The following is a 59,981-nucleotide window of genomic DNA, read 5'->3' as shown; positions in this document are numbered from 1 at the left end:
TCTCCGACCCAGCACTCTGAGTTTTCTTTGTAGTTTTTGATATGTTATTAGTTTGTGTTATTTCCTATTTGCCTTTAGTTTAGGCAGTTATTGTTCCTGGGTTTTCTATGTTTTGGGGTTTTCTATTTATTTCATCACGTATTAGGTCTGTTAAGTTGTGTTGTCATTTCCTGTTTTATTCTGACAATGTCATGTGTTCTTTGTTCATTGTATTTAGCTTTCCTCTCCTGGTCCTGTCATTAGGTTTATGTCTGTCAGCTGTTTTCCCCCATGTGTCGCCACTTCCCCTGATCACCTCATGTCTGTATTTAAGCCTTTTGTTTTCTTCATGCCATTGTCAGTTCGTCTGTTTATCTCACCAGAGTTACAGTCATAGTCATAGTCATAGTCTTAGCCTGTTTATTTTCCACCTCAATCATAGTTATAGTTTTTGGTCTTAGTACCTTTAGTGTTTTGTTTCTTAGTGTTTTGCCAGCTTAGTGTTTTGTTTCTTAGTGTTTTGCCTGTTTGCTTTGGTCTCTTGGTTCATTTCCTGTCGTCATCGCAATAAAGGTTCACTTTTCTGTTAATCATTACTATTCCTCGTCATCATCTGCTTCTGGGTCCTGTTTCCGCACACATCGGCGCACCCCGCCGTGACAGAACGAACTGACCAGTCATGGACCCAGCGGATTCTGCTCTCACCGAGTGTCTGGAGGAGACTGCTCGGATCCAAGCGATCCTCGACCGCTTCTTTACAGCGCCCGATTTGAAGAGCAAGCTGGTAATGATTAACGTTGCTGAAGCTATTATGGAGAGGGATCCCCGCCTTCTCCAGCTCCCGGACTCACCTGCCATAGTTGATGCCTTTACGAGGATAAAGGAGATGCTGCAGGCCCAGGGACTGTCGAGTCAGGAAATGGCTTCCAGCACCCACCAGTCACAACAACCCCACAATCAGTCATCTCCATTGCTGCCTCCGGAACCTGAGTGTGTTCGTGTCGGTTCGCTGAGATTCGCCGCAGCGTCACCACCTCTCAGCTCACCAGTTTCCACGCCCTCATCACAGTCTCGCCATACTCCTGTCACAGTTCAGCGCGAGGAAGCGCCGCACACCATAGACTTGGACGACGACGAGCGCCAGTCTATATTCTGCGCTCTCTTGGAGGAGGAGCTCCGGTGGAAGCCGTGGCTCATTCCGGAGCACGAGCACTCTTTCCGGGGAACTCGACTGGCTCTCGGGGGACCTCGGAGTTACCAGGGACTTCCACCCATCGCTCCGCCGTCTTCCACTCCTAAGAAAAAGCGGCGTGCGCGCCACCGACGCTCCGTATCACAAACGCAAGTGAGTGATTACATTTTGGCTCCTCATGTTTTCTCTCAGGAAGTTGTTGAAATTGACACTACTTTTCCGGTTAATGAGCCCGGCTATACCGAGACTGTTTGTCCTGGAAAAGCTAGCCATCAGGCTCAGCTAAGCTGCTGTGGGACTGCTATCCAGGCCGGTTTGGAGCCGGAGACGGAGGTACAGCTGGTGCAGCCAATTTCAGTGTCAGCCGGAGGGCCCGGGGAGCCCGTCCGGCCTCATGTTTCGTCTGCTGGAGGTTCAGGAGAACCCAGCCAGCTTCATGCTTCATTTGCTGGAGGTTCAGGAGAACCCAGCCAGCTTCATGCTTCGTCTGCTGGAGGTTCAGAAGAATCCAGCCAGCTTCAGGCTTCGTTTGCTGGAGGTTCAGGAGAATCCAGCCAGCTTCATGCTTCGTCTGCTGGAGGTTCAGGAGAATCCAGCCAGCTTCATGCTTCGTCTGCTGAAGGTTCAGGAGAACCACACCAGCCTCATGCCTCGTCAGCTGGAGGGCCCGGGGAGCCCATCCAGCCTCATGCCTCGTCAGCTGGAGGGCCCGAGGAGCCCATCCAGCCTCATGCCTCGTCAGCTGGAGGGCCCGGGGAGCCCATCCAGCCTCATGCCTTGTCAGCTGGAGGGCCCGAGGAGCCCATCCAGCCTCATGCCTCGTCAGCTGGAGGGCCCGAGGAGCCCATCCAGCCTCATGCCACGTCAGCTGGGGGTTCAGGAGAACCGCACCAGCCTCATGCCACGTCTGCTGGAGGGCCCGAGGAGCCCGTCCAGCCTCACGCCACGTCAGCTGGCGGGCCCGAGGAGCCCGTTCAGCCTCATGCTTCGTCAGCTGGAGGGCCTGAGGAGCCCGTCTGGCCACCTTCTGCTTCACCACCTGTGACTGCAGCGCCACCTCCTGCGGCTCCCGTGCCGCCGCCTGCAGGACCACCACCTGCTGCGCTACTGCTTGCTGCTTCTACGCCTCAGCCTGAGGACGACGCCTCACCTGGTTCTGCCACACCTCAGTCTGAGAACTCATACAAACTCATTTCACCCACTATAGACTGTGTGTTGCTGCAACTTGAAAAGCAACCTGCCTCGTCAGCTGGAGGGCCCGAGGAGCCCGTCCAGCCTCATGCCTCGTCAGCTGGAGGGTCCGAGGGGACCGTTCAGCCACCATCTGCGGCCGCCTCGTCATCGGCTGGTCCAGCTTCAGCCTGTGCCTCGCCAGGCCCAGCCTCATCAGAGCCTTCAGCCTCGCCTGGTCCGGCCTCGTCAGAGTCTTCAGCCTCGTCTGGTCCGGCCTCGTCAGAGTCTTCAGCCTCGTCTGGTCCAGCTTCGTCAGAGTCTTCAGCCTCGTCTGGTCCAGCTTCGTCAGAGTCTTCAGCCTCGTCGGGTCCAGCTTCGTCAGAGTCTTCAGCCTCGTCGGGTCCGGCCTCAGAGTCTTCAGCCTCGTCGGTCCGGCCTCAGAGTCTTCAGCCTCGTCGGGTCCGGCCTCTGCCTGTGCTTCTGCTACGCCTGGTCCGGCCTCTGCCTGTGCTTCTGCTACGCCTGGTCCGGCCTCTGCCTGTGCTTCTGCTACGCCTGGTCTGGCCTCTGCCTCTGCTTCTGATAGGCCTGGTCCGGCCTCAGCCTCTGCTTCAGCGTCGCCTGGGCCAGCCTCTGCTTCAGCGTCACCTGGTCCTGTGCCCTCCAAGCCTCGGCCGGTACGCCTGACACTTGGGCGCCGCTGCCGCCTTCCGCACGGCCGGCCCCCTGAACTGTTTCCGCCCCGTCACCTTCCGCACGGCCGGCCCCCTGAACTGTTTCCACGTCACCGCCGTCGAGGTCGGCCCCTGAACCGTTTCCGTGTCGCCGCCGTTGCCGTCCGCACGGACGGCCCCCTGATCACATGAACTGTGGCTTTCTGGACCGTCACCCCCTGGGCCGGCCCCCTGATCACATGGACTATGACTTTCTGGACCGTCACCCTCCGGGTCGGTCCCCTGAGGAGTCATGAACTGTTCCCTGCGCTCCAGTGATTTTTGATGGACATTTTGGTTTTTTTTGGCCTTGTTTCCTGTTTTATTCTGACAATGTCATGTGTTCTTTGTTCATTGTATTTAGCTTTCCTCTCCTGGTCCTGTCATTAGGTTTATGTCTGTCAGCTGTTTTCCCCCATGTGTCGCCACTTCCCCTGATCACCTCATGTCTGTATTTAAGCCTTTTGTTTTCTTCATGCCATTGTCAGTTCGTCTGTTTATCTCACCAGAGTTACAGTCATAGTCATAGTCTTAGCCTGTTTATTTTCCACCTCAATCATAGTTATAGTTTTTGGTCTTAGTACCTTTAGTGTTTTGTTTCTTAGTGTTTTGCCAGCTTAGTGTTTTGTTTCTTAGTGTTTTGCCTGTTTGCTTTGGTCTCTTGGTTCATTTCCTGTCGTCATCGCAATAAAGGTTCACTTTTCTGTTAATCATTACTATTCCTCGTCATCATCTGCTTCTGGGTCCTGTTTCCGCACACATCGGCGCACCCCGCCGTGACACTACCCTTCTACATAGATTACAGACAGTCCAGAATGCCGCTGCACGCATTCTAACTAAAACTAAGAAGTTTGCTCACATCACTCCCGTCCTTGCTGATCTGCACTGGTTGCCTGTGAAATTTCGTATTCAATTTAAAATTCTGTTGCTTACTTTTAAAATTACTAATAACACAGGACCAAGCTATCTTAAGGAACTCTTAAACTCATATGCTCCTGCGAGGGCTTTAAGATCATCCTCACAGTTATTGTTGGTTCAGCCCAGATCTCGTTTGAAGTCTAGAGGTGATCGAGCGTTTGCTCTAGCTGCACCTGAGCTGTGGAACAATCACCCGATTGGCATCCGGGCGTCTGATTCTATTCAATCTTTTAAATCACGGCTTAAAACATATCTGTTTGAACTTGCTTTTTCTACCAGTTAAATCCTGGCCTTGTTTGCAGTGAGTTATTCTATTAATTTTTCTGTTTGTCTTGCGTTGTCTTGCGTTGTCTATGTTCTCTATCACTGTGTTTGATGGTACAGCTTTACTTTGCTATAGCTATGTGCTATAGTTTACTCTTATTAGTGGTTTTTACCTGTGAACATAATTCCACACTTATATGACTCTGATGTTATAGTGTTAATTGTTCTATTGTTTTATTCTTTTATGTAAAGCACTTTGGCATCCCCTTGGCTTTTAAATGTGCTCTATAAATAAAGATTGTTGTTGTTGTTGTTGTTGTCCAAGAATGATTAATGATAAATGCAAAACCTAATACGGCAAAGATGGGAAAATAGCTCGGTTTTGAATCCAGGGTTTGAGTTTTTGTGAGTTCATGGTTGCTTTTGTTTTGAATGATTCAAATATAAATCCACTTTTCACATAGTCTTTATGAAAAAAGATGACTAGCACATTCAAATCACCTTAAAACGTTGTCTAAACAAAGTAATTTGACTGTTTTTTTGAGAGTCAAAATGTAGAAAGCAGATGTCGTCTGTTGTGCATCTGCCTTTGTGTTTTTAAGGTGTAGTTTCAGGGTGGAGCTCTCATGACAGACAGGTAACAGATTCCCTGTATTAAAGTCCAAAGATGACATTTTTAAACATGTTTTAAAATATGGGAGATTATAGTTGTTCTTTGCATGCTACCGTGCAGATGGTAGCACGCAAATGTACCCATCTCACATTAAAATAAATTATAACACATAATTAACATAATTAAGATTAACGGGTGATAATATTCAATATGAGTTAGTAAATACTTCTTATTCTATACCACAAACATTCAGTTATGACTTGAATTAAATTGTGAATGGATTGACAGATAATACACAGACCAATAGTAGCTGTATCTCAGCCTATATAATATTTTATTCCTTTCATTACCCTTTGAATCAACTTTGCTCATTAAAGTAGGCTGACGCTGCCCTTCTGGACTCAAGAAACTATTTTTAACCATATTTTTTCACTTTCTTTTTGAAAAAAGGTTAACTATAAATACAATATTGGTTCCTTTAGTATCTTCAGTCACAGAGAGTTCAGCTTGACTTGCCAGTGTAATGTCAGTTCAGTTGTTAAATTTGACCTATTAACTAAACAAGGCTTAGTGTCATGCGGCGGCTGTGTGAAGGCAAGAGAGGAACCAAATGCACGGCTCTAGACACACGGGGATGAACTCAAAGGCCGGTCTTTATTAACAGGAACATAAGAAGTCATATAAAACTATACTGGGAGCAACTAAAAGCTGAGGCGCTGGGAAGACACGGAAAATGCACACAACCTAGAGGGACGACGCAACACAGAACAAAGGGACACTCTGACATAAATACACAGAAGGTAACGAGGGAAGTGGGAACACACGGGGAACACAGCTGAAGACAATTACTCATGGCCGAGCAGGGAGGACACGAAACTGACGATACTGACACCAAGATGTGGACCTTAAACACAACACAGTACACCGAGATGAGCACGGAGAGAGAGAGGCAGAGAGAGAGGCAGAGAAGAAGGATGAATACGAGGGGATGAGGAGAACACAGAACACATAGGATGGGAACATGGTACCAGAGCAAACACCACAATAAAAACATGGACACAGAGGGAATCCAAATACCAAACCAAACAATCCAATGGACATAAGAAACAAAATACAAAACTACAGAAAAACTAAGAACACTGGGTCAAAATGACCCAGGACCATGACAGTACCCCCCCCCCCCCCCCTCAAGGGCTGGCTCCAGACAGCCCAAACACAGGAAAACAAAACCCAAACAGAAAACGACCCAGGGCGGGCGGCGGGGGCCCAGGACGGAGGGCTCGGAACAAAAAACAAAAACGAACAACAGAAAACACAGGAGCACAAGACCAAAGGTCAAAGAAAGTTCAGGGGGCCGACCATGCGGAAGGCAACGGCGGAGACATGGAACCAGTTCAGGGGGCCGACCATGCGGAAGGCAACGGCGGCGATGCGGAAACAGTTCAGGAGGCCGGCCGTGCGCAAGGCAACGGCGGCGACGTGGAAACAGTTCAGGAGGCCGGCCGTGCGCAAGGCAACGGCGGCGGCGAAGGAGACAACGGAGCAGTTCAGGAGGCCGACCGCGCGGAAGGCAGCGGCGGCGGCGAAGGAGACGACGGAGCAGTTCAGGGGGCCGACCGCGCGGAAGGCAGCGGCGGCGGCGAAGGAGATGACGGAGCAGTTCAGGGGGCCGACCGCGCGGAAGGCAGCGGCGGCCCTCCAGTCTCAGGCGTGCTGGCCATGGCCTGGTGGGCACAGGACCAGACGAGGCAGGACCAGACGAGGCAGGACCAGACGGTGGCGATGCGGGGGCCGGACCAGGCGAAGCAAAGGCTGAGGCTGGACCAGACGAGGAGGAAGACTCGGAGGCTGGACCAGACGAGGACGAAGACTCGGAGGCCGGACCAGACGAGGACGAAGACTCGGAGGCCGGACCAGGCGGAGCTGCAGAGGCTGAGGCCGGACCAGGCGGAGCTGCAGAGGCTGAGGCTGGACCAGGCGGAGCTGCAGAGGCTGAGATCGGACCAGGCGTAGCAGAAGCACAGGCTGAGATCGGACCAGGCGTAGCAGAAGCACAGGCAGAGGCTGGCCCAGGCGTAGCAGAAGCACAAGCAGAGGCTGGCCCAGGCGTAACAGAAGCACAGGCGGATGCAGCTGGACCAGGCGTAGCAGAAGCACAGGCGGATGCAGCTGGACCAGGCGTTGACGAGGCGGTCGCAGGTGGCGGCTGGACAGGCTCCTCGGGCCCTCCAGCTGACGTGGCAGAAGGCTGAACGGGCTCCTCGGGCCCTCCAGCGGAGACAGGTGGCTGAACGGGCTCCTCGGGCCCTCCAGCGGAGACAGGTGGCTGAACGGGCTCCTCGGGCCCTCCAGCGGAGACAGGTGGCTGAACGGGCCCCTCGGACCCTCCAGCGGAGACAGGTGGCTGAACGGGCTCCTCGGGCCCTCCAGCGGAGACAGGTGGCTGAACGGGCCCCTCGGACCCTCCAGCGGAGACAGGAGGCTGAACGGGCCCCTCGGACCCTCCAGCGGAGACAGGAGGCTGAACGGGCTCACTGGAACCCCCAGCGGACGAGGTAGATGGCGGCGTGGGAGCCGCGGAGTCCTGGATGAGCTCATCCGAGCTTCCAGCAGGAGCTGATGTAGAGCCAGAGAGGTTTGGGACCCCTGGCTGAATGTTAAGCCGAACAGAAGACCGTATTGCTATCGGGGACTGGGCCAATGGTTCAGGTGCGAGCTGAGCTACTGGAGATGCGGATGAGAGTGGGAGCTGAGCTACTGATGGTGGTGAAGTAGATAACTGCACGGGAGACTGAACTGAGGGCGTCTGCACTGGCACAGGGGACTGAACTGATGTCTGTTGTAACGGAGGTGGTGAGAGTGGAGTAGGCAGTGGAGTTGATGACTTCACAGGAGAATGAACCAGAGGTGAGTGCACAGGAGACTGAGCTAGAGGTGGTAGTGATAGTTGAGGGGAAAGTGGAGCTGGTGATTGAGTGGATGACTGTGCTAAAGGAGGCTGCACTGGGGACACTGGAGACTGCACTGGGGAAAGCAGAGCTGCAGGAGACTGCGCTAGAGACTGCAGTGATGGTTGTAGTGGAGGTGTGACGGGTGGAGGAGTGGCTGAAGTGGCTGCGGGTCGGGCGGCTAACGGCTCAGCTACAGAGTGTATTAATGGCAGGGTTATGGGTCGAATGACTGACTGAGGGGCATCCTGTGCAGCTGAGTGCAATGATGGGTGTGGGAGCGGATGTAGGACAGGTGGCAGTGTCAGTTCCCCTGGGCCTACAACGCAGTTGAAAGGTGCAGGCACCTGCTGGACACCAGTCGCTCCCACCTGAGGAGTAGGTACAGGTGCAGAGACTGGCTGGGTCCTGGCGGGCCCCACCTCAGCGGTTGGCACAGATTTCGGCAGGGATTGGGCGGCTGCTGTCCCCACCCGAGGAGCCGATACGGGTGCAGGGACCAGCAGAGCCTCAGTTGACCCGGAAACCGGAACAGGGACCAGCTGGGCGCCAGCCCCCCTCACCTGGGGAATTGAGACAGGTGCAGGTGAGTGCTGGGCCGCAGTTATCCCTAGAACACAAGGGGCCTGGGAGGCGGGCCTAGAAAGAACAGTCTGCAAGAGATCGATTCCCTGCCCTGAGTGAGCGGATGAGGAACAGCGCTCTGACTTCGTAGCGTTAAGTGTACTAAAGCTGTAGCTTACAGGCACTAATGCATCACCTTCAGTGTGTACAGACTCTAGAGAAATGTGATCAGCTGATGCACCAACAGTCTTAGAGCTTCTTTCTTCGGAGCTAACCGTACTTATACTGACAGAGGAGGGGTTAATAGCCGATGTAAACATAGGTCTGTGCACCGGAGAGGCAGATGAAACAAAGTCTTTTACCACCGGATCGCCGGAAGCAGTAAACCTAGGGTAAACAGTGGTGGGTGTAGAGCCCCCTGACTCAAGAACATTTGAATCAGTACATACGTCAGAATGGACAATCCCCGGGGGTGATGGCTCAGAAGCAACGAGCTGGGGTCGAGCTATCACAGGAACATTTACAGTCTTGGATTTTACTGTTTTACCATCTAAGGGGGCATGTAGTAAAGCCCCAGGGGTGAGCTTAACTGCAAAACAATCATCCTCAGCAGACACACAGGTAAAGGGCACAGAAACAGGTGTCTCTAACTCAGGAAATGCTGACTTCGAGTTTTTAGACCTAGGAAACACTAGCGAAGGATGATCTTTCTCGAATATGAGCCCAAACGTAGGAGAAACTGTCTCTGAGTTGACCCTCCGGGCAGTACAATGGTTCATAAGAAGTTCGGGTTCAGATTCAACGTTTACAGACCGTGAGCCTTTAGCGTCTACGGCAAGAGTCACAGAGTTTGCATTCCTGCATTCGGAGTAGTGAGAACTAGCCTCAGAGTGAACAGAGAAAGTGTCTTTGTCACTCACCCCAGCCGGCTGCCCAGTAGTCCCGGAATCCGACTGAGGAGAGGACCGGCGACGGCGTCTCCTCCTTAATGAGGGAACGGAGGTGACGGGGAAAACCGGTGATGATGCGGGGGTGACGGTCTCCTCTTCATCATCCGACCACATCGCTGCTAGGAGAGCAGCGGGAGAGCGACGGTCAGAGCTGAGAGGGGATGGAGAAGGGCTCTGCGGCAGCGGCGCCAAAAAACCCTCTCGTTTTAGCAGCTGCTGTTGTGACACCGAGAGCCCCGTCTGCTGCTGCGGTACCGTCGCGGCGAGCTTAGTTTGCTGCTGCTGCGGCGGCTGATGGGCGGAGATCTCCGTCTGCAGTCGCTGTGGCGTGGAATCCCGGGAACGGACATTGTCTGCCAGCTCACGGGCTTGTAATGCCTCCTTAGCTCGGCTCAATTCATCGATAAAGCCTTCATAGCAGGTGAGCTGCTGAAGGAAAGGGTTTCCCTCGATTATTGCCTTTATGGCGTTAAGTCCGACGGAAATTGTCCGTGAGTCCGAGGCGTGGGTTATTCGTTGCACCAGACTCTGTACACGGAGAATATCTCCCTCACGGGCGGAGCCTGCTGGGTCCATTTCGTGGTTGCGTCGTTCTGTCATGCGGCGGCTGTGTGAAGGCAAGAGAGGACCCAAATGCACGGCTCTAGACACACGGGGATGAACTCAAAGGCCGGTCTTTATTAACAGGAACATAAGAAGTCATATAAAACTATACTGGGAGCAACTAAAAGCTGAGGCGCTGGGAAGACACGGAAAATGCACACAACCTAGAGGGACGACGCAACACAGAACAAAGGGACACTCTGACATAAATACACAGAAGGTAACGAGGGAAGTGGGAACACACGAGGAACACAGCTGAAGACAATTACTCATGGCCGAGCAGGGAGGACACGAAACTGACGATACTGACACCAAGATGTGGACCTTAAACACAACACAGTACACAGAGATGAGCACGGAGAGAGAGAGGCAGAGAGAGAGGCAGAGAAGAAGGATGAATACGAGGGGATGAGGAGAACACAGAACACATAGGATGGGAACACGGTACCAGAGCAAACACCACAATAAAAACATGGACACAGAGGGAATCCAAATACCAAACCAAACAATCCAATGGACATAAGAAACAAAATACAAAACTACAGAAAAACTAAGAACACTGGGTCAAAATGACCCAGGACCATGACACTTAGCAGCACCAGAAAGCAACTGTGTGCCTGCTATTGTTTACACAGTGAATAATCATTAAGTCTAACGTTAGTGGTGGCAGGTGTGTCATGGTAGTTGGCACACACCTTACATTAGCCTGGGATACGTCCAAGCCATGTGCTCAATTTATAAATTTCATGCTGCTGTTTAGGGCAGGACACTTTGCTTCAAACGTCTATATTTCATAGGATGTTTGTTCTAAAGCGACACATACGCTGACAGTTTACTGACCATGTGACTCCCAGTAACAGGTCTTATTAGGGGTTTTCTTTGTATGTTTGCTTAAAGGTAATTAACTAAGTAAATTGGGTCAGACGGGGTAAAGTGGCTCTTTGTCTGACAGGTGTGTGGGCACAAATTTGGTTTAGGATGGCTGTCACACAAATATAATATATGGGCTTTGTTTTAAGAAACAAAGAATGATTTCTTAAATGTGTTCAGCACGTCACTGTGTCTGCTGAGATCATCTCAAAATGGTGACTAATGTTGATTTTTTTTATGGCAACAGTTATTTATCAACTATAGAACTTTTGAGGTTCACACAAAGATATAAAAAACAGATTTCAGTCATACTGTGAGGACTGCAAATACTGGAAGCCAACAAGAAGCACAGCCATAGTGAGCAGGAGATGCTCTGTATCTCATTGTACATCTGTCTAGTGACAATAAAGGCACTCTATTCTATTCTACTCTACTGCAAGCAGTGAGTACTTTCAATTTTACTGCTGACAGGCTAACCATTAACAGCAACTGCTGTTCTCTAAACATGAAAGTGGATACCATAAACACATAAACGTATAAGACTGTGATACACATAAATATGGGCTAGTGGAGGGTCACTTGAATGAAGTGAAACTCTCTCTAGGCCCTCTCTCTTTTGGTCATACAGTAGCTTGCAGGAAGTAGATTATTATGAGCTACAGGTCAGCACAGGCGTGGTTTGTTCAAAGGTGATTTTCATATCTGTGTTAGAAACATAAGGACGGCGTGCACAGCCTCAGGTGCTTAAATGCAGAGTCGAAGCTACTTGGTTCTCACCCACCGGTTCACCGCGACGCAACTACACCTTTTTCTGCACAGCTTTTCACTTTTGAGTAAGTGAGGTAAGACCTGCTTTTAAAACTTTAAACCAGATGATCCTTAATTTGCATTTGTATCAGTGTGGTCCTTCCTGCTGCTGTGAATGCAAACTATGGGCTTTGTAAGTTCAAATGTTATTACTGGTGCAGTTTGTTAGGTGGCAGCTGTGTGCGGACAGGGATAGGACCCAAGGTGCAGACTCCGGAGACAGTCGTGAACTGAAAATGGCTTTAATGTGATACTCAAAATATAACATAACTGGAAAAACTCAAAATAAACTTAAACTGGAGGAATGACAGAACACACAGCAAGGTAAACGGTAGATTGCGACACGGACACAGAGAAACACAGGGCTTAAATACACAGAAGGAGCAATCAGGGAATGAACACACTGAGATAAGACAGAGACCTTCAAAGTAAAACAGGAAACACATAACACAGACTCACATGCAGGCACTACAGAGGGAACAGAGATGTGGGACCAGGGCAGACACAAACACTGACTGAACACAGGGATATAGGAACTAAGGATACACAGAGACGCGAACTAGACAAGGGGATACAGGTGATAGAAAGACAGAGCAACTAAAGAAGACAGAGACATAAACCATAAGACAGAACTCAAAGAAACCAAAGACTAGAAAGTATAAATAATATAATAAACTCAAAAACCCTGGGTCAACGACCCAGGCATCCTAACACAGTTGACCTTACAAGGTATTGTTTATGCATGAAGATATTATATTTTTAAGACTATCATAAAAAAAGTGTTTATAGAAGAAGAAAGTGTACTTTATTGGTCCCCGTGGGGAAAATCGCTCTCTGCATTTAACCCATTCACTCAGTGAAGCAGTGGGCAGCCATTGGGCGCCCGGGGAGCAGTGTGTAGGGACGGTACCTTGCTCAGGGGTACCTCAGGGTAGCTGTTCAGGGGAATCGAACCCCCGACCTTGCGATCATGGGGCCACCACTCTACCTACTGAGCTATCCCTCCCCATAGCAGAATTTGTTTACATTTTTAGACACTAACAAAAGAGAAGCCCCTGAAAAAGAATGAATGTTAAAGGTATACTTTTACATTTTTCCATTCAGGGTGCAAATAAGGTCCAACATAATGAAAACCTTTACATTTTACATATATTTTTAATGTTTGGAACAATATAACATAATAATTAATATAAAAGCCTTTAACCTTGTTTTCCTGACAAAAAAGTTCTCAAAAATGCCTAATTATTATTAGTATTATAATGTTAATAATAATCTTGTTGTAAACTATGTTTCATAATAGTTGGGCGAACCGCAATTTGCAATAATTTCACATGAACTATCTAAAGTTTGAACTCATTTTTGCTCTTTTTCAGCGAGCTGCAAATATGATTTTATGCACCATAATGGAATTATCTTTTTCCATCATACTGTAGCTCATTATATTTATTTAAAATATGTATCATTTGTGTCATGACTTCCCATTTTGAAATGCCATTCCCACACCCTTGATCTATACCCAACCTAAATAGGTAGTGCTGCGTTCTTTAATCTCTTATATTTTCTGGAGTTTTAATGCAAAATTCTTGTAAACAGTTCAAAAACTGCAGTGATGCCTCCTCCCGGTGTATGCTTGAACATCATAGAGGCCCGCTACAAGAAGGACGGTTTCGGAAAATTCACCAAGCCCCAGAAGTTCTTGGGCCAAGACTACGAGCAGTTGAAACAGTACTGCCTCACAAGAGGAGTAAGCTTCATTGATGAGACATTTCTACCTGACAGAAGGTCCATTGGTCAAGAGATACTACGCCATGGCATACTGAGCCCTTCTGAACTGGCCTGTGTGGAGTGGCGGCGACCAGCAGTGAGTGTAATTTTGTAAAGCTAAACTGCTCAGCTGATTATAAAAAGAGCAATTCAGTTTTAGTACTTTCACTGCATTTAGATTGAGTCTCACTACACGAAGAATTTCTTATTCTACGGTTCAAAAACAGCACAGTCAGGTTTCTGGTTTAGTTTGTCAGAGCTCGACACAGATATTTGATACACTGCAGCTTTAAGTACAAGTAATACCTTCTCTTATACTTTCCAAAAACAGATTTCAGGTATGCTTTTTTGTTTGGTTCAACGAAACAACAGTCTTCAACATGCTATTGTGACTCTTAAGATAATTGAAAGATTATTTCAGTGTGGATGAATAAATGCACATTTTTGTGAAGGATACACTAAAAGAAATGTGCATCCTTTCCTTTAACACTTCCAGAACTTTACTTCCTGATCAGCACTCTCCCTTTTTCAGGAAATTGTTCGTTTTCCAGTCTTAGTACTTGACGGAGTCTCCAGGTTTGATTTTGGTCAAGGGAAACTAGGTAGGGAAATGTCTTCATGAATATATTTATTGTTCTCCTCACCTGATTTCCTGTGGTAACCCTGAGAATATTTTTGAACAGGAAACTGCTGGTTTCTTGCGTCAATCGGAGCGCTGACGTTCCAGAAATCCATTTTCGCAGAAGTTGTCCCGCTTGAACAACGATTTGATGAGAACTACTGTGGGATTTTTCACTTCAGGGTAAACACCAACATGTAACAACACAAAATATTTTTATTGATCACTACTTGTGTTCAATAAAAACACACCTGTCAAAAATACTTAGTGATTTATTTTTGAGATGTTCCTTTTTGTTTGTATTTTAACCACAGCAGAATAAACTAGCTAAAAAGCATGTGCTATGGGTTTAAAATTTTTTTTACTGCTTATATTTTATTTTAACACATTTTCATGTTGAAACTAAACTGTGTGTAACGTAAATGCAGAATCCTGCAACTTTTAGGGTCACAGGAGAGGAAATAAATTGCTGGATATGCATTTTCCTAAATATCAGATTGGCCTGAAAGGGAACAAAATTCCTGGCCCGAATCATCTTTTCATCTATCATCACTTTTACAGACCGAGGTCGAGCGCCAACACGCTACAAGACTTCTTTTTTTTTAAATAATAAATCAAGAGTGACATGCTAGATTCTTTTTTCCCCCCAGTTCTGGAGATTTGGGCAGTGGGAGGATGTGGTCATTGATGACAAACTACCAACAATCAATGGCAGACTAATCTTTGTTCATTCCAAAAACCAAAATGAATTCTGGCCTGCTCTCCTGGAGAAAGCCTATGCTAAGTATGCAATCTTAATCTTAGACATAATGAGAGTTGAAGGTGTGATTTCTCTAAATATTAAAAAACTGTATTATCCTGTCAGGGTTTGTGGTTCCTACTCCGACATGATTGCTGGAACTCCTTCAGAGGCTATGAGGGACTTCACCGGTGGCGTTCACATTAACATCGAGCTGTCACAACCGAGTCCAAGCCTGTGGGGGCTGATCTGCAGAGCTGGCAAATCAAACACACTGATGGGCTGTGGTACACCTCCCAGGGTAAGTAGAACTACACCACACAGAAGCACCAGCATTGGCTTAATCTCCCTGATACTTCTGCTGCCCTATACTCACTCATACAGGACTTGTTTTTATACTTTCATTTTGATCTCACTAAACACCTATAAAGTTTTATAACTGTATCCGGCGCAGTTTTGGTATCATTTTGTCAGAATCTACCTAGAGACAGAGGTTTAAACATCTGCCAAAGCAGCTAAAAAGACCTTAGTCATGGTTATAAGCTTTTATTACAGTCACTTTATAAATGCCGCTATAAAACGACTGTTTGTAACACTTATAACATGGTCTTGACATTACCCAAGGATAAAGTTCATTGGCAAGGCAGGGATGGCTCTGTGTGTGCTATAGACAGAGAATCAAGACTCAAATGCTGGAAAACCTTTGCTTACATGAGCCAGTTTGATATAAATGAATGGGTCCTGTTTTAAGACACCAAAGCTGCTTTTGTTCAGTTATTGTGCGTACTCATGCCAGTCTGACATTTAGTATATATTTAACTCTGCAAGGAAATAACATTTTGAAAAACATCTGAGCAAAGTAGTGTCGAATTTAGCCACAAGCAAACAATTTCACAGTCACTTGCACACGTAAAATGATTTATTGGCTTCATCATCATCAATAGAAGTTGATGTTCTTAATGTATAATATTCTACTTTACTAGTGGCAAATGCTTTTGTCTTGTAGGAGACATCTGGTAACGAAATATTACCAAATGGACTGGTTGCAGGCCATGCATACACTGTGACAGGTATCAAAGAGGTAAAGATTTGTACTGGAAATAGAAAAAAAATCAAATGATACTTAAAATTAACAAAAAAAAATGGTGGTTTGCGGTCAGATGATGAGTCGAGGAAAAATCGTATACCTTGTGCGTTTGTGGAATCCCTGGGGTACAGGAGAGTGGAAAGGAGACTGGAGTGATCGGTAAGTCAGACTCACACTCATGGCTCTCAACTTAAAAGATGGAAAGCAAATCAATGTCAAAACCTATGTGGTAGCCTTCTATCTAGTGTAAAGATTATATTTCAAGTATGGCTGTGGACACATGCAGGAGAGCTTTTCTGAACTCCCTTTGAATATTCAAAAGAATTTTGAAAAGCTGTCTCTTTGTCTAAATAAAATGACAAATTTTCTTTGAGGTCTCCTCTGTGGCAAACTGTGAGTCCTGAAGACCGTGAAATGTGCCTTTCAGTGGCTGATGATGGAGAGTTTTGGTAAGAAAACTTGTGAAATTAAAAAACAAAAAACCAAACACAAAATACAAACACTTTTTGCATTGTACCCTAACAGCCCATCCAGATGTAAAACAAGTAATCTCAAAATTCATCTGATTTTTACAGGATGACCTTTGAAGATTTCTGTAAGTTCTACGCAGATATTGACATCTGCGGGCTGTCTCCTGACTTCTTTAATGAAAGTGACTCTAGTCAGTGGACGACCTCTGTGTATGAGGGCCGATGGGTTGCAGGAACCACTGCTGGAGGTTGCCTTAATTACAGAGGTATTAAATCTCATTGCAAATGCGTTGAAACATTAAATACATACAGTATCAGTTGAAAGTTTTAGAACACCCCAATTTTATTTATTTTTTGTGAAAATTATGCATTTTACTGTCTCATTGCACTCTGAAATGAAAACATTGTACAAATAAGCAGTTGGAGTTAAAAAAATAAATCATGGAATCAATTTAGAGACCAAAATGTACTATCAACTTTGACTCTTCAAAGTAGCCACCGTTGGCAGATACAAAGCGCTTTGAGTGCTCCAGGAGAGAAAAGCTCTATATAAGAATCAGTCCAATAACCATTTACCATAGAACAGCTGGACACACCTGTGTCATTCGTTCTACAATAGAAATCAAATATTATTCTGAAAGTTCTTCCCATATCTGTTGCAGAAGTTCCCATAAATGTGTGGCACTTGTAGGTTGCTTTGCTTTCACTCTTCTGTCCAGTTCATCCCAAACCAGCTCGATGGGATTTAATTCTGGAGACTGTGCTGGACACTCCATGTTTTCAAGCTTATCTTGTTCTTTTTTTCCTGAGGTAGTTGTGGCATAGCTTGGATTTATGTTTTGGTTCATTATCTTGCTGTAGGATGAACACCTGAACAACTAGGTGCATACTAGAGGGTATTGCATGGCGCTGCAGATTGCTTTGGTAGCTGTTTTGGTTTAGGGTGCCTCTCACTATGTACAAGTCACCCACCCTGGATCCAGCAAAACAGCCTGAGACCATCACACTTCCTCTTCCATGTTTGACAGTTGATGCCACACACTGTGGAACCATTCTTCCCCTACTTGAGTACAAAGATCCTGCATGGTGAACCGAAGAGTTCAAATTTTGATTCATCAGTCCACAATACCTTCTTCCAGTCTTCAGTAGTCCAGTGGCGATGTTTCATGGCCCAGGCAAGCCTCTTTGTCTTATTCTGATGTCTTAGCATTGTCCTGTCAAACCTGCAGCTCGAAGTCTTCTCTTCACAGTTGAAACTGAGACTTGCTTACTATGACCACTATTAAACTGTGCTTGAAGCTGTTGTCCTGTGAGCCACGTAGTTTCTCAGAAACGTGTCCTCTGAGTTATTTGAGGTGGCTGTAGCTCAGGTGGCAGAGCAGGTCAGCCACTAATCAGAAGGTCGGTGGTTCGATCCCAGATACTAACCATGTTTGCCTACTGGTGGTGGTCAGAGGGCCCGGTGGCGCCTGTGTCCGGCAGCCTTGCCTCTGTCAGTGTGCCCCAGGGCAGCTGTGGCTACAATGTAGCTTGCTATCGCCAGTGTGTGAATGGGTGAATGACTGAATGTAGTGTAAAGCGCTTTGGGGTCCTATGGACTAGAAAAGCGCTATACAAATGCAGGCCATTTACCATTTGTGGCTTTGGGTCTGCCAGACCTCTTCCTGTCAGAGTTTGCTCCAGTTTCTGAGTGCCTTTTGATGGGGAAGAAAACAGTACTCACTGTCATGAAATGTTTCTCCGACTGAAAACGCTTCGTCCAGATGAACAGAATCAATTTTTCAGGATACATTTTTAAGCGTTATGATGGTCTGTCTCGCTTCCATTGTTAATTGCATTTTTCTGGCCATTTTTGTAGCAACGCAGTGCTTTCTGCAGTACAGTACTGTTCAACTGATCACAAGGGTATGGTACCACAGTGTGTTTTATACTGCTTTTATGCAGACAGAGGGGGTTGGAAGGAATCCAGAAAAGTTGGAACCCATGTAGGAATCAGTAATTGAAGTTTTCAACGCTTGATCAACCTCCATTGTCCCAGCACAGCTTTTAATTGCTAACCCATTTTGTGTTCCATGAAAAAGGCCTTTGTGTATAATTCCAAAAATGTACATTAATTTGGGTAACCACGCCATTTAAAAAAAAATCTTATTTATTTATCTTTTTTACCTCCGGTAGTTCACTTACCTTTGTACCATTTCAAGCTATTCACTGGACTTGAATGACTTGAATTGCAATAAATAATTGGGAAAATTGGGATGTTCTAAAACTTTTGACCGAGAGTGTATACTAGAAAGAATGTACCGAAATAAGCACAAATTGGTAAAGCACGAACACATACATGTAGTGTTTGTGTGATTTTAATATTTAACAGATTCACATTTAAGATTTTTATGAACCTCGGTTTCTTTATCCATCTTATTATATTTGATGAAATAGAGAATTAAAAGAGATAAAAGAGTCCTGAAGGTCATAGGTGCTATGTAGGAATTTATTTCAGCAATTATTAAATAAGATTATTCTTTTAGTCTTGATGCGGACCCTAAAATTAACAATGGGTCCAATAGGGCAACAAGTTCTTTAGTTAGTGTAGTTAGTATTAAGGTCATTGCTTATTTTTTTTTTAGTTTAACATAACTCTGTTATGTTAAACTAAAAAAAATGTGAATGCAATTTCAGCTATTTTTTCCAAGTATTGTAGGTATTAAAATTCTGTAACCAGTAGTAAAAAATATGTTACAATATTAAAAGCCCAAATATGGTAACATAGATTTTTCTTGTGAATGGAAAGAATAAGTTGGACATCCATAACAATACAGACCCATAAACAGAGTTGTAAAGTCTTTTCCACAGTATATTATCTATATAGCTCATTTAATTGCATGACTTTGTCATTTATTAAACAAAAGTTCAGTGAACCTTTCACCCACCTGACCTGGACTATTTAACCAGCCTTGCTTTCAGGTTCATTTTTGAACTTTCATTTTTTTGTGTCCAGCAAATAAACCATGTTTTTTATTTGCTTTCTAGACAGTTTCTGGACTAATCCACAGTGTCGTTTCAAAATTTGCGGTGGATACTCAGAGAAAGACGGTGATAAAAACATAATGGTGTCTCTCATGCAAAAGCCCGAAAAAAGGAACAGACACCTGGCGCAAAACCTCCACATTGGGTTTTTCATATTTGAGGTAAACATTACTCTTTGCTGCCTAATATGGAAATGTCATGACACTTTTATGTTTTGAATCGTTTCCAAGTTGCAAAGGTATTGCACATCAGGATGGTGATAAGGATAACCTCAACTTGAAGGCTACACTGCTATTCCTTCAATGATTAAACCTTTGGCTCAGTTGTCATCATCTTTGAAGAGCATATAATCATTAGTAAAAGATGCATACAGATTTCATTAGGGTTGTATTCTGACACTAACTGAGTATATTTCTTATTCTGAACATGAACCAACTTGCACTGATTTCCTTCAAGGTGACTGAAAAAGTAAGAAACAGTTTGTATCCAGTTCCCATTTACAGATACAGCAGTCCCACTTTAAATGGTGTAAGATAACTGACATATCTACCTGCTATTTCAGTATAAGACACAGAGAGGGAAGTTTACAGAGGAGTTCTTCAAATCCCAGGCACCTGTTGCCCAAACTAAAACCTACCTGAATGCCCGTGAGGTGATGGAGTTCTTTATGTTAAAGCATGGGGAATACTTGATTGTGCCATCCACCTTCAATCCCAACGAGACAGCCTCCTTTATCCTGACCATCCACGCAAAATCAGAGACCAACTGCTAGTATGCACGCTCATTGTTTGTGCAAACACAACATTGCTAAATTGGAACAATCTGCATGAGATATATGCAAAACAGACAAGAACAAATAAATTGTGATTTTTTTCTTTCTCTGCAGTGATAATTCTGGTGATCACAAACATGAGCTTGATGAGAAGGTGGGTGTTCAACAATAAATCACGTCTGGTTGCGGTTGTGTTATATGCTAAATGATATGTAAATAGCTTTTTATTTAACACAGAATTTAATTTCTCTGTTTCAGGTCAAGGTAAAAAATCAACAAGATGATGAACAAAGGAGAGAGTTTTTCCATAAACACTCTGACAAGGTAACTTCCTGTTATTTTCTCACGAGCATACTTGACACTGTTGAGTTTACTATTTCTCTTATATAGACTGAGTTTTATCACACAGTGGAAACTTTTGTTTGTTTGATAAGATTTTTTTCATCTTTATCTAAAACTTATCTGTGAGAGGTTTGACTAACTATTATACTTCAGTGCACAAAATAAAACTGTTTGACTTCTGTATACAATGAACATAAAACGTGCTAACACGAAAGTTTAAATGCATTTCGTTACATTTGTTCTCAACTAAAAAAATCCACAACAGAACATCAGTTGTGTATAAAAGTGAGAAATTTTAAAGTGAAAGCTTAATCATCCTGATTAATTTTTTGGCTACTTTAAAGATGCACTTGTGGTTTAGTTGTCTTCTCACTGTTGGTTATTTAGTAGCAATTTAAGCTAGGATCAAAATATGCATATCTTGTATGACACATCATTATTGGGTCAGTAGGGTGAAGAAAGCTTAACTTACTGAAGAACTAAGTTGATATAAATAAGACAGAAATAAAATATGAAAATGGAAAAAGACTGTTTAAATATTAGCATTGTATAGCTCTAAATTACACATTTCTTTAAGACAAGTTCAGTGTCCATAGTAATAAAACCAAGGTACTTATAGACAAACTTTTTCTAATTTAGTGTCCTATGAAAAGTAGCAATATTTAACTGGCTAAGTAATGTTAGCCAGCTTTATTGGAAACTTTTTTTTTTTTTAAATGGGTTTTAATCTGAGTTCAAATCTTTTTTGAAAGCACTTAGATGTTTCCAGACACGACAAAAATCAACGTGTAACTCACTTAATTATGAGAACTGTGAATAACAGTGGCCCTAGAATTGCACCCACATGCTGAACTAATAGCCATGCATTACTTCATGTATCCATCTTTTCCATCTAAAATAATTATTTCGGGGCAACTTGAAATAACTGGATTACAACTCGTAATATTTAGCTTGATGGGTTAGAGTTTTGCTAAAGCTAGCAAAGATTTTGTATTGTAAAAGAGAAATTACAGCAATACACAAATTAGTCAGAGTGTGTGTTTGCTAGTGTGTGTGGACAGTTTAATTTGGACGTTAACAAGTGACCGAGGCTCATAAACAGAAGTATAAGAGAAACCCTGTTTTCGTTTCCAGTATGAAGAAGTGGATGCTGAGCAGCTTCAGAGGCTTCTAAATGAAAACATCCTAAAAGGTTTGGACTTCAAGAGACTACAGCTTAAGAGCTCAAGATTTATATATTTCTGAAATATATATTTCTGTTTCATTTAGGAGACCTGAAATCTGGAGGCTTCAGTATTGACGCCTGTCGCAGCATGGTTGCATTAATGGATGTATCCTGTTGTGGTGCATGTGACATTTGTCATAGTCACTCAGACAATGCAAATAATAGATTTACATGTTCTCCACATTTTCAAACATTTGCATGCATGATCACAGCAAGTAATTTGAAAATAATATCAAAAAGTATCTTAAACAGAGTTAAACAGTCAACAATCCAGGTGAGGAAGTCCCAACAAATTCTGTTCATCTGGATGTAGCATTGAAGGATATCTCAGAGTTCTTGCCAAATAAAAGTCTTAATTTTATCTCATGTTTTTGGAAAAAGGCCAGTTAGAAAAGTCTTCACCTTGTCACTTTGAGGTTTTATGAGAGTTTCTTCATATGGTTAGCAGTCCTGTAGAGTTCACGCTTTAGTGGGTCAGCACCAGTGTTGGGAAGGTTACTTTTAAAATGTATTCCACTACAGATTACAGAATACATGCCCCAAATTGTATTTTGTAACGTATTCCGTTACGTTACTCAATGAGAGTAACGTATTCTGAATACTTTGGATTACTTAATATATTATCATGCTTTTTACAACTACATGAATGTACTATTGCAGTGCGAACTATTACTTTTACTGAAGGTTATTCACCATACTAATACCAACTAGATGTTTAAATCTTAATATAAAATGAGTAACACTAGGGTGGACATTAGGTAAGGCTGCACTTTTTGCAGCGATCTCGTATAGAAAACTATTCTGCGCTTATATAAAACAGGTCCGCGGCTCCGAACCGTAAAGGCGTAAAACCATAAAGGGACCTCTGGCTAATACGTCGGGTTCGTGTCGGGCTCGTAGCTGAAAACTAGCTTTACTTTGTTGTCTGGGTCAACTTTGCTAGTGAAAGACAGAGAGAGGCGTTGAAAGGCTGCTCCAAAGGAATTTATTGTTTCGGAGGAAAACACGAACACGATGTAAAGTCGAGTCTTAACAGCTTACTTACAGCTGGACTCGTCAGGCACTCTTTTTGGCTGCAGTGGTTATTATTATATTTACATGCTTCCAGCTCCCGTTTCTGCTCGGTGACAGCTCGTACTTTTCCTTTTTCTTCCTCCCTCGCTCACAGACACATAACGGGTATGGCAGTCCATCCACCCTGCAGCACGGACTACACTGCCCATGAGGCTACATTCTTTAGAGCGATGACTGTAACACTCTCCCTATTGCCTTCATATTAAATCATTTTTGTGAATAATTTTTAAAAATATTTCTTCACGTCATTATGCGGGTTGCAAGTAGAGGTGACATGGACTGCGAGATTGAGACACAGACATTAGAGCCTCTTAATGCGTGTTTTGTTTGGGTTTCCACCAGCGTGGAAACCAAAAATAAAGAGGGCATAGCCTAACATATGAAACAGGAAAATACCCTCGCGTAATCCATTCATTTCGACCAAGTAACTGTATTCTGATAACACCTTTATAAACGGTAACTGTAACGGAATACAGTTAGTCATATTTTGTATTTTAAATATGTAACGGCGGTACATGTATTCCGTTACTCCCCAACACTGGTCAGCACAGCTTCTTGGCTTGTAGAGGAGCTACCCAGTTGGCCAGTACATGTTTTACTCGCACACATAGCTTTGTTGCCTTAATGTTGGGTAAAACAGACATCAATTACAGGAAAACTCAACAGTGAGGAATTTCTTCGTCTGTGGAACAAAGTTGTTACATTCAAGGTAAAGACAATGAAAATTAGGTTAAATATTTGATATTTGACCCCCTGTTTCAATCCAGGGGGTCAGTGTTGACATTGTGGAGGACTATAAATACCTTGGAGTACACATTGACAATAAACTGGACTGGGCTAAAAACACCACAGCACTTTACAGGAAGGGCCAGAGTCGTCTCTATTTTTTGAGGCGACTGAGGTCCTTCAACATCTGCCAGAAAATGCTGAGGATTTTCTATGAGTCTGTTGTGGCCAGTGCGATCCTCTATGCTGTTGCATGCTGGGGGAGCAGGCTGAGGGTCGCAGATGCCAACAGACTTAATAAACTGATCCGTAAGGCCAGCAATGTTGTGGGGATGGAGCTGGACTCCCTCAAGGTGGTGTCGGAGAGGCGGATGCTGTCCAAGATAAAGACAATGTTGGATAACACCTCCCACCCACTCCATGACATGTTGGTCAGTCACAGGAGCTCGTTCAGTGAGAGACTGAGATTACCGAAAAGCACCACTGAACGACACAGGAAATCATTCCTGCCTGTGGCCATCTCCCTGTACAACGCATCCACTTAACACACTGTTTGCTGCTACAACTACACATGTTTCTTTTCCAAATATTTATTTATAAGTGACTTATGTATGTATGTATGTATATATATGTATATATTGTACTATTCTTAGTTAGCGTATTGTCTGTCTTGTCTTAATGTTGGTTTAAAATGGAGCACTGTAACAAAAAATAATTTCCCCCAGGGATCAATAAAGTATTCTGATTCTGATTCTGATTCTGATTCTGATGCTGAAAAAAGTAAAAAAAAAATTGAACTACATGCACTGCTCTATAGTTAATTATGTATGGATAATACTTCTGCTACATTCCAATTGTGGCTTTTTTCTTTTTGTTTTCTAGGAAATTTTCTTCCGCACTGATGTTTCAAGAACCGGAACGCTGTCACTGAGAGAACTACGAAATGCATTCTTAGTTTCAGGTAGGCCTGCTTGGAATTCATTCATTCATTAATGTTCCTGAAACTACACTCTCCTGCAATCCTCTCACTGGACTCCCAAATGGCTAAGGCACACCACAACAAAAAATAGGACTGCTATTTCTTGTGACTGGGAAAAAACTTGGCAATTGATGCTTTGTGCTGGTCGTATGCAAGTAATTGCGATCACCAACTGATTGCCCAGAGCTTGCAACACCTTCAATCTCATGGCAAACATTTTCAATTGCAAAGAGATTGCTCATTTCACCTGGCGGAAGGCAACCTGTCTCCAAGGGATTATGGTGTACCTCAGATTGACTGCATCATTGTCTGACAGATTGGTGAAGGTTTGCAAATAACAGCCATGTTATTTATAAATGCAGATAAACTGCCAACAAGTTGCAATCAATCTGAGTCAGCCTCTGCTAATGACAGCAACTTGCTTTACTTTGAAAATGGACACTCGACTCAGCCGATGGCCATCTGGTTGTATTCTGGTTATCTTCCTATTAGTGCTGCCAGCATCAATCTCGGAAAGAATAAGATAAAATATATAAATTAAAGTTAAAAAATAAAATAACTGTGCAACAAAATACACAATACACAGTATAGAACTATATAAGAATGTATGAAGAAATATAAATATATATATACACACAATAACAGCAGCTGTACAAGTATTAACTGGAAATAAAGAAATATAATGTCCAGTGTTGTGCAATCCACATTTGTAAGTGTCTTGTGCAGTGCAAATATGCCTAAAGTGATTAAGTGATGAAGTGAAAACAAAGTCCAGAAAGTCCAGTGTGTGTGTAAGAACTGTATGTGTGGGTCAGTACTGTGTGGTGGTGTGATTGAGAGACCGTATCGCCTGCGGGAAGAAGCTCCTCCTCAGTCTCTCTGTGTTGGTCTTCAGGGAGCGGAATCGCTTTCCTGACCTCAACAGAGAGAACAGTCTGTTGTTAGGATGGCTGAGGTCCTTCACGATCTTCCTGGCCTTGGTCCAGCATCGCCTGCTGTAGATTGAGTGCAGGTCAGGGAGCTCGGAGCGGATGGTGCGCTCAGCTGACCGCACAACCCTCTGTAGAGCTCGTCTGTCCTGCATGGTGCTGTTCCCGAACCAGGTTAAGGTGTTTCCCGTCAGGATGCTCTCTATGGTGCACGAGTAAAAGTTCCTGAGCACCTTGGAGGGCAGTTGGAAGTCTCTCAAGAATCTGAGGTGGTAGAGACGCTGACGGGCCTTTTTCACCACAGTGTTGATGTGACAGGACCATGACAGGTCCTGCGTGATGTGAACTCCGAGGTATTTGAAGCTGTCCACTCTCTCCACTGGGCACTCGTTGATGACGGGGGTCTGGTAGTTCCTCTCCTGCTTAGTGCTGAAGTCCACTATCAGCTCCTTTGTCTTACTGACGTTTAGAAGGAGGTTGTTCCTCTGGCACCAGTTCTCCAGATTCCTAACCTCCTTCAGGTAGGCCGTCTCGTTGTTATCAGAGATCAGGCCCACGACGACGGTGTCGTCAGCAAACTTGATGATGGTGGTGGAGCTGGTAGTGGCCACACAGTCATGTGTACAGAGAGTACAGCAGGGGGCTCAGAACACACCCCTGGGGGCTCCAGTGCTGAGAGTGGTGTCCGCCCATCCTTACTGCCTGTGGTCTGCCAGTTAGGAAGTTGGAGATCCACTGACACATAGATGAGCTGAGTCCCAGATGCTCCAGCTTGGTGGTGAGTGTGGAGGGAATTATGGTATTAAATGCAGAGCTGTAGTCTATGAAGAGCATTTTAACATAATTCCCCCTTCTAGTGTCCAAGTGAGTGAGTGATGTGTGGAGGAGATGAGAGATGGCATCGTCTGTGGAACGATTTGGACGGTAAGCGAACTGTAGTGGGTCCAGTGTGTCTGGTAGTGAAGAAATGATGAAGTCTCTGACCAGGCGTTCAAAGCACTTCATCACTACTGAGGTGAGGGCTACAGGGCGATAGTCATTGAGAGAAGCAGGGTGGGGTTTCTTCGGGACAGGAACAATGATGGACTCTTTAAAGCATGTGGGGATCACCGACTGAGATAAAGAGATGTTGAATATCTCAGTGAACACAGGAGCTAGCTGGTATGCGCAGTCTCTGAGGATACGACCTGGGATGCCGTCTGGTCCTGCTGCTTTCCTGGTGTTCACTCTTGTTAAGGTTCAAAATATTGGGGATGGACACCAGAGGAAAAACCCACAATAACAACACTGGTCCGGTCGGGTTGAGTCAAACGATGATTTAATGATCACACACGTGGGAGATGGACACTGTATGCAGACAGTCTCAGATCTCATCTCAAAAAACACATCACCATAGTTTTATGAAATCAGGGTATTAGAACGCCCCCTCATGCGTAGTGACAGGTGTAATACAATCAATGTTGACAATTTTATTTAACACAAAGAATAACATTGTCTCCTTCCCGAGGGCAGACGCTGACTGCCCCCGTCTCCTGGAACCGTCTGTACCCTGCTAAGACACAACATGGCAGCTACAAGGACTCTTTCATTTGTTAAGACCATCAGTGTGTATTGCTCTAAATCAAGTATATAATATTAAATGAATATTGCTGGATCAGCTACTTCTACTTAAAACATATTAAAACATGACTAAGCACAAAATCACCAAGAATAACATCTTATAAGTGCTGTGTAAGCGCGTGCGGCCTTCCAAGCTCAAAGCCTTTGCCCTCCATAGATCAGCCAGACTCGCGCTGGCTGTAGCTTTTAACCTTTAATTACCTTGAGCACAACTCTAGAATAAGCAACAAACTGCAATGTGTATGGAATGATCATGGTTACATCTGCAATGGAAAATCATGTTATTATTCTGGTACCTGTAAGAAAAGATCAAACTAAAGTTATCACCATCACTGTAATGCAAAGAATAATGTAAGGTCAAAAACTTCAATTTATGCTTAATGCAAAGCTGGTTATATACTTCTAATGAACTAATAATGCCATATTAAAATAATGAATGAAAATGAGAAAAACATCCCCTCCTTATTTTACACTCTCTTGAAGGCTCTCCTTACTTCATGCTCGGAGATGACGAGCACGTTTCCGGTGCTGGCAGTATCTTCCTGTCTGCAGCCGTTAGCGCCACTAGCACTAGCATTGTTGGAGTCCTTAGCTGCAGCCTCGAAGCGAGCATAGAAAGTGTTCAGCTCGTCTGTCAGAGTCACAGCCGCGTTCGTCATACCGGTTGTTGGTGCTTTATAGTCCGTTATTGTCCTTAGTCCCCACCACAGGCTCCTAGAGTCACTCTGTTGGAGTTGTGACTCTAGTTTCCTCCCGAAGCGCTGCTTCGCCTCTTTCACCGCCTTCCGCACGTTATATGATGCGGCTTTGTACGGGTCCATTTCCCCCGTCGTGAGTCCCGTATTGTAGGCAGCGGTGCGGGATCTCAGAGCGTCGCGGATGGTTTTATCCACCCACGGCTTCTGGTTGGGAAACGTTGTGATAGTCTTTGTCTCCACGGTATCATCCGCTAGTTTCCCAATGAATCCCACAACCGCTTCCGTAAACACGTTGACATCATCATCGGAGCTGTTTCTGAACATGTCCCAGTCTGCGTCGTCGAGTGCGTCCTGTAACGCGGCCACCGATTGATCCGTCCAGCGCGCGACCTTCCTCTGAACCGGAACTTCCTGTTTCAGCCTTTGTTTGTATTTTGGCATGAGGAAGATGGCGGCGTGATCGGATTTGCCAAACGGAGGGCGAGATTGTGCCTTGTAGCCATCCTTGACCGTAGTGTAGCAGTGGTCCAGTGCCCTTTCACCTCGGGTGGGGCAGGTGATGTGTTGATAAAAGTTTGGCGCTGCACGTTTGAGGTTGGCACTATTAAAGTCCCCCGTCACAATAAGCGCAGCGTCCCGGTGTTGTGTCTGGTGCTGTGTGAGTGCCTCATGCAGCTCGCATAAGGCGGTGACCGTGTCCACTTGTGGTGGAATATAAACGGCACTTATAATGACCGATGTAAATTTCCGAGGTAGATAAAAAGGACGACACTGATGGACAGTAGTTCCAGATTTGGTGTGCAGGAGCGTGTGAGAGGAACAACGTTCGCACTGTTGCACCAGTTGTTGTTCACCATTAAACACACGCCGCCTCCCCTTGACTTCCCCGAGTCCCGTGTCCTGTCCATGCGGTGAACCGAGAAGAACTCGGCCGGCTGGATGGCGTGGTCCGGCACCGCTGGGTTCAGCCATGTCTGTATCCTGGCCCTGAGGTCGTCAAGCTTGTTCTCCAGTGACTGGACGTTGGCAAGCAGGATGCTAGGCAGAGGTGTGCGGTGTGCACGAGCTCTCAGCCTGTTCCTGATGCCGGCTCGCTTCCCTCTAAGCCGCCGCTTCCCTCTAGGCCTCCGCTTCCCTTTGTTCTCCCTCAAGATCTCGCTCGGCCAGCTCGGATCCGGAGTTAAAAACTTCGAATTGTGAGTACATTGTATACCAATAGAAACAAGAGTGTCACTGTCATACCTAATGTACCCAATGGTGATGATTTTGCCGATTTAGAGACGCTGAAAACTAACTTAAAAAACAAAGACAAAGAAAAGGTGGTCGGAGCAGTCGTGACGGCAGCCGACCTCACCAGCGCCATCTTGTTAACTTTGTTAGAATCTAAGAGTTTCTGACCGAAGTCTCAATGTAAGTCATTAATGTGAATTTGTGTGTTTAATGTGCTTGTCAGGAATAAGGGTGAGTGACGACATGCTGAATCTGATGGCTCTGCGCTACGGCGCCTCCTCTGGACACATGACGCTGGAGAGCTTCATCAGTCTCATCCTTCGCTTTGACTGCATGAACAGTAAGTGAAGACAAGTGGGACAAGCTATGATCTGTTTATTTCTGTTTGTGATTTATCTGAAGTAAGTCAATCAAAAAATACAACCTCACAATGGAAAACTTTAACCTTTTTGTTGTGGAAGACATTAATTTTATACGTATCTTTTAAGAGATTCAATTAATTTTTGCTCATCAACAGAAATCTTCAGACAGTTATCTGATGGAAAAGCAATGACTCTTCAAGAGTCTGAGGTAATAAAGCCAGCTTGTTCTCATTAGTACATTTTATAACACATGTTGATTCATTTTGAAGTTCAGAGGAAAGAAAAATACATTATTTTTAAAACTGAAAATAAATTTATATACTATTCATAAATTATTTTACACGAAAGGAAACAGTTGCATACTCCTTGTGCATACCTTGAGCTACTTTGTGACCAAGTAGGGCATGTCCGGGATTTTAAAACACGTTGGTAAGGTTAGACAGTTAGCAACTGTTAATGTGTTAAGGGCAAACTTAGATTGGCATTTGCTAAAAGTTCAACTGATTTCACTTATATCCCTCAAGTGCAGCTTTTTTGAATGTTGTTATGATTAAAGTTTTTGAGAGTTACAAATATAGCCATCAAAGAGGGATGAAAGATACTGAGCCTTTTATCTTGGCCAGCTTTTATAGTTCAGCAGTCCGAGGAGAGCTATGTCAGTTGAAGACTCTCCCATGTCAGCCAGTGATCAAGAAGAGTAGGCCAGGATGTCCTTGGAGATAGGTGGAGGGGCTGCACATACTGCACTAACAACCGGTCTCTCTTTATTTCCAGTGGATGTACATTTCGATGTACACTTAACGCAAAGGAATGGACGTTTGATGCACAGTTCATCTGCACGCACTGAAGAAGAGATCCATGTATATTTTTTCCTGCTAAGCTCTAAGTTGTCATTTAGATAATTGCCAAAATGCAAAATGCTTTCAAGATAACTTTTCTCAAAAAGTAGACATTTCTATTTTTAATTGTCATTTACTTGGCAATTTGTTTTTTACTGAGACAGACAGAGAAGACAGAAACTTATTGTAGAGGGAACAATCTGAGATATATAACGTGAATATAAATAATCAATGAAAATTAAATACTACAAGAATGTGCTTGCATGTAAAAGGCGGCTCTGAATTAGTAACTGTTCTAACAGAAAAACAGGAAAAGGCTATAAAGGATGTTTTTTCCTTGTGCACTTTGAGCTCATTAAACACACATAGATTACTGTATGTGAGGGTGCAATGTTTGGCCATGATGCTTTATTGATTAATTCATCACTCATTATTGACACAACAGTGCAAGAAAGCACCAGTGTGGTTGGAATCAATATACTGTTGAAATGATTTTATATCGTTATTCAAATGCAGCTCTTTTTGATAAATGCATTATGCACATATGTATCTGGCTTTTTCTTATTTTCCCACTGTCAACTCCTCATTTCAGGTTCAGGTTACTTTTTACATATAAGGCTCAATCATTTGGAAAGCATTCAGGGCCATTATCAAAAACACTCAAAATCACTGGAAAATTTTCATGTAAATACATTTAAATAAAGAAAAAAGAAGAAGAAGAAGAAGAAGTTTAGCAAATGAACCATGAATTCAAATTCTGGCACCAGAATCTGGAAGGTATTCATTGATTCAGCTGCAGCTCAGTGTTTGTAAACTGTAAGGGTATGTAGTAGAGGAAAAGCACCTATAGAGGCTAGCTCATCAAGCATCATGGAAAGTGGCACACTTCAACTCTTGATCGTGGCTCAAGAGTTGGGAGTTCGCCTTGTAATCGGAAGGTTGCCGGTTCGAGCCCCGGCTTGGACAGTCTCGGTCGTTGTGTCCTTCGGCAAGACACTTCACCCGTTGCCTACTGGTGGTGGTCAGAGGGCCCGGTGGCGCCAGTGTCCGGCAGCCTCGCCTCTGTCAGTGTGGCTGTGGCTACAATGTAGCTTGCCATCACCAGTGTGTGAATGGGTGGATGACTGGATGTGAAAGCGCTTTGGGGTCCTTAGGGACTAGTAAAAGCGCTATATAAATACAGGCCATTTACCATTTTCCTTGTGTAAAAACTCCCCAGTGAGCATGAGCTCAGTGAAACTCTAATAATTTCCAGCATAAATTTACTTACACCAGTAGCCTTGCTAAATGTTTGTAAATATTCCAAGACAGTACCAAGAGTTTCCCCTCTCAAGCATTTCAGAAGGTACAAAGGGAATGTTAATCCACAACACTGTAGTGAAATTAACAGGAAACACATATTCCCAGTATGTCAGCGTTTCTTCAATGGTTCCCTGTTAAATCTTGAGTTAAATTTTAAAAACTTTCACTTACATATAAAAGTCCTAAATACTCAAACCCTGTGATATCTTACACACCTCAAATACCATGTTAACTTAATAAAGAACTTTCATCCTCCACTGCAGACTTACTTGCTGCTTGTAGAGAAACTCTGTCTGCTTTTGAGATTAGTCTTATGCTGTTATAGGCTCAGGATTCTGCTGAGCTTCCCATGATGACGCTCTTAACATTTATTCTCACCTGTTTTCAACTCCCCAGACACTTACATACCACTGCTACATGTCATTAAAGTTTGTCTTTTCTCTCACATGGCATGCGAATGGTCTTTGTCTTCGTCCCTTATGCTTTCCTTTTTCTACACTCAGCAGTGGGCGATGACATTAAAAAGGAAGTTTTCCTTCCCACCTTTGCTACCTTTATCCATATTAGATCATCCTCTCAAATGGGCGGAGAGACCAGTCAATGGCCCACTGGTAACTGGCAGTTGCTAGGGAAAAGGGTGTATTCTGGCAACGGCTGGTGATAACATTGTTTGCAAAGAGATATATAACGTTGCCAGAGGTGTGGACTCGAGTCACATGACTTGGACTCGAGTCAGACTCGAGTCCAAGACTCCTTTGTTTATTGTGCATAAATAGTGAATTGTCCTGACACAATATTAAGTTTCGCTTCTGTTATTATGGTACATTGACAAAAACATATACTTTTATTCACAGGATAAAACAGTTTTTTGTATCACTAATTGCCCAGTACGATTACAGCATACAATATTATTGTCACTGCTACATTTCTGTGATGCTACCAGAAATTATTTCCAGTACTAATTAATTACCATTGAGCTCAAAGGTCCTATTAATAAACGGTTAATGAATGTGTATTTATGAAGACGATTTGTGAGACTGGTAAACTTATGATACGTACGATGGTCTTTACTTTCTACACGGTGCATTTCAAGGTCCTGTACCCATCCGTCGGTAAACTGTACCTGGGCTTGTTGCAGTGACCTGAAGTTACTAAACTTTCATGAGTGTATGCACTCACTCCAAGAACCGTATAATTATAAATATGCATATAAATATGCTACAATGAGATAGCTGACTTCATCTAACTAGCAAATGTTGTCCAGGCTACGTTGGTGACGCAGTTTTTTTAATGTGTATGATATTCTTGTCATGCGATTTTAAAGCCGGTCCTACAACCGCATCCAAGAATAACATGCGGCTTATCTCAGAACTGTCGGTGAAAATTATTCTTGGAGCTAGGTTTGATTGAGCTGCATTTTATAGAGGTGCAATTTCACAATTTGTATATATTTTCTATGTTCACTATTTTGTCATGTGTTGAGAAAAACACAGATTTAAAAATTACATGGTCTAATATTTACATTTAGCATAACTGCAACATGCTTTTTTCAGGGTTTTTTTTTAAAGACTCGAAAGGACTTGAAATTCAAAATTTCAGACTTGTGACTTTACTCGGACTTTTACACCAGTGACTTGAGACTCGGCTCTGACTTGCCTGACATTACTTGAGACTTGACTTGTGACTTGAGGATAAAGACTTGAGACTTACTTGAGACTTGCAAAACAATGACTTGGTCCCACCTCTGAACGTTGCACTGAAAATCTCCTTGTGATTGCTTTGATTGCTAGCAGGCTTCCACAAATACCAGTCATTTTCATGGAAGCAGCAGTGAAACTGTGAAAAAGGGGATTAGTGTTGGGGTTGTTATTCAAAGAATAATGTATTACACATTAGTCATTATCCTAAGTCTTGCTGCTGGGCTGGTCTCGGCATTGACTTAGTTTTATCATCACTTTGGATCCTTGGGTTACTTTGCGTTAGCATGCTAGTGTCCTATAGAGTCATTTTGTGCAATAAAAATAAAAGTACTTTCTATACCATTTTCCTCCTGTAACACTTGGTTGTCCATTGGTTGCGGCAGCAGGATACAATTTTTATTTTGAAAAGTTGTATCCTACTGCTTTCTCTGTGTCCACTTTGGATTGGAATTTCTTGGACGTTTCTTATTACAGCTCAGAGAGTAAGTAGCGAGTTTCTGCAGACAAGTTGGCATCTTTTGTGCAAACTACCGGTGGCAACCTGCTTGTGAATAAAAGCATCACAAGGCCAGCAGCAACAAGTACCATCTAGCAGCCACCAGTTAATCTATGCTTTCACTTCAGTTAGTTACTAAATATCAAGAACTTTGAAAGTTTCTTCAAGTGCAACATAGAAAAAAAACCATCAAACAGAAAAATAAAGGTTCTCGTTAGGGTCTCACATAATAATAAAGCAAGACTTTTCTCAGTTCAGAGGATAAATTCATCAAGATACTGGCCCGAGAAAAAGCCAATTAATGGTACACAACATTAACATTTCCGAGTTCAAGCAGCAGACACAACTGAGCATCACCAGCTCTGAGATACATACAATCAAAGAAACCATTACTGAGGGAGACCAAGAAGGAGGATCAAACTGCTTTGTTAAACACACACACACACACACACACACACACACACACACACACACACACACACACACACACACACACACACACACACACACAGAGAGATCCCAACAGTGTGTGAATGGATGTTTGCTTTACAGCATTTTCACTCACATCTGCTTTATAAATAGTGGAACAATTATTTGCTTCGCAGAAGGAACAAGACTTACAGCAAAACAAAGGCTCTGTGAGGGCTACTGGCCTGAAACACACCTTTTTTGGGTTGGGGTATAGCATGAAGGCAAATCCACTTCCTCCTGGGTTCTTGGAAAAACTCCAGGTGATGAGCTCATGAAGGTCCTGTAGAGAATAAACATGAATGAATGAGTTAAATGGTGGAGTACACCTTGGACTGGTCACCTGGCAAGAAACTTTTTATATATTTTTTAAATTTCTAAAGCATTCAAAGTGATAGAGGGAAGTAACCATAAAAGTGTCTAGGTAAGAAAAAAAAAGTTGTCAAAGAAGACTCAAAGAAGGCAAATCTACATATAAAATACGATTTTATTAAGAAAATGTAACTTTACAGGCAGCTATGCAGCTAAATATATAAAAACCCACAAGACAAATTATTTTTAAAGGTCCCAGCTGTTGGAAAAAAAGAGAATTGCTGAAGATCACAAAGAAAATGCTTTATTCAAAGAAGCAGAACGCAACCTCTCACTATTAGCTTAGGATTGAAACTGACCCAATGAAGTTTGCTGCTTCCTTTCCCCAATATAAAAGGAATTTTAAAAAGCAGCTGAAATAGAAAAATACATATAAAAACAAATGTACAGTTAAATGTGACATTTTTTTCTTTGAATTTCCATTTTCCTAGATTTTTTAAAATTTATTTACTTATCAGTTTAATTTCCCATCCACTTCATTCATTTTTGATTCATACAGTAGTCCCATGTCATTCACTAACTTCTGTATTTTGTTTCTATTAAAACTAGAGATGGACCGATCTGATATTACGTATTGGTATCAGTCCAATACTGACCTAAATTACTGGATCGGATATCAGAGAGAAATCGGAGAGAAATCAAAAATGTAATCCGATCCATTAAATATCACGTAACTCAGCTCATAACCTTAGCACGTCGAGCAGTATGCGTGACGTGATAGAGTGGCTGTGGCGTGCGAGACCTCTCGGTGGTCTGGTTGAGTGTTTGGAGCCTCGCTACCAAACCAGCATTTCATCTCCAAGAAAGTTATCCCAGAGAGAAGTAAAGCAAGTGTGTAAATTCATCTCTGAATGTTTGTACAGCATTCCCATATTAAGCCCTGCCTCTTCTGCAGGGGCGGGTGTAGCAAAATTTAGCCAGGGGGGCCGATAGGGCATTAACAGGAAAAGGGGGGCACAAAAACATACTTTTCTTTCTTATTCTCAGTTAAAATGTCTAGCTTTTAATAAATAACTATCTGAATCTTACACCCAAAGTTTTAATCTGATGTAAAATGTATAAAATCCATTACTGTATATAGTAACTATTAAGTCTAATATACCCTAGGAAGCTACTTTTTTCCTTTGGGAAGGTTCCATCTGTGCAGTCTGCAAATTTGTTGAAGAAAGATGTTAAGCATCATGAGGTGGAGGGTGGGGGTGCTTCCCTTTTTTTTTTTTTTTTTTTTGCTGGGAGTTGGCAACCCTATTACCGTAGTTAGGTTGCTTAATATTTCCGCTAAGTGCTCTTTAAAATACCAGAATAAGGAGGATGGAGTAGGTTTAAGTTTATTAGATTGATCAGTTTTGCTGAACTATGAAATATTTTGGGTGCAGTGTATTTTTTGCATACAGGTTTAACAGAATAGCTTTATTTATTTATTTTTTTAAAACTTCAGTATGAACTTATACAAAACACAGCAAGATATTAAAACAGTTTTATTGATTAAAAAATACACTATATCGGATTCATATCGGTATCAGCAGATATCCAAATTTATGATATCGGTATCGGTATTGGACATACAAAAGTGGTATCGTGCCATCTCTAATTCAAACACAGATTGACAAGTTTGCAATACTATTTATAAATAAAAAGCAGTTATTCAGTCATTGACATAATATGCAGAGAGGCATATGGTTTACAGCTTTAAATGATAGTGTTTGTTATAGTTTCACATTATTGTGTTTAGTTGTTTCAAAGTAATAAAGTGTTATAGCTAATTCACAGAAAACAAGTTTTTGAAATATCTTCTTGTGTTTTCCAGATGAAACGTGCATCTGTCTTTCAGCTGGCTTAAGTGTACATGGAAACGTACATCCACTGAAAATAAGACAGAGATTATTTATTAATAACATTTAAGTATCACCATTTAAACGAATGCATTTTCTTTGTATAAATATTTATGTTTATTTATTCGTTTGCTCTGTCAGCACTAAAGTGACTTTATTACCTCTGACTCCTTGAGATTAATGGATTTTCCATCAGACAACTGTTTGAAGATTTCTGTTGAAGAACACAACTTTGAGTTTAAACTGTACAAATCATGAACCTTAATCAAATCTTAGAAGCGAGAAAGATGTTTTCCACTGAAAAAACTTTTCATTCTCACTGCATGAGATTTATTTTCAGCTATCTACACATCTACTGTTGTTATTTCTTCTCGGCTTCACTTACTCTTCATGCAGTCCAAGCGAATTATGAGATTGATGAAGCACTCCAGTGCCATGTGTCCAGAGGAGGCGCCATAGCGCAGAGCCATCAGACTGAGCATGTCATCTGAAACCTTCATTCCTGAAGAACACACACAGTCAGACTTCAGGAGGAGTTTGCTTATCTATCCATCTATCTAATTGCATTATTAAGCTGGTATGAAATCCCATGCCATTTGTGAGGATGACAGACAGTAGTCACAATATTCAGCCATGTGCAAAGTCATAAGGATGACCTGACATCAAGAGTAAGTAAGTAGGATGTGGGCCAACAGCTGGACTCGGGATCATCTAATCTTGCCATCAGGCTTTAAATATGTTTGGAAAACAATCTCATCCAGCTCCAAAGGAGCTATTCAGGGCTTTGGTTGTTTCATGGGATGGGTAGTGTACAGGGAGGGAGGTTCTCTGGTTGAACCTGTCCTGTCTGGCTGATGCAAATAAAGCAGAAGTCACAGATAAAGGTATATTTTGCCTAACCAGATAATAAGGACAAGGGGGGCAGGTATTTGCAGATATTAGAAACCCTCATTTCCCCTCATCCAAATGCACCAGGAAGTGGTTTGTGTGCTTGTAACTTTATGATGATAATTTTTATCCAAACATTAACATGTTTACTGTGACGTTTACAATATCATCTATATAATGAATATATATTAATTATACAATACTATACTATAATTCTTGTATTTTTTCTAATGATAATTTATGCAGTTAAACTATAATCTAGAATTTTATTACATAATTTAATGTGATTCAGTGTTGCAGTATGAAGCACAGAATTTTTTTTTTGTTCATACTATTTATATTTGAACATATTACATTTATATTAAATATACTGAATCCTTGTCTGATATACCTGAAGCTACAAATGCGTTCCTCAGCTCACTCAGTGACAGCGTTCCTGTTTTTGAAACGTCGGTGAGGAAGAAAGTCTCCTGATAAGAGAAGACTGAAACCATGAAACTGATCAGGGAAAATCTTCACATCTATAGCAGATGTAGTGATATATGTTTTAAGACTGTTTTTTTCCCTTTACCTTGTACTTGGTGACCTTGTTCCACAGACGGACAAATTCCTCACTGTTTAGTTTGCCTGTGATCGATGTCTTTTAAAACCCACATTAAGGTAGCAAAGGGACAAATCTTAGTCTGGTCTTTCAGATGAGTAATGCTGGTTATATCAACAGAAGACCACTCAGGTTTGCTTACACATAGACTATTCTTCTGTTATGTACCTACAAAGATTCATTGTTACTTTTCAACAGCTCAGAAAGGCAAACTACAAAGTTTCTTAATCTGCTTTTTCTAGTATCACATGTATTATAACAGGATACATCAATTAGAGCCACCATGCTGCGACAGGCATCAAGGCTGAACCCTCCAGATTTCATTTCTCCTAAATAAAACAGAGTTGAATTAGCAAAGACAGTGTAGCACAATTGTCATCCACAGTATTCAGAGTCATAGACTGCATGTCGAAGTAGCCATGGCGATTAAGAAACTGAGGGTCTTGCACACCCTGCTGTATTACTGATGTTTACACTCATGTGGACCACAGTTAATTTTGTATTAATAAGTTAGAGTCATAGTCTCATAAACCAGAGTTTGCCAGAGTCCGATGAAGGCTTACAGGAAATAATACTGATTTATAAATTGGACGGGTCAGACCTGGAAACTACGCTATATGAACAAAAGTATTTACAGGGCTCCAAACCTCCTCTGGCAATAACATCAGCACAAAAACTGTGCACAAGGAGCTTCATGGAATGGGTTCCCATGGCCAAACAGCCATGTGTAGGTGGCCCAGTAAATTTAAATTGAGCTTGACAGACTTTTTAAAGGCCAAACCTTTCAGGATGTTTTCATTTAGAAGCCTCTGGAGCTGCTCAGCATCCACTTCTTCATACTGAAACATTAATTGATTTGGTTTACTACATGATACATTACACAGACGTTAGACACATAATGCTATATAAACTTGTAATATTGCAGTAATGCGGCTAATATTATTAGCAAAAAGATCTTTTTTAATTACCTTGTCAGAGTATTGACGGAAGAATGTTTTCTTGTTTTCTTCATCCTGATGGTTTTTTACTTTTGTGACCTGACGAGTCAACAGTTCACATTAATAACACATGAACAGCAAAATAACACGGACACAATTAAATGATTTGTTACAAACCTTTTCAACTGGCTCATATCTTTGCTCATTTGAATTTGAATTCTCACTGTGGGGAGACCAATATGCATTACTTTCATAGAAATCAATTGTAATGTGTCAAATGCAAATTTTGTTTCAAAACTTTTTTTTATGTCATATCTTCAGACATCGAGGGTGAGCATACTAGCAACATGTCTCTTCTCTTGAGTGGATGGTGAGGATGAAGGAGGCTGTCTCGTTGGGTTTGAAGGTGGATGGCACAATCAGGTATTCACCAGGCTTCAGCATAAGGAACTCTATCACCTCACGAGCATTCATGTATTTATCACTCCGAGCAACAGGCAGATGGGTGTTGAAGAACATTGCTGGAAACTTCCCACTTTGCGTTTTGTACTGAAATTATTCAAAGTGATATTTCAGCTCCCCAATTTCATTTGAAGAAGTTTCTGAAGTGCGTACAGACATGTCAACTTGAAGGTTTTATGTATCAGCACATAAATTAGCTGTAAAATGAGATAAATACAATCACAAATGAACACCAACAGTTGGCGTACAACAAATTGAAACACTGTGGCGGGACCTCGAGAGAGTTGAGCATAAACAAATGCAGACAAACCTCAATGAATTGCAGCAACAATGTTCTTTCACGTTATTGCTGCTAAAGCTGGTTCTACAGCTTATTGAACCATGGGGTGTACTTAGTTTTTCCACACACCTCTTATTTGGCTTGGCCTTTGTTACATAAATAATTACACAGTGTGTTATATCATGCATTGTTTTTGATTTAAACAATCTTACAACCAGAGGCGGAGCCAGACATTTGAAACACCCGGGGCTTAGCCCAAAAGGGTAGTATGCATGTGGGATTTTTTTTTTTTTTTTTTTTTTGGGGGGGGGGGGGGTTAGAAATGAGTGAAAGATTAATAGGCTCTGTTTTGAGTTTTGTTCAAAAAAGAATGTCTTCTTATAGGGAAAAATATATATCACATGTGCAGGACACCTTAAACTAGTTTTTTAATTAAGCGGCAAGGCAGAACAAGGTCAGGGCTGTATCAAGACATGAGGACTAAACCCCAATTCAACCAGACTCAGAACTGATCCAGAATTAAAACAGGACTACAAGAGTTCAAAATCAGGAGTACTTGGGATTTAACCAAGACAGAACCACAATCAGAACTAGATGATAGTAGCACTAAAAATCATCATAGACCTGCACTACACTTGTTTAATTCTACCAAAGTACACTATTTAGATTGAGAAAAGTTTATATAATTATTTAGCCTTGTTGTGCAAACAAGCCTGCAAAACTTAATAAATATAGAATTTGAAAAATAACAAACCTAAAAAGAAACACTAGGTACGAGATACATGAGTACCTATTATACGGTGATACTTTTGGCAAACGACCATTTGACTAACATGTGTGTCTCACCTGCTCTTGTTCCATCTCTGTTCTGTCCTCATTCTCCATCTCCCTCTCTGTTCCTCTCTCTCCCTCTGTGTGCTGACAATCATCAAATATACAGGTGAAACCAGATATTTACAAACTCTTCAGATCAAAACACAAACACTTTTTTAATTGCAACATCAAATCAGACTAAATGTTTATTTTTTTTGATTGATAAATATAAAAAACACATTTGTTAACTTTAAGAGTAAAGAGAGAAACTATCTGTATTTCTTAATTGTAAATGGCACCAAATTGTATTCAAAATTGAGCCACACTTATGGAGGTCCACAGTTCTTTTTCTGGTGTTTTGGTTGATATCGCTTGGTTTTCCCATTTCAAAGAAACAGGCTCTGTGTTTTGCCTTATATGCATCCACAGCTGTGCCACCACTTTACTCACATGGACTCTACTAACCTATCAGAAGCTTCTTCAGCTCAGAATGGAATCCTCTGGAGTTTTCTTATTAATTAACAATAAACTTAGTGTACATGTACTCCTAAATTTGATGAAAGTGATAAAAATAGATCTCTCTCTCTCTCTTTATTCTGACATTTAACTAATTCAAAATATATTTCAATATTTATCTAAAACAAAAGTTTACTCTAAATTGATGTTGTACAGTAAAAATATTTTATGTTTTCTCCCTAAAGTGTATGTAAATATCTGGTTACAAATGTGAATATCCTGCTGTGTACTGAAACCCCTCTTGTTTTGCATAGAAATATACTGAACAACATACAAAGCATAATATATAAAATAACATTTACCTGAGTTTTTTCTTTGAAAGAACCCTCTAATGTCCATTCTTATATTTCAGTACATAACTGAAACCGATTTAGTCGGGGAGGGTAAGAACTGAAAATATGAAATAAACACACGTAAGCTAAGACTCTCTTAAAAAAATAGCATTTGTTCGGCTTTTCATTTCGCCATTTGTTGATTCACTTGAAGAGCGAGTAACGTAATATTGGTCAAGTGATCAGTTTGATATCAATCTTTCATGATGCACCGTCATATTTACATTATTTGTACAGTAGGAATGATTTGCTTTGGTACCTGGTCAAACTTAAGCTCTCCTTAGTATGGCTGGCTCCGTTTCTCCAACAGCGCACTCACTGCTGGCAGCAGCTGCCCCACCCCCTCTCTCAGTCGCTTAGTGACTGAGCTCGGATCATACCAATATCAGGGGGGATTCATGCACAGTCGTAAATTCCCACAGTGTGCACTATGTGCTTCGAATATTGTGTGTACTTTTTGTTTTATACAGTTGTCAGCCAGGCATCTAACTATGAAAAAATTACACTCCAAAAGACCCCGGGCTTCTGACAAAACAACCCGGGCTTAAGCCCAGTAAGCCACCCCCACGCTCCGCCCCTGCTTACAACATAGCAGTGTTTCCTGATACATAAAACCTTAATAGTGAAAGACAGTGTACTTTCTTTTTCACATCACCATACAGTGGCTTGCAACAGTATTCGGCCCCCTTGAACTTTCCCACATTTTGTCACATTACAGCCACAAACATGAATCAATTTTATTGGAATTCCACGTGAAAGACCAATTCAAAGTGGTGTACACGTGAGAAGTGGAACGAAAATCATACATGATTCCAAACATTTTTTACAAATAAATAACTGCAAAGTGGGGTGTGCGTAATTATTCAGCCCCCTGAGTTAATACTTTGTAGAACCACCTTTTGCTGCAATTACAGCTGCCAGTGTTTTAGGGTCTGTCTCTACCAGCTTCGCACATCTAGAGACTGAAATCTAAGGAGCTTGGAAAGAAAACCGTCTGGACTTCTTTAAGTTGCTTAAAGACGTTTCACCTCTCATCCAAGAAGCTTCTTCAGTTCTAAGGTCAAATGGTGGAGAGTCCCAGATTTAAACCCAGTGGGAGTATCCCCCCAATAGAGGGAGCCAAGGGAGCCTTGGCTCATGTGATTAGGTAGAGGATCATCAGGGGGACCTTTTGTCCCTCTTTTGGGGGGATACTCCTACTGGGTTTAAATCTGGGACTCTCCACCATTTGACCTTAGAACTGAAGAAGCTTCTTGGATGAGAGGTGAAACGTCTTCAAGCAACTTAAAGAAGCCCAGACGCTTTTCTTTCCAAGCTCCTTAGATTACGATGATCTGGATGACTGAGAACCTTCACAGACATCTACAGACTGAAATCTTTGCCCATTCTTCTTTGCAAAACAGCTCCAGCTCAGTCAGATTAGATGGACAGCGTTTGTGAACAGCAGTTTTCAGATCTTGCCACAGATTCTGGATTGGATTTAGATCTGGACTTTGACTGGGCCATTCTAACACATGGATATGTTTTGTTTTAAACCAGTCCATTGTTGCCCTGGCTTTATGTTTAGGGTCGTTGTCCTGCTGGAAGGTGAACCTCCGCCCCAGTCTCAAGTCTTATGCAGACTCCAAGAGGTTTTCTTCCAAGATTGCCCTGTATTTGGCTCCATCCATCTTCCCATCAACTCTGACCAGCTTCCCTGTCCCTGCTGAAGAGAAGCACCCCCAGAGCATGATGCTGCCACCACCATATTTGACAGTGGGGATGGTGTGTTCAGAGTGATGTGCAGTGTTAGTTTTCCGCCATACACAGCGTTTTGCATTTTGGCCAAAAAGTTCCATTTTGGTCTCATCTGACCAGAGCAGCTTCTTCCACATGTTTGCTGTGTCCCCCACGTGGCTTGTGGCAAACTGCAAACAAGTCTTCTTATGGTTTCTGTTAACAATGGCTTTCTTCTTGCCACTCTTTATGCAAAGACCAACTTTGTGCAGTGCACGACTAATAGTTTTCCTATGGACAGATTCCCCCACCTGAGCTGTAGATCTCTGCAGCTCGTCCAGAGTCACCATGGGCCTCTTGGCTGCATTTCTGATCAGCGCTCTCCTTGTTCGGCCTGTGAGTTTAGGTGGACGGCCTTGTCTTGGTAGGTTTACAGTTGTGCCATACTCCTTCCATTTCTGAATGATTGCTTGAACAGTGCTCCGTGTGATGTTCAAGGCTTGGGAAATCTTTTTGTAGCCTAAGCCTGCTTTAAATTTCTCAATAACTTCATCCCTGACCTGTCTGGTGTGTTCTTTGGACTTCATGGTGTTGTTGCTCCCAATATTCTCTTAGACAACCTCTGAGGCTGTCACAGAGCAGCTGTATTTGTACTGACATTAGATTACACACAGGTGCACTCTGTTTAGTCATTAGCACTCATCAGGCAATGTCTATGGGCAACTGACTGCACTCAGACCAAAGGGGGCTGAATAATTACGCACACCCCACTTTGCAGTTATTTATTTGTAAAAAATGTTTGGAATCATGTATGATTTTCGTTCCCCTTCTCACGTGTACACCACTTTGTGTTGGTCTTTCACGTGGAATTCTAATAAAATTGATTCATGTTTGTGGCTGTAATGTGACAAAATGTGGGAAAGTTCAAGGGGGCCGAATACTTTTGCAAGCCACTGTATGTGTATTATAAACATGAAATAGAATAAATTAGCTTCTTACGTCTTTGGTCACCTTGAAGGACGTCAGGAATTTCATTCATGTTGGGAATAAATAATAATTCAGTTAGTCATTAGTTAGTTATTTCAACATGTGCACAGCCACTGTATGAATGTTTGGACAGCATATTAAAGCTTGGCTTGCTAACAAAATGTTTTCTAGCCCACAAATAATTTTTATGTTGTAGTTAATTTTTGATCTGTCATTTTCTGCATTTAAATGCCACATTATTATTGTTGTTTCCACATTACGATACAAATTCTGACAATGGTTAAATACATTTTCATGCTCTGAAAATGTCAACTTCAACATGGTTTTTATTTTCACCATAGTTAGTTTATGTTCTCTTTTGCATGCATTTTCTTTCCATATGTATGATAGATAGAGACAGAGAAATACTTACTAAATATACAGAAAAACCAATGTGGAGGTTCTACACCAGGCGTCTGTTCCTCTTGTCAGGCTTTTGCATGAGAGACACTAGGATGTTTTTCTCCCCATTGGACTCAGAGTTTTCACCTACGACCTTAATTCGATACTGTGGATTTGTCCAGAAAGTGTCTGGAGGACATAGAGGGAAAAATATGTTTTATTTACATGAATTGAAGATTAAAACATTATGTTTTTGCTGTATGTGGCGCTGGCCCTTTCCCTCATTCCCCTTATTTGTCAGAGCTCAGTGACAATCAGTTTCTGCATGTTTCTGTAACATCTTATTTTCTTGCAAATGTGTTTTTCTGTATTATAGCAAAACATTAATATTGTTTTAATGTACAACAGAACATTTAAACACCTATATTCCAGTATATGCTATATAATTACCTCTGTTATTTATGCAGCCTCCAGCAGTAGTTCCAGCAACCCACCGACCCTCGTACACAGAGGTCTTCCACTGAGCAGAGGATTTTCCATCTATGAAGTCTGGTTTCAGGCCACAGATGTCAAGATCTGTGTAGAACTTACAGAGATCTTCAAATGCCATCCTGTTAATAAAATCAGGTAGATTCTCATTCCTAATTTATTTAGATGTGATGTCAAAGTATAAAACTCTAAGCTTATAACATAGTACAGAGTAAATAAAGCAAAAAAAGAGAAAACTACAACTTCTGGTGGTATTAATATAATACCGCCAGAGGTTGTAGTTTTCTTTTGACGAAATTTGCTTACCAAAACTCTCCATCATCAGCCACTGAAAGGCACTTTTGGCGGTCTTGAGAACTCAGTGTTCCACATGGGGGACCTTAAAGACAGTATTTTAGGTAAGAGATGACACATTATGTTGTTAATTTTTATCTAGAGTTGCATGTATTGAAGAAAAAATATTCCCTAAGTAAATATAGGCAGTGTTTGGTAAGTTACTTTAAATTAGTAACTTAGTTACATTAATAGTTACTTCTATCAAAAGTAACTCTGTTACTTCAAGTTACTCGTTACTTTCAAAGTAACTAGTTACTAGGGAAAGTAACTTTGGTTTTACTCAGAATTCTCTTGTTAATGTGTTGCTTCCATAACTTTGCCAGTCTTCTAGCTTGCTTACTTTCCACAAGTGCACTGTGCTACCTTCCAACAGAAAGGAAAAAATAATGTGCATATTTCCACGAGAGAAATCCAACGCCTGGGCCGTCGTTGAGCACCCCCATGATTCTAGCCTACGTCACAGCGTCATGTGCGCTTCTTACATCCAACACAAAAACTGCAGTCGTGGTGCTTTGATTGTACTCAGAACTCGGAAATTCTGCCTTCTGAATAGGAAGATGTAGGTAACACCAGACTGCAGATGAGCTGCATACAGGGCTGGACTGGGACAAAAAATCAGCCCAGGCATTTTGACTAGAGAGCGGCCGCCATTATAGGAAAAATCATAAAGCCTTTGAATGAAAACAAATGCTGTTGTGACAGTGATATACACTGTTTTGATGGTATATATGTATCAATCTATCAATTGTTTGTTGTAAGATTGAGATAATTATTCATTAAAAGCTAGATATTTTAAATGAGAATAAGAAAGAAAAGTATTTCTTTGTGCCCCCCTCTCCCTGTTAATGCCCTACATGGCCCCCCCGGCAAAACTTAGCTAGACCCGCCCCTGCAGTTGCCAGCCGTCAGCTACGTAAAAAAGGATCCTGGGGTTATTTGTCTCTCAGAAACAGTTCATAACTTCCCTTCAACTCATTCATGTCACCTAAAAGGTAAACCTGTTTCTCCATCACCTGTTCAGCTCTGATGATTCAGTAAAGACATCTCCTGGTTTCATCTTCATGTTTCCCTCTCACCACATACCCAAACCGATATCATGACCAGCAGCTTTTACAGCTGTGGCTCCAGCAAACATCAGCTGATACTAGAAAGCATCTAAGTATTCTAACAACAGCTGATCAAGCTTAAACGTGCTGCTGTTGTTTAGCGCGACATCCGCTGGTTTCCTCTTTCGGCGCAAAGTGAGCGATAAACAAACGAGAGAGAAAATCCGATCAGCTGATCATTGATCAGTTTCATGATTGAAGTAGCAACAGGAGAGGGAGGGGTGAGAATGAGAGAAGAAGAGGCAGCTGTGCAGCAAAGACACAGAATAACTCCAGCTTTGTGTCTTTTTCATTCTAGCTGAAGTCCGGGACAAACTGTGTCCCTTTTCACCTCGATACGAAACGCTTGATATTTTCTCTGAATACAAGACAATTCCGTTTTTCATGGGACGGTTGGCAACACTAATAATTAACCTTATGAACAAAATAAAGTTCAACATCAGTAACATCATAGCACCCACCCAGCTGTATAGAAACTCTGTCATGCTAGCTAGTACCCAGAATGAAAAAGTCGCATAACGAAAATAAACTACCCCTAAACTTGGTTTATATCTCACCCAGAGAGACTGCAGGTCATAACTTCTTACCTGAAGTTCAGTTCACCTGACACTCCGACCGTCGGCCGCCTCTGGTCTCTGCTTCACCTGCTTCCCCTTTCCCCCATCCACCTGCTGGCCTCCTCCACTTGCTAATGTTACTGAATCTGTGGAAGCTCCACGATAGCCACCGCAAGAAGTAACGAATAACGACCCTATCTAAATCCCAGTAACGATTGAATCCTGATTTTGGCATAATAACTAGTTACCGTGCTCGTTACCACAATAATAACGTAGTTACTGTAACGCGTTAGTCCCAACACTCAATATAGGTTAAAAGGTTGTACTTTCACCTGCATTTTAAACTAAATATTACACCGGTTTGTTTAAGCAGTAACTGGAAAAAACAGTTCAGACTAAATTTCCCTTAAAGACCAGAACTACTTGAGTAACTGAGTCACTTTTAGAGCAGCAAGTACACAATGCAGATGTCAACATTTTTACAACATGTAATTTTATCCATCATGTCTTCATGAAACAGTACCAAAGCTGATTACTGCTTACCAATCACTCCAGTCTCCTTCCCACTCTCCTTTGCCCCAGGGGTTCCACAAACGGATCAGCTTCACAACTTTTCCTTGGCTAATAAGCTGGCAGCAGGCAACAGAAAAATCAGTTGTTATGGTATTTAAATGTATGCTCAAAGGTTTTTAAATCTCCCCTTTAACATATTTGTCCAATATGTCAGGAACCTGTTTTTGCTGTAATTCTTCCTAAACTGCATACTGTGGGAAATGTTATTACTGTAGATTCACTTCCAATAATAACTGTGATTACTGTATAATTCTTTACCTCTTTAACCCCTGTTACAGTGTAGGCGTGCCCTTGGACCAGTCCATTTGGCAAAACTGTGTTAGCAGATGTTTCCTACAACCAAAGAACATTATTTTTATTTTTTACAATGACCAAAGACTTCTGATACAATAATATCATTAGGAAAAAGTGACTGCAAAATTTTTCGTTATGTTGATTTAAAGCAAATTTCAACATTTTGCGACACACTTATTTGTCTTCATAAAGCTACTTCTGGCAGTCAATTAACAAAAAAGTTCAAATCAAATCAAATCAAATCACTTTTATTGTCACATCACATGTGCAGGTACATTGGTACAGCACATGTGAGTGAAATTCTTGTGTGCGAGCTTCACAAGCAACAGAGTTGTGCAAAATACAATAATGTAAACAAGCAAAATACAAGAATGGCTACATCTGAAACTAATAAATATATGTACAATATATAATAGTATATGCATTTCTGGATGTGTATACTAAATATTTTTCTACGTGTGTGTGTGTGTGTGTGTGTGTGTGTGTGTGAGTGTGTGTGTGTACACATATTTTACAAATTAAATAGAGTAAACAATAAATAAAAATATATAAAATAAAATATACAGAGTGAGACATGTGCAAAACAGTGGCGTTACTGTACAGTATGGAGTGCATAATGTTAAAGTTCCAGTAGTGAAGCTGAGGTGTCTATGAAGTGTTCAGCAGTCTGATGGCCTGGTGGAAGAAGCTGTCTCTCAGTCTGCTGGTTCGGGACCGGATGCTGCAGAACCTCCTTCCTGATGGAAGTAGTCTGAACAGTTTATGGCTGGGGTGACTGGAGTCCTTGATGATCCTCCCCGCTTTCCTCAGGCACCGCTTCCTGTAGATGTCTTGGAGGGAGGGAAGCTCACCTCCAATTATCCGTTCAGAGCACCGCACTACTCGCTGGAGAGTCTAGCTATCAACTCAAGTCACCCTCAATATAAGGATTCACAGATGCGGGAGACCAAAGTTACAAAAAAAATATTTCTTCTAAAATTAAAAAAAGGCTTTTGCCATGAAAATGATGGGTATAATCTATGTACATCATTCTCAGTTCATGTATGCATACAAAAAAAATCCACATCACAAGATGCTTGTGTTCAAGTATATTCACCATCTTCATCTCCATGATTTAGCATTCTCATCTTTCCATGAGAAGGCGGTGCTGTTGCCATACCAGGTGGTGATGCATCCAGTGAGGATGCTCTCAATGGCACAGTGATAGAAGGTCCTGAGGATGCAGGGACTCATGCCGAATCTTTTCAGTCTCCTGAGAAAGAAGAGGCGCTGCTGCGCCTTCTTCACTGTTTTGTTTGTGTGTACTGACCATGTAAGATCCTCAGCCAGGTGTACGCCAAGGAACCGGAAGCTGCTCACTCTCTCCACAGCAGCGCCGCTGATGGTGATGGGGGTGTGTACTTCTCTGCACCTCCGGAAGTCCACTATCAACTCCTTTGTCTTTGCGACGTTGAGGGTGAGATGGTTGTAAGTAAGTAAGTAAGTAAAATTTATTTATATAGCACTTTTTAAGACAAAAACGCTGTTACAAAGTGCTTCACATAAAAACATGTCAAACGAACAATATTAGAAGAAATATAAAAGCATATCAAACAGGCAATAGTACAATATAAATATAAAATAAGACAACATATTACCCAAATGCCTGTCTAAACAGATGAGTTTTAAGCTGTTTTTTAAAAGAGGCCACCGTGTCGATGGTGCGTAGTGAGGAGGGTAAACCGTTCCACAGTATTGGAGCCAGGGTTTGAAAAGCGTGATCCCCCTTTGTTTTCAGACGAGTCCGTGGAATAGATAGACGACCACTATCAGTGGATCTAAGAGTTCGCTTTGGAGAATAGGGTTTGAGAAGCTCCGAGATATAGATGGGGGCCTTACCTTGTAGAGACATAAACGTAAAGGTGAGGATTTTAAACTTATATCTATACCCAATCGGAAGCCAATGCAAGGATTTTAGTATAGGAGTGATATGTGAAAATTTATTGCTGTGGGTTAAAAGCCTTGCTGCAGCATTTTGAACCGCTTGGAGCCGATTTAGTGAGGCCTTAGATACACAGGAGAAAAGTGCATTACAATAGTCTAGCCGGGAGGAAATAAAGGTGTGGACAAGCATCTCCAGTTCGGTTGTGGAGACAATAGTCCTGAGTTTGGCAATATTTCTTAAGTGGAAAAAGCAGGAACGGGTCACGGATTTAATATGAACGTCAAAGGACAAAGATTGGTCAAAAATTATCCCAAGATTCCGAGCAGTGGCTTTTATCGTCGATGAAAAAGCACCCAGATGTTGACTAATTTGGGGCTTGATATTCTCTGGGGCAAGGATTAAGCACTCTGTCTTATCTGCGTTCAGTTGCAGGAAATTGTTTGTCATCCAAAGATTAATTTCCTTAAGACAGTCCATAAGAGTGGATAGCTTGTCTAATTCCCAAGATTTAAAAGAAATGTATAATTGGATGTCGTCTGCATACAAATGATAAGAAATATTTTTGAAACCGCTAATGATCCGGCCTAAGGGAAGAATATATAGTGAAAATAACAGGGGGCTTAAAACCGAACCTTGTGGAACTCCACATAGGAACTTCGCCACGTCTGATTGGAAGTTTCCCACTGAAACTAGAAGCGTCCTATCTTCCAGAAATGAGGTGAACCACTTTAGGACAGATCCAGATATCCCTACCATGCAATTTAAGCGATGGATTAAGATCTGATGGTCAACGGTATCAAAGGCTGAACTAAGGTCCAGAAGAACCAGGACTGAGCAATCACCCCTGTCTGCAGCCATCAAGAGGTCATTTGTGACTTTCAGCAGAGCTGTTTCTGTAGAGTGTAACTTTCTAAAACCCGATTGGAATTTATCAAGAATGTTATGCTTCTCCAGCGCTTTCTTTACTTGTAGCCAAACAACTTTTTCTAAGATTTTAGAGATAAAAGGAAGTTTTGAGATGGGCCTGTAGCTTGACTGAAGTGTTGGATCCAGGTTAGGCTTTTTCAGCAGAGGTTGAATAACCCCCTGTTTAAAGCACCTGGGGACAGAGCCAGATAGCAATGAATGGTTTATCAGCGTGACCACAGAGGGCCCGATGGTCTCAAAAACTTTACAAAATAGATGAGTAGGTAAGACATCAGCTAAACTCGTTGAAGGATTCAATTGAGTCAGTGTTTCCAATAAATCCTCTAAAGAAACTGGGAGGAAAGATTCCATAATTATGGAGTGTGGACGATCATAGTTGGTGGGGTTACCTGAGGGAGTTATGTTACCTCTTAGGCAACTAATCTTATCTTGAAAAAATTTTAAAAATTCATTACAGTCTTTATCTGAAAAGACAGGTATACATGGCGTTGGGGGGGAGACGATGCTACTCACTGTATCAAAGACAACTTTCGGATTTCTTTTTCCTACTGCAAGTAGTTGAGAGAAGTAAGTGGCTCTTGAGTCTGTCACCATGTCATTAAAGGTAGATAATAGTTCTTTTAAATGGAGCTTGTGAACCTCGAGTTTTGTGATTTTTCCACAGGCGCTCGGTTTTTCGGCATATTCGCCTAAAGCTGCGGATAGCTTCTGTAAACCAGGGCGGGCATTTAACAGTACTGCCTTTCCTGATTTTAAGAGGAGCCACTTTATCTAGAATTTTTTGACATTGTGAATTGAAGGAGGCCATCTGCTGATCTATATCATCTGTTTCAGATAAATTGTTATCAAACAATTCCATAAATTCTTCTACCGCTGAGTCGTTAATTAATCGTGAACGCTTCTCATAAACAGAGGGTAGAGTGTCATAAGTAAAAGAAAGGTCAAATAAAAGGTATTTATGATCACTAATAAAAATGTCTCTGCAATGGACTGGGCCAATATCCAAACCCAGTGATAATATCAGGTCCAGGGTGTGGCCACCACTGTGTGTTGGCCCAGTCACATGTTGGACAAGGTTAAAAGAGTCTAAGAGAGTGAGAAAATCCGAAGCAGCGTGACATGAACTGTCATCAACATGAAGATTAAAATCCCCCAGCAGAAGAATTCTTTCCAGCTTAATGGTGGAGGATAGAAAATCCCCAAACTCCACTAAGAAACTCCTAGCTAGTCCCGGTGGCCTATAGATTAAAATCACATAGAAGGGGTGAGTCCTATTGATCTTCATCATCTGGATTTCAAAGGAGTTAAAGGAGGGGGTCTTTACCAGCCGACAGAAAAAGGAGTTTCTAGAAATAACTGCCAACCCACCACCACGTCCTGAGAGACGCGGTGTGGTTAAGCACTTACAGTCTGCTGGACACAGTTCATTAAAATGGACAAATTCCATATTCCGCTGCCAGGTTTCAGTTAGGAACATAAAGTCCAAATTATTCCTAATGAAAAGGTCGTTGAGAACAAATGCCTTATTTGAGATCGAGCGGCAATTTAATAGACCCATGTTAATCGGCGGTGCTGGAGCATCACTGTTTACACCCTGAGGGGCTTGGTGCAGGTTCGCACTGCATACTCCTCGGGGCTTTTTACCGTTTAGTATAATCCGTGGGACAATAGGACGGTCACTCACATGGTCTGGGAAGACTGTTCTCAGACACGGCGTCCTGATGAAGCCCAAGTGGGGAAGCTGTGTATTTAGCTGGAGGTCCGCCTTAGCAAAAACATCCAATGTTGAGAGCTCCAAGCAGGACGTTAAATCAGCGGTACTCTTATATTTCCGTAATCTCACTTGGATGCCCGCTCTCCTTCCTCGTCTTCTCTGACGGTGATTTGTCCGGGAATGGCGGCTCCGGTTTTTCCCTGGCCCGGGCAAGCAAGGGACGTAATGGGCAACAGCTGATCGCCCGGAGGGTGGAGAGAAGCCTCGAAAATATTTCCAGGTTTCATCCATAGATTCCATAGTTGATTTAATCCGAAGTAAAGTGTGGCGATCGTAAACATAGGTAGCTGTAATCTTATCCACAGACAGCAGCAAAATCGGTAATGCAACATAAAACAGGAGAACACAGAGTTTGACAGCGGCATTGCCGATCACAGGCGCCATCTTGTCAAAAGAGTAGCATGATAAGACCCACTGGTGTCTTGACACCAGTGGGTCAGGGCGCTGACCTCCTCCCTGTAAGCTGTCTCATCACTGTTGGTGATAAGACCCACCACTGTAGTGTCGTCCGCAAACTTCACAATGATGTTGGAGTTGTTAGTGGCCGTGCAGTCGTAGGTGTAGAGTGAGTACAGGAGAGGGCTCAGTACACACCCCTGTGGAGCACCAGTGTTCAGTGTGATGGGGGATGAGGTGATGCTGCCCAGTCTGACCACTTGGCGTCTGTCAGACAGGAAGCTAAGGATCCAGCTGCAGAGGGAGCTGCTCAGTCCTAGATCCTGCAGTTTCCTATCCAGCTTCGAGGGAACGATGGTATTGAATGCTGAGCTGTAATCTACAAACAGCATTCTCACATACGTGTCTCTCTTCTCCAGGTGTGACAGGGCAGTATGTAGTGTCAGGGCTATGGCATCATCAGTGGACCTGTTGTGGCGGTATGCGAACTGTAGAGGGTCCAGTGAGTCGGGTAGTGCAGAGCAGATGAAGTCCCTGACCAGCTTCTCGAAGCATTTGCTTACGATGGGGGTCAGGGCTACAGGTCGCCAGTCGTTCAATGAGGAGATGGTGGAGGATTTGGGTACAGGGACGATGGTGGCCATTTTGAAGCAGGCTGGGACTACAGACAGAGAGAGGGAAAGGTTGAAGATGTGCGTGAACACTCCAGCCAGCTGAGCCGCGCATGACTTGAGGACGCGGCCGGGAATCCCGTCCGGACCAGTAGCTTTGCGTGCGTTCACCTTCCTGAAGCACCTCCGCACATCCTCCTCAGACACAGTGTGCGCACTGACGTCATCCACGGTGCGCACACTGTCCGGTCTCATGGTGTTCGCTGTGTCGAATCTAGTGTAGAATACGTTTAGATCCTCACACAGAGAGGCCGTGGTCTGCAGTGTGCTGGTTTTCCCTCTAAAGTCTGTGATCGTGTTTAGTCCCTGCCACATACTCCGAGGGTTGTCAAACTGTTGCTCCACCCTGTCCCTGTACTCACGTTTGGCTGCTTTGATCGTCTTCCGGAGTTGGTAATGTGCGTGTTTGTAGTCCGATGTACTCTGAAAGTTTTGCAACTTTCAGAGTCAAATAGGTCAAAACTGTCTTCTAGTTCCAGAATCTACATTCCCAATTAAGCGCATCCCAAAGTGCATGCTAACTTGGGTTGCATTTTTGCAGTATTGGTTGATTACTCCATAACTGTAACTTATCATTACATCATTGCTTTAGTTTTATATTTTTCGTGGAATATGTTACCAGTTTTATCAGTTGATAATGAAGTGCAGTCTGAGTGGAAAACACTCAACACATTTTAAATCTCACCATCTCTCATCCGCAAAACAAAATCATGATGTGGGAGACCAGGAAGTATTGGCTATCAAGCTCACTTCGGAGGAATGGAGGCACTGGCTGGAGAGCATGGCTCAACCATTTATTGTTTGGACAGACCACAAAAATCTGGCATATCTGCAATCATCTAAACATCTAAATACTTGACAGAGACGCCCGTGAATATGTTATAGCCTGTTCAACCTGCGCTTGGAATAAGCACTGGAACCAACCACCTGCTGGTCGATTACAACCACTGCCTACTGCTCTCCAATGTGTTGCAACATCCAATCAATCTATCTGAAGCTAGCAGCTACCTTGGGTGGAGTACACAATAGCCTGACATCTCGGTGTGGTGGGGCATTGTCTGCTGGGCTGTGCGGACGCACCTGCAGGGCATCCGCAATCACGCCCGACGTGTTAAAACATGGCGACTCAAGGGTTGGTTTGTGTTGTGGCGAGAAGTGCTGAATAAAGATGGCTAAAATTCAAGATCTGTGGTCCCACCGTGCCTTATTCTCACCACACTGGTGCCGAAACCCAGGACGCGGCACAACAGAGCCAGGGCAGGGAGGGGCTGTCCCAGATGATGGCTGACTTGGCGGCTATCCAGCAGGAGCAGGTGGCAGAGGTACGCGTTAGGCACCTTAGCAGCCGGAGGTGGTAGACGAGGCAGGCAATAGTCCGCGCCGGCCGGAGGAGAGTAAGCGGCTGGGTGAAGGGCTGCTACTGCCAGGAGCAGTGGAGGAGCTGCTCCAGCCGAATGCGGCAGACAAGGCACGCGAGGTGTCTACACCTACTGGAGGTAGAGGAGCCACTGCGGGAAGGGCTGCTCCAGCCGGGAGTGGTGGAGGAGGCCCTCAAGTCGGAGGTGTACGAGGTGCGAGGGGGTCCATGCCTGCTGGGTGAGGAGCCGCTGCATGAGGGGTTGCTCCAGCCGGGAGTGGTAGAGGAGCCGCTGCAGCCAGAGAGGAATCAGGTGCACGAGGGTCCTGTCCAGCCGGGAGCAGTGGAGCAGCTGCTCCAGCCGGAGACAATGGAGGAGCCACGCAGGGAGACAGAGGTCCCCGTGTAAGGGGGACCTGCACGAACTGGGGCCAAGAGCAAGACGCAAGCTGTCCTGGAACAATGGACGAGTGTCCAACCGCCTTTGAGCAGGTGCTCACGGCTGTGCCTGCAGGGTCGTGCCGGTTCGCCAGGTATTCAACTGCCGGACCAGTGTCGCTGCTGGAGGCGTGGGCGGCCTCCGCAAGAGACACTGCCCTGTCATCAGGTTGGAGGCCGGTGGGCGGGAGTAGGTTCGGCCAGATGGCTCCCCGGCCTCAATCGGGCGATGGGTTGTATGTGGTGGGGGTATGTGGTGGGGTGTGGTCTGCGGTGCCGTGCGGACGCACCTGCAGGACATCCGCAATCACGCCCGCCGTGTTAAAACACAGGACTCAGGGGTTGATGTGTGTTGAGGTGAGAAGTGCTGAATAAAGATGGCTCAAATTCAAGATGGTCCCGCTGTGCCTTATTCTCGCCACACTCGGCTACTGCTCTGACTCTGTTTATTTGTGCTTACCCCTTGAGGTGTACCACAGCTCATCAATGTGTTGGATTTGCCAGCTCTGCATATCAGCCCCCACACGTCTGAACTGGCGTCCGACAGCTGGACGCACATGTGGACGCCACCGGTGAAATCCATCACAGCCTCTGAAGGAGTTCCAGAAGTCATGTCGGTGTAGGAACCACAAACCCTGACAGAGGTAGATAATATTTTTCACAGATCCCCCACATGTAACTTGTTCACTGTATATCGGATAAATCATATGTTTCTTTGCATACTTGGCATAAGCTTTCTCCAGCAGAGCAGGCCAGAACTCATTTGGATCTTTGGAGTGAACAAAGATTAGTCTGCCATTGATCGTCGGCAACTTGTCATCAATGACGACGTCCACCCACTGCCCGAATCTCCAGAACTAAAGTAAAGATACAATTGTTTTGTGAGCTTGTTGTGTTTCATGAAATTTGATCATTAGAGACAAAATAATCCAAACTCTGTGAAATAAACAGCTTTTAAATTTTCGTTTAGTGGGGGAAAAAAACAGTTAAAGATAATAATTACTTCTCTATACTGATAGTTTAATGATGTTTACCCTGAAGTGAAAAATGCCACAGTAGTTCTCTTTGATTTTTTGGTCGAGCGGAACAACTTGTTCAAAAATGTGATTCTGGAAAGTCAGTGCGCCGATTGATGCAAGAAACCAGCAGTTTCCTGTTTAACAACAACAAAAAAAGAACAATCAGGACTGTAGGCAGATACAAGAGTGTAAATATTAGGAGTGAAGAAATGACCCTACCAAGTACACCTTGACCAAAGTCAAATCTGGAGACGCCATCAACCACAAATTCAGCATCAGGAGCAATTTGCTGTAAAACAGGGAGTATGCCCCAAATTTGAGAGGTTTGGGTCTCAGTTTGAAATATGAAACTCTTCCAGGGCCCTTAATTCACAACTTTTTTATATAACAGAAAATGAAATAAACTGAATAATTATCCTGAAAAGAAGCTCATGATCAAAAGTCAGTCAGAAAAAGAAAGAATAATCATAATTTTGTAAACTTGTGGCTTTGATTCTTTTCAGAATGTGAATATTTCATGTTATTTTTAAACTAGATTACAAACTAACTAATCAGGTTGTTTAGGATAACAGAATGCATTTTTAATAGAATATCTTTTATTTAATCCTTAAGGATTGATTTAATTCTTTTTCACAGCCACTAGAGGGCACTGTTATAGTCAAAATTTAACTTCTTGAGTCATGAGAAGATTTATAGTTTCACAATCTCAAATATGGTAGGGCAAAGGTGGAAAAAAATGTTGCTTTGCAGTAATGTGATACTGCGTCTAATGTGCAGTTTAAACATTTTTAAATACTCACCGCAGGTCTTAGCCACTTCACGTGGGCCAGGTCGGAGGGCATCAGTATCCCCTGGCCAACAGACTTTGCATCAGGGGGGAACATGTCATCGAGGTACCTTACTCCTTTGGTTAGACAGTACTGTTTCAGGTTCTTGAAGTCTTGGTTAAAGAACTTCTCAGGGTTGGAGATGCTCCCATATCCCATCTGCTTGTGACGAGCCTCCATAATGTTCAGGCATGCACCAGGAGGAGGCATTGCTGCAGTGTTTGTCTCTGTTTTCAAGAAGTTGGCATGTAAATTTGACAGATTAGTATAATAAATGACACAGTACAAAAAAAACATATAATATATATATTATAATATATTAATATATATAAATAATGCAAACATTGTTTAGGTTATTTTCTTTCAAAAGAAAAAGAAAATAACTGCAACAAAAAAAGTATCAATGAAATGCCCATATAGTAAGAATATTTAAGAACTATTACTATGAAACTAATAAAAACAAAACAAAACCTAACACTAAAAATAAACAGAAAAAGAAAAACTATAATAACTTTGATTTGAGTCATTAGTCCTTAAATTGTTAAACAAACATTTTACCTGAACGAGTCACGAAAGAGGAAGCATGTTGTTTAGTAGATACGGAGCAGGTCTGCAGGTAAGAGTGGACAGGCTTCAGTCTTATATAATGCCCACAATCCCCTAAATCAGCCAGGAAAGGTTGTGGCTCCTCCTTACCTTACTATGGAAATTTCACTTAAACTCCACCACTTTCCTTGGAATTACCCTTGAACCTGCAGGGTTAGTTTTATAGGTGTTTACACACAAGTGTTACGTTTGTAGTCCAAGCGAGTGAAAAAACGCAACACGAGGGTTAGCCCCCCCCCACTCCCCACCCAAGTAAGTACACCGACAACAATACCGTTCAAGTGGTAAGCAGCCGTTTATTTTCGTCGGCAGTGAGCAATGCCAAAACAACAAACAAAACTCCCTAGCGATCCCTACGCTTCCCTACACCAAATAAAAAAGAAGCCAAACAAAAGACAAGTCGCTTACCTACCTTTCTAAGGGAAAAAACAGGAGAAAACGTGTTAAAAAAAAAAACGGCTTCTCACGCCTACAAGTCTGCGGCAGTGACAGTGATATATCAGGTGAACCAACCCGTGATCACTATTTGACAATCTATTTACAATTATTTACAATATAATAGCCATCCCACCCAGATATACTATTTACACTATTTACAACCAAGTAGACATCCCAACCAGATATACACTCAAAACTCTACACTGCACTAACATAGATCATCACACAGGTTCTTGGTCGAGTGGTGGAGGCTCGGGGAGAGCTTCCAGGTGGCTGTCGTTAAGTCCTTAAGTACCGGAGGTGGTCCATCAATTATCCACACAGGATCCACACAGGACAGGCAGAGACTCCACCCGGATACCCAGCAGCCACGCCCAGGTTTCCACCTCCTAGGAGAGAAAAAGGGGAAAGATACCCACAGCCATCCCCCCCGTGGGAGGCATAACACAACACACACATCACTGGGTCGTAACAGTTCTCCCCCCCAAAAAAATCAAACATCCATCCCTACACAAAGATGTTTGATTCAAGACCGAGAGAGGGCATCAGCCATAACATTCTCTAAGCCCTTTTTGTAACGGATCTCAATGTTGAAGTCCTGTAAGAGTAAGGACCAGCGCATAAGGCGCTGGTTGCTATTCTGCATCCGAGACAGGAACTGGAGAGGGTTGTGGTCCGAGAATACGATGGTTGGAACAGGACTGGATCCAAGGTACACCTCAAAGTGCTGCAAGGCTAATAACAAGGCTAAGGCTTCCTTCTCGATCGTGCTGTAATGTAGTTGGTATTTTAGAAATTTCTTGGAAAAATAACAGACCGGATGGTCGATGCCATTTACATCCTCCTGCAAGAGCACCGCCCCAGCCCCCAAGGCACTCGCATCCACCTCAAGCTTGAATGGACGTGCGAAATCAGGGGCGGCCAACACAGGAGCACTGCAAAGGAGAGCTTTGACAGCTTCAAAAGCAAACTGACATGTCTCCGACCATGTGAATGGTGATTTTGGACTGGCAAGACTGGTCAACGGGGCTACTACCTTAGAGAAGTTCTTGCAGAAACCACGATAATAACCTGCCATGCCTAGAAACCGCCGCAGCTCCCGACGGGTCTGCGGAGCGGGAAAGTCCAGTATTGCCTGCACTTTCACCGCAACCGGGAGAACCTGACCCTGTCCGACTCGTTTCCCCAGGTAGGTTACCGCAGCCTTTCCAAACTCGCACTTAGCCAAATTTAGTGTCAGAGAGGCATCACGCAGGCGGTCAAATATTTCACTAAGGGTTTTGAGGTGTTCAGGCCAAGTGGAGGAATAGGCAACTATGTCATCCAGATACACTTCACAGTTTCTAACTCCATGCAGCACCGTGTTCATCAGCCGCTGGAAGGTAGCTGGGGCATTCCGTAGCCCAAACGGCATGACAGTATACTGTAAAAAATGGTCAGGCGTAACAAAAGCACTGATTTCGGAAGCCCGGTCAGTTAACGGAACCTGCCAGTATCCTTTTAGGAGGTCAAGCTTGGTCACAAAGGTGGCTGACCCAACACGGTCGACTAAGTCATCCATGCGGGGGAGTGGGAAGGAGTCTGGTTTCGTAACAGCGTTTACTTTTCGGAAGTCGTTACAGAACCAGGAGGTTTGATCGGGTTTTGGGACCAGAAGTGATGGTGAGCTCCAAGAGCTATTACTGGGAATCGCAAAACCATGGTCGAGGAGATACTGGGCTTCCTGCTGCATTACAGCACGCTTCGTGGGATTTACTCGGTATGCATGTTGCTTGATGGGTGTGTGATCACCCACATCAATATCGTGGCTTAGCACATGAGTTTGAGTGGGGATATCACCGAACAGAGTCGGGTAGTTTGTAATGAGCTCACGGACATCAGATTTTTCGGGATCAGACAGATGAGCCAAACAGGCATCCAAGTCAGCCAAGATTTCAGAGTTTTTAAGACGCACCCCCGAAACAGAGCGGTGCCTATCGTCCAACCCATCATCACAGGGTTGAGAGACGGACACCGACACGATAGGTAACACAGACGAAGACCGGCGTTCGCGATCAATGTATTCCTTCAAC

At 43.0% G+C, this 59,981-nt stretch overlaps 1 protein-coding gene and 1 pseudogene across 2 annotated transcripts; one reads left to right on the top strand and one right to left on the bottom strand.

Annotated features, from left to right (window-relative positions):
• The first annotated feature begins 11,503 nt into the window (after positions 1 to 11,503).
• Positions 11,504 to 30,519, top strand: LOC308389334 (calpain-9-like). Its single transcript, XM_080870679.1, has 21 exons — positions 11,504 to 11,629; positions 13,188 to 13,455; positions 13,891 to 13,960; positions 14,042 to 14,160; positions 14,628 to 14,761; positions 14,843 to 15,017; positions 15,723 to 15,797; positions 15,877 to 15,962; positions 16,178 to 16,252; positions 16,379 to 16,539; positions 19,301 to 19,458; positions 19,860 to 20,068; positions 20,184 to 20,223; positions 20,328 to 20,393; positions 21,546 to 21,603; positions 21,681 to 21,742; positions 23,351 to 23,419; positions 24,319 to 24,397; positions 29,116 to 29,232; positions 29,410 to 29,462; positions 30,029 to 30,519. Exons 2-21 carry the CDS (start codon positions 13,204 to 13,206, stop codon positions 30,053 to 30,055), a joined length of 2,085 nt encoding a protein of 694 aa, XP_080726805.1. The 5' UTR covers positions 11,504 to 11,629; positions 13,188 to 13,203; the 3' UTR covers positions 30,056 to 30,519.
• A 5,748-nt stretch (positions 30,520 to 36,267) lies between these two features.
• LOC308389333 (calpain-1 catalytic subunit-like) lies at positions 36,268 to 57,075 on the bottom strand (annotated as a pseudogene). The gene is made up of 20 exons: positions 56,839 to 57,075; positions 56,258 to 56,327; positions 56,054 to 56,172; positions 55,743 to 55,876; positions 55,480 to 55,654; positions 47,497 to 47,571; positions 47,209 to 47,294; positions 44,973 to 45,045; positions 44,628 to 44,788; positions 44,209 to 44,366; positions 39,031 to 39,239; positions 38,868 to 38,913; positions 38,721 to 38,789; positions 38,534 to 38,591; positions 38,020 to 38,081; positions 37,723 to 37,791; positions 37,543 to 37,621; positions 36,649 to 36,765; positions 36,425 to 36,477; positions 36,268 to 36,294 (listed from the first exon to the last, which is right to left on the bottom strand). The product of its transcript is annotated as a calpain-1 catalytic subunit-like (transcript).
• Between the last annotated feature and the right edge of the window lie 2,906 nt (positions 57,076 to 59,981).

The sequence above is a fragment of the Rhamphochromis sp. 'chilingali' genome (assembly GCF_963969265.1).
Source record: "Rhamphochromis sp. 'chilingali' genome assembly, chromosome: 21".
Classification (NCBI taxonomy): domain Eukaryota; kingdom Metazoa; phylum Chordata; class Actinopteri; order Cichliformes; family Cichlidae; genus Rhamphochromis; species Rhamphochromis sp. 'chilingali'.
Note: the sequence above shows the minus strand (reverse complement) of the source record. Positions and strands in the feature narration are given on the sequence as shown.

Coding starts and splice junctions, on each gene's coding strand:
- LOC308389334 (XM_080870679.1), top strand. CDS start 13,204: ATGCCTCCTCCCGGTGTATGCTTGAACATCATAGAGGCCCGCTACAAG. Junction 19,459..19,859: donor TTGGGTTTTTCATATTTGAG/GTAAACATTACT, acceptor CTGCTATTTCAG/TATAAGACACAGAGAGGGAA. Junction 24,398..29,115: donor AAATGCATTCTTAGTTTCAG/GTAGGCCTGCTT, acceptor TGTGCTTGTCAG/GAATAAGGGTGAGTGACGAC.